This window comes from Vitis vinifera, chromosome 2 (genome assembly GCF_030704535.1).
Source record: "Vitis vinifera cultivar Pinot Noir 40024 chromosome 2, ASM3070453v1".
NCBI classification, from domain to species: domain Eukaryota; kingdom Viridiplantae; phylum Streptophyta; class Magnoliopsida; order Vitales; family Vitaceae; genus Vitis; species Vitis vinifera.
In genome coordinates, this window is record NC_081806.1 from 8,529,831 (window position 1) to 8,601,919 (window position 72,089).

Sequence of the window (72,089 nt, forward strand, 5' to 3'; positions counted from 1 at the left end):
GAGAACATAAAATTGTTTCTGAAAACAGTTACCAAATAGACTCTTGTAGTTTTCATTTTTTATTTTTATTTCCTTAGTATTTTTCAAAAATCAAATATAGCCATAATACAATTTAAACCATTGGATGAAGGTCTCCATAAGGTAAGGGAAGTTGGAGGACACATGTGATATTCTACTTGAGTAATAAAATTCTTAATTGTTTGTTCCTATAATTGCCATGTATAGAAGATGTGATGGGGTATGCATTTAAAGCGTCGTGATAACGCATCTTTAAAATTATAAAAAAATAGAAAATGAATGTCAAAATAGTTGTCATTTGAATTTTAGAACTTATTCTTCACACTTCTTTTGGCTTTTCACTTGTCATTGTTTTGGTTTCTTTGGCTACTTTTTATTTATTTATTTATTTATTTATTTTTATTCATAATTGTGACTTTTCTCTATATTTTTGTCTTCTCCTATAAGATGGTGCTTCATATGCCCACTATCAAGTCGATCAAGTTTACTTTCCACCGTCTGCTTCATATTCCTACGTACAAGTCGATCAAGTTTACTTTCCACCGTTTTCTAGACTTTTTTTTTTCTTTTTACTTGGACTCTTTTCAATTATTTACTAGTGTCATCAAGGTGTTGATAGGATGTCACCATTAACATCAAATGTCTGTGATTTGCGGCTTTATGAGATCCTATTTCTTTACTCCTTAAAGAAGACAAAAAAGAGAAAACTTAAAGAGTTTTTGTTAAATCAACTTAATAACTTAACATTACTTAATAATTTAATTTAAGTTATTAAACATGTTAAACATATTTAGTAAAATATCTTAATATCACAACTTAAAGTTAAAAAGAACTTTAAGTATTAAATCAAAATAGTTAAGTTGTTTTTAATTTCAATTTTTTTGCCACATTTGTCCATATTAATGAGAGTATTTTACAACCATGACTCCACATTTATGACTCATTTTTTAGTATTATCTTATGTATCTATAGTACTTTAAATACGAAAAGTTTAACTAACACATTTATTATTTAAGATTAATGAAAATAAAATATTAATTAAAATTAATGAGGGTAAAATATGTCAATTTAATGATATAAGATAAATTTTATATTAACTTCACCAAACAACCTTTAATACTTAAAGCAACAATTAGATGAAAAGTTTTAAGTTAACAACTAGTATAATTTAACTTAAAGTCAACTTAAATTATTATGTAATAAACATTAAATTTTACTAAACATCTTCCTACTTTCTTCCATTGAAAAAAACTTATTTATTAGACCTTGATCTATCCAACAATAATAAAAGTTAGGAGAATATTTTTGTTGAGATCTCAAATGATTTAGAATTAGAACTATGGAATATGTGTAGTTGGTAGGTTTGTAACACTTCACTTTTTTCTTTGACAAACTTGTATGTAAACTTTTAATTTTACTCGGTCTATGTTGTTTTTTTTTAGAGGATCGTGACCAATTTTGCTTTTCTTTTTTTTTTTTCCCCCAAATTGAAGATTACTAGTGTTGATAAATGCAGTGTAGAATGGAAGTAAAGAAAGCGAGTGTATCATTTAACATAAAATTGTGAATGAATCATTTACAACTTCCTTCATGGTAAAATTAGGTTCATTAACTCTAAGAAACCTCTAAGGAGTCAAAAGTACTCCTTCCCCAAATTTAAGATTCTTCATACCATAAATAACTTAGAGTCATCCCATGATATTGACCGATTTGAAATAAAAAAAAAAACTTTGTTCTTCCAAATCTAGGCTTCAAACAATTGAGTAACATGTTTCCACAAAAAGTGTTGCAAAGGAGAAGTCATCCCAACAAATTGCATGTATAAAATAAGTTAGGATTATGGAAATCAACCCCAACTTGTGAGGTCTCACTTACTAGAAGTGCCTATAAAGGAGATAGGGAATACCTTGGAGGAATTTGGTTCTCCTAGCCTATGGTCCAAGCAAGTGAAGACTCCTAAATGGTAGATGTTAAAGGCTCATCATCTCAGACACCTTCACTTGACTCTCAAGTTCCTATGTATAAGCAAATTCCACAACTATTCAATTATTTGATAGAGTTATTTCCATTAAACTTTTCAAATATCTCCATACTCTTCTTGACTTAGGACAGGGAACACTTGAAAGTAATTCTTGCCTATTTTCTTACTTTAGGGCTGGTGGGTGGAATTGTTATAATAAAATCTCTTCTTTCTTCCAAGTAATATCCTCTAATACACCACATTGGCCTTTTAGTCTCTAAAATATTCCTCGTTCAATATATTGTTTAGTAGCATATCTTTTATATATGCATCTACATTTTTTCTAAGTAGATGGTTGTATATTTTTATCATAAAAAGTCAATAAGTTGCTCTTACATTCTTTAATCTAAAAGACATCACTATATAACAATTGTGACCTCTGTCTACAATAAAAGTTATCTTCCTATAATCTAGCTCTTTCATTTTTATATGGTTGTAACTTGAGTAAGCATCTAGAATGTCAGTCTCCAATGAATGGTTATTGATTGTTTATTGATTTATACAACATAAGAGAAAGTAATTTTTTATATAGACTTTGTTTAAATCCATGTCTTTTACATATACACATCATTTTTCCATTTTTATCAAGGACCACCACAATATTGGCAAGCTTAACTTAGGACTTTCACTTCCCTAGTAAACCTAACCTTGCTTTGGACTTCTCAATTAATCATCTTCCTTTTCATTGGATTTGACTTCCAAGTATTTTGCCTTATTGACAAGTATGTCCTTTTGACATTTAATCAATGCACAATTTCATTCATACACCATGCAAAAGTGTGTTATTAAGTGTTTAAGAAATGAATAAGTTCTAACTTATCATTTGATATAAAAAATTTCCAATCTCGACTTCTTTTTTGAAAGAGCAATCATCATTGATTATCACATTGGTTTCTGTTACATAGATATAAACTTTAATTCTAACATACTCAATGAAAGAACACAAAGATAAAACAATTCATATATGTTTTAATATGGTCAATCAACTATATATATATATTAAATCTTGAAACATCTTATATTTACTCTTTTTTATATCTACACTTTATACCATTAGTCTTTGCTCCGCCATGTGTTTTTTTATTTTTCCTCACATATTTACTTACTTAGTATAGGTTTTACATGCTCATCTCTATCTCATATATTTTTTCTTAATGATTTAGAATATGTATAGAGATATTCTTAAAAACTTTCTTTATTTTATAAAGAAATCTCATATGATAATAATATATACATACACACATACATATGAAATGTTTTACAAAAAGAAATATAAATCAATTAGGAATTTTGAAATGCTTTTCAACATTTCTATCTTAGATTAAAATTCCATCAAGTCAATATTTCATTTCTCTATAATATACATTTTTAGTGTATATGACTCCTCTAATACACTATTATCAAGGAAATCGCTCGATGGACTTTATTTCAACACTTGTCTAAACCAAATCCTTACTGTACACCATGACTTCCTTTTCTGCCACACTTTCCTTATGAATCATAGTCTCCTTTGTGCATCATAGTCTTGTTGTGTGCCATGAACATTCCTTGTTTACTATCTAGTAGATTTTCATGGATTCAAATTGTTCAAGCACATTATTGTTTTCATTTTTTCAAGATGCAATGAGTGTATAAAAGAAACTACACTTATTTTGGATAACAAACTATCCATGTATTATATTTTAGAGAAAGAATAACTTACTCTATCTTTAACCAATATTCCTTTCATAATCCTCTTATATGTTTTGTTCTTATTGGCTTTTCTAGAAATCTCAACACAATTTGCAAAAAAATTATTGTACAATAAAAAGCTTTAATACTAATTTATTAGTGCAAGAACAAAGATACAAAAATCACACCTAAAAGTACACAATGTTTTACTGTAATTCAGCTAATCATGCCTATATCCATGAATGAGAGAATTATGTTACTATATCACAAAAAATATTACAAAGAATAGGAAAAATAAATACAACTATTGAATCGCAAAATATTTTTCTCCTGGTATTTACATCTTGAACCATGAACCCTCGTTTTATTGGCTATCTCGTACTCTTTTATATATCTCCACCTATTTAGTGTACTTTTTACATATCTATCTGTATCTCATAATTTTTCATCTCATGATTTAAAATATTTATAAATATTTTTTTTAATAATTTTTCTTGTTTTAGAAGGAAATCTTATAATATAATGACATATCAATATAGAAAATATTCTATACAATATTCTTTATATAAAGAAATACATACCTATTAAGAATTTGAAACACTTTCCTACTATTTCCTTTATGATTGAGAAATTATCCTTCTTCTTCCTACTACTTGTTGTAATTACTATTGATCTTGACTTACAAATTTAGGCTTCTTAAACAATTCTTCACAGTGACACAGTAACAACTTTTGGATGAAACATAGTCTCGTGAATCAAACTTCTCTCTCAAATTTCATGAGTACATCAACCATAAAAAAAAAAAATTCATGATTGAAGTGATTACTAAATGTTTAAAGGTAAAACTACCTATTCTTGAGCAATTCATCATATTATCATTAAATTCTACTTGGGCATTGTTTTGGGTGACCACCTAGGTTGAGTTGATTTCTTTTGGTTGAAGGTTAGGAATGGTATGCTTGTCAAGCTCTTGGGATTTGTCTCATCTTCTTCCTTACTACTTCTTGTAATTCCTATTGATCTTGACTAAAAAATTTAGGTTTCTTAAACAACTCTTCATAGTGACATAAATACAACTTTTGGATTAAACATGGTCTTGTGAATCAAACTCTTCCCTCAAATTGCATCTATGGAGAAAAGTACATCAACCATAAAAAAAATCTCATGATTGAAGTGATTATTTAATGTTTAAAGGTAAAACTACCTATCCTTGAGCAATTCATCATGTTATCATTAAATTCTACTTGGGCATTATTTTAGGTGACCACCTAGGTCAAGTTGATTACATTCGATTGAAGGTTAGGAATGGTCTGCCCATCAAGCTCTTGGGATTTGCCCACTTCAAAATTGGATAATGGTAGGGTGATGATATATCAACACACTATCATGAAATTAAGAAATTCCATAATTTGATCAAAGCAAAACATGAGATCATCGTTTTGAAGTTATCTAAAATCATTAGTTAGATTCTAAGTTTGACTTGATGAACTTTTTCTATGTTTACTATCCAATGGTAACAATTTTTTCCTTCTATTGTTTTAGAGTTCATTTTCTCCCCATCATGAACTTTTATTGTAATTTTGCATTCCATTGAAGGTATCATCCCTACACCTTCCACTATGCTATGTTTATTTGGAACCTTCTTAATACTAGCAATGTCACATTGTTCTAGTCGACCTATTATGAATGTCTCCACCATGAGTTTTGAGCTTATGCTCTCATCAATAGTATAATTATAAACACGATGATAATCACAAAAATTGAGTTTAATCATTCTTAGAGTGATCTCATTATGCTAGGTAGGCCAATTGAAAATTTTGAACTTTTAAAGTTCTTAAAAGACTTAGTGATATGGAGAATTTAGTTTTGTGAGGACCAAGTCTACTTCCTTATTTTAATGCCTAGTATGATTGCCACCATTTTTATTCCTTAGTTTTCACCCTTGTTTTTCTCTTTGTAATTTGTTCAAGCTAAATACAATTTTTTGTTGTTTGTCCATTACAATCGTAACTTTTGGGAAATAAGGTAACAAAGCCTTTTTCTGGCAAGGCGTATGTATATGTTTTCAAAAGAATCCTCCATTTTAGAATCTCTTTTCTTATGAGACACTTGTATGGGTTAAAGCATGCCAAGAAACCCCTTTTGAACATGATTATGGTTGTTATGTCATCATAGTTTTCCACCTATATCAACATCATACTAAATCTCCTAACATAGTCACAAATAATTTCTCCAGTCACTTTCCTAATGTTGAACATTAGATTCATATCTCTTTATTGTCTTGACGAGCACATGTACTAGGAGATGAATAAGATATATAACTCCAAAAAAGCATAAATCAATTCTATAACAAGTTCTAAAACCTTACAAAAGTCTGACCCTTGCAAACCAAAAAAGAAGGTATTGCAAAGTTGCACATTATTACCATGTGCTAACACCATAACTATTGAAACTGTATTACATGATTGATTGGATTCCAAGCCTATCACATATCTTGAATTTGAGGAAAATAAACCTATGAGGTACTTTTGCTTCCCACACATATTTTATCAAGAGATTAAATTACAAGCCCCTTAACTATCACATAAGTAATCTATTAAGACCTCTTTTCCTTTGTTGTGCTTACTTTGGCCTTCAACTCATCAAGTTGTTGCTTCAATGCCTATTTCTCTCTATGAAGGTGGTTAGTTCTATTTTTAATTGAATTATCTACTTTCATCATCAAGGCATATTCTTATTGCTAGGATTAATGCCCCATATTTATTGGTTGGAATGATGACAAAGAGTTGGAATATTTGGCTAAGTGCTTTGCAAAGCTACTCATTATTGTGACTTAAAACTTCATTATGTTGAATAATAGCTTAAAGTTGCTATTCCAATTGAACATATCAACACTCAAGTCAATGCTACATTGATAATGGGTTCATACTTGACATGTTTGTTTCTTGAAAAAATTAAGAAAAAAAAGAAAAAAAATTAAAAAACACACATTTTTCCTTCTCAACCATTAAATGAAAACATCAAACAAACCCAATCTTACAAACAAAATGTAAAAAAATAAAAACCCTAAAACAAAATCTTAGAGAAATCCAATCTTGAAAACAAAAAATAGAAAACAAAAATTAAATAAAAGAAAACACAACCATGGATTAAAGATTTCTTTCTTTTGAAAGTGTTTGCTATTGATTCTCTTAATATGAGAATCATTCACAAGCACAAGCAAAAAAATAAAAAATAAATGAAAGTGAGGAAAGAAACTAGGATAATGAGATATTAAAAAAAGGGAGAATCACCGAATAAGGTAGGCTGAAAAAAATAATTACTATGAAGGCTCACTCCTTTAGAGGACAATTTTACCATTGAATATGTTTTCTATATTATTTATAAATAAATTGAGATTGTCAATGATGTGGGGCCCATACATGATGATAAGTACAGGTTGATAGGTAATCAAGAGTACATTTCTTAGTTTGAAAAAATTGTTGTTCATTTTTTAATAATCAAGTGACTGTTTAAAAATTTGTTTTTTTTTTTTCAAAAAAATTGAGATTTTTTAAAGAACCTTGTAAAAAAAATAATTTTCAATATCTCATAAATAAAAATCATATCCTAAAGTTATTATATCGTTTCATTTATAAAACATACAATTAAAAACTTTGTTATCATAATATAATGAATAATTATTTTTTACGAGCACTCATCAATTGAATAATATATAAATATTCAATTGACTAACACACACCTATTAAATGGAATAACTCACAATTATTCATTGGGTAATATAGCAAGTGAAAAAATTAAATAAAAATAAATTAAATTATGTTGTAATATATTATAATGATAGTGTATTTATATTGTAAGGATAATGCATTTATATCGTACTTATAAATCATTACAAAAGTAATAATTTTAAAAATATTTATTCATACCCTATTAGTATTAACACATCGTATCAATATATTAACAACATTTATTTAGTGTTTTGAAAGTATTTAATAATTTTTGTATATATATATATATATATATATATATATATATATATATATATAAAACTACGAGTCTCGTGAATTCAAATTAGTATTTCATTTGGTTTCAGAAATTATTTATGATATAGATACGTTGTGAAATATGGTATGATCATACAAAATTATCATTTTTATAAAAAATTTCCTAATTAGGTTTTATTGTAATGTATTGTAATGTACGTGTATTTATATTGTAATTATAATATATTTTGTTGTACCTATATTTTATAATAAAAGTAATAATCTTGAGGATCACCTTTTATACCTTATTAATATTCAACATATCAAATATATTAACATCATTCACTCCATGCATTGAGAAAAAAAAAATTTATATGAAAATTAAATTAAAAAAAACACTATGCAAAGGAAAAAAAATCATAGGAATTTTTTTAAATTATTTTATTATAAAAATAAAAAATGATTAAACCTTCTCTATTATTTTCTTATTCTTTTTAGAGAATTTGAATGAAAAATTAAACATTTTATCTTCCTTGAATTTAATACAAAAACATAATTTATCAATTTAAAATTATAATATATATATGAAAAAATCATTATTTTTATTATATAATTATAAAACTTATTTTTTCTTAATAAAATTAAAAATTAGAATAAAAATAAAAAATGTAAAAAAAACAATAAATGATATTTTGAAAATATTTTTTAAAAGTAATTTTGTTTTAAATAGTAAATTTGAATAACAAATTACATATAATTGTAAGGGTTAAACTCAAAATTTTGATTTAAAATTTGAATATCAATAATTACAATAAATGTGGGATCCATATACCATAAATGTATTGACAAATCAAGTGAAGTATTTTAAATGCTTTAAATTTTAAAAGTTTTAGTTAAAGGGCAGTTTTGGTATATTAAGCCTATTAAAGTCCTCCCCAAGAATTATTAGAAGAGACCACCATTTCTAGTAATTGTTCTGCCCAGCCCACCTTAATTGATAATTTTCCCTTAAAAAAAGGGTTATTTAATTAAAAGGGTTTTTGCAAACCCAATTTTTAAAATTTGACCTCCTACTTTTTTTTGGTCTCATTTGGACAAAAATGCCATTATTATTATTATTATTATTATTATTATTTTGTAAAAATAACCCTCTTTTTTAAAACATACCTATAAATACTTGAAATGGTAAAGAATATTTTTGTCAAAAATAGGTTACTTTTCAAGAAAAAAATATGAGAAATGTTAGATTCATAATTTGGGGATTATTTCATCTCTTTTAACCAAATATTTCTAGAAAGAAAAAACGGAGGAAAAAATTGAGATAAAAAGAAATTAAACCACAAAGAAATATTCATGTATGGGGATGACATAACAAATAACATTTATCCTCTTTGTTGTAATGGGAAGAGATGAAAATCTAAGAGTCTCGCTACTATAATGGAAAATGAAAGATTAGGATTTTAATGATAATTACATAATTAAGAATAAGTATATAATCTATTTGATCATGTAATTTAAAAATAGTTTTCTATTTTTAGAAACATAAAAATATTTTAAAATTTTTTTAATAATGTTTGGTCGTTGTTCTTTGGAAATAATTTTTTAAAATAAAGTAAAATAGATAATAATTTTTATAAAATAAGTAGAAGTTGTTTTCATCAATTTTTAAAAAATAAAAGGAAAACAAGGATCCGTCTAACTACATTTTTTAAAACTTGTTTTTAAAAACTGTTTTTTATTTTTGAACTTAAAAATAGTTTTTAAAAACAAGTTTTATAAAATATAGCCAAATAGGCCCTGATTATTCATGTTGCTATTTATAAAATTATATTATAACTTCTTCATACTTGTAGGACATTTCATTGAATAACTACTAGATCATGGGTGAAATTAAGATAATACTTATGTCTTAAAGTCAAGGATAGCACAAATAATAAGGGTTTAGAGGGTGACATAACTTGATATATAACATACGAGATTGATAGTATTCTTATACGATGATTTAGTCAATATTTAGATATTGAATTCAAATAACATGTATTTTTATTTCACGTAAAGCTACGGATATTTAACCATGTCAATTTCAAAAAAAAAAAAGAAAAAGACCAAGAAAAAAAAACCAAAAGCAAAAAACAAAAAACAAACAAACAAACAAATAAACCCCTTGAACAGTATGGAGAATAAAAATACATGATGGGTGTATGGAATGATGAGGGAAGAGAGCATACAAATCAAATGAATAGAACTTGGTATAATATTCAAAATATGAACACAATGACTTTCATTTCTTTGTTTTGGTCATTAGATAATAAGGTTGAATAAGAAGAAGACTGAAATGGAGAAACACCCAGGAAGCTTCCTGGCATGTGTGTCTGCTATTCATTTCCCATTTCTTTAATAACAGCCCAAGACATTCTTCAATTCAAACCCTATTTTTCTCGAATTATCTTTGCATGGCGGGCGCATCAATTGTTTTCATTTCTTCCTCTGAAAATTCCAACATGTCAAACCCAAAACCCACACCTGACTTTTCCACCCAAATAATTTCTTCAAAGTCAAATTGATCTTTTATTTACTTCATTCATTTGTGGGCAAACCCTAAAAGTCATCTTACCCATGTCTTAATTTTTCATCTATTTTTTTTTTTTGATAAAAATCTTAATAAAATAGTTTATTTAATATTTAAATATAATTTAAATTAAATATTGTTTAAAAAAAATATAAAAATTAATATATAAAAGCATTTTAAATAGTGATGGGGCCTTGAAACTTTGAAACTCTGGAGCCAGCCCATTTTAATAAAAAAAAAATGGTAATTTTAGAGAATAAAAAACTTGGTGGGTGAGAGAGAGAGAGAAGATGAAGATAGGGTTTGGTGAATACAAATGTTGTAAGTATAACCACGTGATTGACCATATTAATGTTACGTGCCGTCAGGGATTAGCACTGCAACCGCAGCTCTTTCTCCATCTTACAACTAATTAATTACTTCATTAAATAAATATGCACCCAAAACTAGATTATTTATTCAAGTTTTCTTCTTATATTTTAAGGTCATCAACCCAATTTGGGAACAACTTGGCTAACCCTAACTTTGTGCCAGGTAATAATATAAATAGGTGGGTGGTTGTGCTTACTGGTGGTTGACCCACAATTTTATTTCAAAAATTTATTATTTTTTTAATGAAAAAACTTAACATGAAAGTTTGAAAAATATCATTTTTGACTTGACTTTATTTTTAAGAAAAAAAATATGATTTTCATCTTGATTTTCATCTTGATTTTTAGTAAGTTTGGTTTTGAAGTATTCGTGTATGTTGAAATTTTTGAAGAGGGAGAAGGATGCATGGGAAATGAGTTTTCACTTTCAGTGGTGAAACCACTTTTGAAGCAGTGAAGTAGAGGGGTGGGGGGGTTTTTTCAAAGAGTCTGGGTGGGGGGGTGGGCCCCCAGGATTAAGAATGGATTTTGATTTGGTCAGCAATGATTTGTCAAACCTCAAGAGTTTTCTCAAATCATGAACTGTAAGCTTTCCTAATCCCAGAATCTGTGTGTTGTTTTTCCCAAGTAGTGGTGATTTGAGTTGAAAGATTGACAAGTTTGGGGGGCACTGACAACAAAGTCCACTACCCAACCACCTCTCCAATCACATCCATTCACTTTGTGTTTGTGCCTGCTGACAACCTAGAGAGACTGTATGTGTGTGTGAGGGGGGAGCATGTGTCAAGGGCTCAAGGGCTTTGACATTGAATACAATGCCCAAACTTTCTAGATTTAGGGGATTCTCATGGAAAAGCATGGGGGGACAAATTCGGATTCTAAGGGACATTGGCATGGGAAAATTTGGAAATTTTGGGTGAAGTAGGTGGGAGGATTTGAATAGTTACTTGGGTGGTAGGAATGGAGGGCGCTAAACCCACTTGAAATCACAACCAAACATTTTGAAAATCAGGATCAATCATCAACATGTCTGGGTGGAGAAGAAGCCATCAGATGGTCAACCCACTCATCCATCACTTTCTTCACCAATCTGTGGAAGAAAAATCTCCAGAGCATGCTTACCTTTGCCCTCTGTCATGTCCTCTCTCTCTCTCAGCTTGGCCTTGATCTCATTTTGGATTTTGGAATACAAGCACATGGAAAGTTGAAGAGAAAGGGATAAAAGTAAACATGGCCACTAGTTTAAAGGTTTGAAGTTTGAACTTTAAAAGTCACACAGAGAAAAAATCATTCTTTTTTTCAGAAAAAAAAAAAGAAAGGAAATTCAGTCAATGCACAAAATGAAAGCCCCAAATGAAAAATTTGTCAACATACACTAAAACTTATAATGTCAAACTACAAATGCATGTGGTCAAATTCCGTAGGGTTATAAACCCTTATCCATGTCCTATCTTTATGGTTATAGGAAGAATGTGTGAGACATTTTATAGTCATAATTAAAAGTTCTTATTGAGAACCATCATAGTGTAATTATTATAGGTCAATTAGATTGCACTATAATTGATTTCCAACACCCTGTATAAACCATGGGGATGAAGAAATTTGGGGGAGGGGGTGGAACTTTCTGATGCCACTACCTTTATGTTTTGAACATCATTTCTCATATTCAAGTACTATGCCACTATTCTACATGGTGGCTTCTGGTTGCATACTTTGCCTGCCTAGTTGTATTTTAATTTTTGTTTCCACTTTGAGAGGAATATGCTTTAGACCCAACTTGGAAATTGTAATCCACCCACTATTCTGCATATAATCTTTAAAATTTTTTGTCACTTGAATATGCAGTCTTGGATCTGTTTCATGAGGAATTGAACAAAAGCAGAAAGGAGAAAAAAAAATGAACATGGGCATCTTCCTTGAAAATCCATTTTATGCTTAACTTACCATGGGAAACAAGATCCAATGGAGGGCCCCATCAATATACAGGAAACAGAAGGCCCGGCAACATACAAAAAACAGGACTTGAAGGTACTGCAGAACAGGGACAAAAGGAAGAATATGATCCTCCTGAAAAACATGATATACAAGAACATTTTTCAGTCATTTCCTTCCATCATTAGCACAATTTTTGTCCAGTAATGCTTGTATTGTCATATGCAATATGATAGCAGAGATTTCTTACCACCAGATAAGGAAAAGATAAGAGAAAAATCCAAACCAAAAGACAACAAAAATTGCCAAACTTTCATCTAGTACTGTCATGGTTGATCAATTCATGGCCAAGTACCTTCCACCAATAAGGCCCATTATGACATGTCCAAGCTCAAAAATCATGCTTCTGTTCTGAGAAGGTCAAAACCAAAGGAAATTTGTTTGCTTTTGAAATCAAGCTCTCTTCAACACAACAAACTCCATCCAGATTTTTGGATTTTCATTTGAATTAGTAAGCTCTCCTTTCACCCAATATTTCACACAAAACATTTCACTGAATATATGTACAAGTGGGGTGGAGAAGACCCTATAGAAAATGAAAGAAATTAGGAATCTGATAACATACTCAGCAGCCAAATGGTGCTTAAAGGAACAGATTGTATCTTTGTATGGCAGATTTCTGTGCACCTCGCCTGGTTATCTTACAACATGACTTCAACAATCAAGAGGCTCAAAACTGACCCGCTCTGATGTCTTGATCAAGACGATCTGCATTAAGTGTTCCAGGAAGTTCTCTGAAATCTTCATTGAAGATCGAATATGCACTGCAGATATTCAGGATATAACAAGAAATGAGTTACTCCTGGTGTTGTTCAACAATAGATATACCATGTGAAGTTTGAAGTGACCAACTCATACAAAAATGATCATACAAAAATCCTTGTGCACACCCTAGGAAGATAATATGGAAATGAAAAAACCCAAGGGGATAAAAACCACAGGTTAAAATCAGGGCCTTATTGACCACCTTGAAAAACTAAAAGAGTATCGATTTATCAGCATAAAATGGATTAAAGTAAAAGTAATGTAAACAAGTCACTCTTGAATGAACCAATGCATAAAAGGCAATTTCTATGCACAAACAAAGAGTAAAGAGGAGGGAAGGGGATGAAAGTAGGAATAACACCATCACTTGATGTCAAACTGTAAAGAACCCCAAATACGTCAGCACATAATGGGGAAGACAGTGATCAGTTCCCACTCTAACAACATTCCATCATCTTTCTTCCTTGCAAATTCCTTCCACAAAAAAGGCTGACATATACATTAGCCTGGTTGCTTTTTTCCCCTGAAAACTAATTTACGTAGAAAAATCAGTTTTATTCTGCTTATTATTGTCTGTATAATGTTAGCTGAATTAGTTAGGTTGCTATTTCCTTTCCTGTTTTTTAGCTAAGTTTGTTTTCTCTAGAATAAAGGAAGTCCAGCATATAAGGATGTGAGATATAATCCTTTAGCTTGATTAATTGAATTACTCAGGTTCTTTCCAGCAGTGTTTTATTGTTTCCTTGTGTTCATTTTTTGGTATCAAAGCAAGGTTAGGTAGCATTAAGTTGAGGGGAACAATGGTTAAAATGGCCATGACTGGAGCAAGCAGGGGCAATGGCTCTGAGGTTGCCTCAGGCACTTCTCAGTCAACCCCTACAATTGCCCTCACTGCTTTCTCTGAAAATACCTCTCTTCAGATCACGACTCATAAGCTAAATGGGAAAAATTTTCTTCAATGGTCTAAATCCGTTAAAATGGTGATTCATGGTAAAAGGGAGAATGGGCTATTTGGAAGATACCATCACTAAACCGAGCAGGATGATCCCTCGTTTTCAAACTGGGATGCGCAAAATTCCATGGTAATGGCATGACTGATCCATTCCATGGAAGACAAAATTGGAGACGCATATTTACTTTTTCCTATGGCTAAGGGAATTTGGGATGCAGTTACAACTAAAGATGAAAATATTGGTAATCATGGATATATCGGTACTTTGATTTTACGGATATATTGAAGATATATCGGCGGATATTTTGGAAAAAAATATTGATAAGCCTAAAATTGATCAAAATTTATAAAAATACAAGAAAAACTTCATAAAAATGTAATTAGAAGTATAATAGATATTTTAAAGTTGTTTTATTAAAGAATTTGATATATGTATAATATGATTTATCATATTTGATAATAATATTATATGCATCGATAAAAATATGAATTTTATAAGTGTACATTTATTATTAAATTATATCAAATATTATTTCATAATAATATTATGATATTTGATTATAATATGTCTAATTTAAAAATATGTATTAATATTAAAATTATGATCCATTTAATTCAATTGAATTAAATGATATAAAATAAATTATGATATATGTACAATTTTTTAATATTTAATTAATTTATTAATGATATTAAAAACACTATGAAGAAAATTATTATGATAATTTTTATATATTTGGTAATCAATAAAAAGAAATTTTTGTATTTAATTATAAAATAATTATAATTAATTTGCTCTTTAAAATTTTCTTTTAAAATTTTCTTTACATGATGACTTTGAATATATATTTTAAGTGCAATACATTTAACAAAGGGCAAGCTTGCCCTGGTGATCTGATGAGCTAAACCCAAAACTTTTTGTTTGGGGTTCGAATCCCTTCAACGACACAAAAAAGATGCATTTTTGAGAGAGTGCACTATAGTGGGTGCACTGTAGCTTACTGTAGCGGGAGCACTGTAGCGCGTTGACTGGCCGAAAAATCGCCGATTTTCTTCATTTTTGGCCCTTTTTTTCAATTATATTGGCGATTTATCACCTGATGCCGATATATCGACGATTTTTGCCGATTTTCAGCGATTTTTCTCTAGAAAATATCGTGTTGATGTCTCCCGATACACAATATATCGCCGATATATCCCGACATTTTCCTCTTTTTTTTTTTTTGATAGGCAAAAGCACAAAGATATATTAGAGAAAGGGAGCTTGAAAGGCAACCCAAAGCATACAGGGAGTATACAAGAGACACCTAAAACAAGCAACAAAAACACAAGCACTCACCGGCCCTCAACAAGAACCCAACCAATCCACAAAGTTAAATAAAGATAAAGGGCCTACAACTATAGAAGAATTAGCCCCGGATAAGAGATTACACACAAAAGAGTTTTTCAATCTTTGAGTCGACAAAACCTCGTTATCGAAGACTATTCTATTTCTTTCCTTCCAAACTGTCCAAAATAAACAGAGAGGAGCTGTCCGCTAAACCTTTCTATGATTCTTGTCCTTAAAAGAGACATACCAACTTAAAAGAGTGTCTTTTACCGAAAACGGCAACACCCAATTGACCCCAAAAAGAGAAAACACAAGATCCCACAAAATCTTCGTCTTAGAACAATGAACAAGGATATGATTTATTGATTCCTCTTCAGCGCAACACAAGCAACATCTATTGGCTAGAATCCAACCCCTCCTCTTGAGCTGATCTTGAGTAAGAACCTTTTCCCAAGAAGCTTCCCAAGCAAAAAAACTCACCTTTGAAGGAACATACGGACTCCAAATAATTTTGCCCGGAAACGAGACTGCACAACTATGATCAAGAGACTTGTAAAGAGATTTTACAGTGAAAATCTCATTTTTCGTCCCTTTCCACAGCATCCTATCCTCCCCATCAGCATCCAACCTCTTATCTTGAATGGACGATAGGAGTCTCTCCACCTCCTCCACCTCCCAATCGTTGAAAGGTCTAAGGAAAAGTGGAGTCCACCCTCCCACTTCCCCCATTGGGTCCCAATAGTCCGCAACCCACGCATCTTTAGAACCCGCTAAATCAAACAAGGAAGGAAAAGCCTCACAAAGGGGGGTGTTCCTGCACCAAATGTCTTTCCTCCTTGGTTACAACAACATACTCAGATTTGGAAAATTCCTCTTAGATGTTCAAACTACGAAATAGAACAAGAGGTTACCCAATATTTTAACAACTTTTGACAAAATTATGGTAGGAGCTAGATCTTTTTTCAACATTGCAATTGGAAAGATCTATGACCTTATGTATAGGAAAATGGCAGATAAAGATAGGATCTATGATTTTCTCGCTGGACTCAAGAAAGATTTGGATGAAGGACAGGGCCAAAGCCACTACCACAAATTGAAGAAGTTTTTTCTGAAGTTCGCTGAGAAGAGTATCGAAAGAAGGTGATGCTTGGATACTCATCTTCTCCACTAAGCAAAAATTCTGCCTTCGTGGTGAGAGTTTCTGACTCACATGGAAACCAAACTGGCCAACTCTGGTGTGACCATTGCCAGAAACCACATCATACTAAAGAGAATTGCTGGAAATTGCATGGAAAACCAGCAAATTGGACCCCAAGTAGAGCTAGAGGACAAGATGCCATAGGACTCCAACTTGTGCATGAACCCGAGGCAGAGAAAACTAATCCTGGAATGACAATGACACTCTCTAAAGAGCAAATGGAGCAACTCTGCAAATACCTCTCTGTGCAACAATTCACTGCTGGTTCCCAAATAGTTCAGAAAGGTGTAACTCTGACTGCTTTCAGTGGTATGATAGGAAAAGGAGAACCATGGATTATTGACTCCTAGGCTACAGATCACATGACCAGATGCAAAAAGCTCTTCACTTCATATGTTCCTAGCCTAGGGAACCACAGAGTTGAGATTGCCAATGGGTCCCTATTCGGTGGTTGTGGGAATCAGCACTATTGAAATAAGTCATATCATAACAATGAAAGCAATTTTACATGTCCCTAAATTATCATGAAATCTTCTTTCTATAAGTAAAATTATGAAAGATTTAAATTGCGTGGTTAATTTTTCTCCTTCCATCTATGTGTTTCAGGACCAGATTTTGGGGAGGACGATTGATAGTGCTAAGGAATTCGAAGGGTTATACTACTTCAAGAAGACATTTCCGTGTGTAGTCAAGTTCAAACCGCTGTGTGCAATTCTTCCCCAAGAGAACAAGAAATAATAAGGTTAGATCGTCAATTAGGACATCCAAGTTTTTAGTATAAAGTATTTGTTTCCACTGTTGTTTCGAACTCATGATTCCTTTCAATGTGAAAATTGCCAGTTAGCAAAACACAAACGTGTTTCTTTTCCTAGTATTTCATATCGTGCTTTTGAACCATTCATGCTAATCTATAGTGACATCTGGGGTCCCTCTCGTATTCAAAGTCTCACAAATAAAAGGTGGTTTATGACATTATAAATGATCATACATGTGTCTATTGGGTATATCTTCTAAAAGAAAAATCTAAAACGTCACAAGTTTTTCAAAAATTTCAGTCTATGATTAGAACTCGGTATAATAAGCATATTTGAGTTTTTTGCACGGATAATTGAATTGAATACTTCAACACAGTGTTAGGTGAATTTTTTTATTGAAAGTGAGATGATTCATCAAAGTTCTTGTGTCAATACTCCACAGCAAAATGAGATTTCTAAAAGAAAAAATCGTCATGTATTAGAGATGGCTCAGGTGTTAGTGTTTACTACAAATGTTTCAAAATATTTTTGGGCGGATGCTATTTTAACTACTTGGTATTTGATTAATCAGATGCGAAATCATGTTTTAAATTATCAAACCCCATTAAATCGTCTTCTTGAGTCTTATCCAAAATCACATGCGTTTTCTACCCTGGATTTGGAAACTTTCGGTTGTTTTGCATTTGTTCATAATCATGATCAAAATCGTAGCAAACTAGGTCCTCGTTCTCCTAAATGTATTTTCTTAGGATATTCAGCCACTTAGAAAGGGTATAAGTATTATTCTTCTGAGAAAAGAAAATATTTCACTCCTATGGATGTTATGTTTCTTGAAGATCAGCCATTTTGTTCAAAAAAATCTGTTTAGGAGGAGAGTGTGTGTGAAGATATTTTTTGGGAAACAAATCCTGACAATTTAAAGTCAAATCTAAAACTGTGGGAATATTTTTGGAATATTTCTCCTGATTTCTTTCTTTCTGCTGCACCTAATCCAGAAAAAATTTCACTTCCCACAGTTCAAAATTTGAATTTTGTAGAGTCTCCACATTTGGTGCTAAATCTGAATCCTTCAAATCCTCCAAATCCTCCATCAGATTTTTCAGAGCCAAGATTCACACCTAATCTAGTAGCAATTCAAATTCCAAATCTTCCTCTAGAAATAAATTTGAATTCCTCATCAAATCCACCTGATATTGCTGCTCCACCAAATCCGTCCCAGCCTTCCCAGAATCCAATTAAAAAAAATCCTCTTCCTTGGGGCTGAATCTCCACCGAATTTTGATCAGCCGAATCTCTTTCCATTTAACTTGGCAAATTTAAATTCCTTTACTCCATAGAAAATTCCTCAGCCTATATCCAAGAAGATAAAAAATCCTGATCCTCAAAACAAGGAGCTATCTGAAACAGGGGGGATTTTATTTTGCACACACAACCAGAGCTGCTGACCTATGCACAGAAAAAGAATTCAAAGGAGGAAAATCTGGAAAAAAAACCCACTGTCAAGAATCTGACGCGGAACCTGGTTTGAACATAAAGAAGTGTGATTTGGACATTCCTGTAACCATGAGAAAAGGAACCAGAAGATGCACAAAACATCCCATTTCAATTTTTTTTTTTTTTTGATAAATAAGCACAGAGTATATTAGAAGAGGCAAAGAAGCCAAGAAGCATACAGGGGGTATACAAGGCAACAAGGCCTCACAACAAAAACAAAAAAAAGAGCAAGGAAACCCTTACCACCCCTTACCTAGCAGCTAACCACTCCAAGAAGCCTAGGATGGAAAGCGGCTCCCCAACAATATACATTCTAGCCCAGCACCATAAATTACATATAAAGGAGTTTTTAAGCTTCTGGATTGCTAACATACCCCCTCTAAAGGCTAGCCTATTTCTCTCCTTCCAAACTGTCCAAAAAATGTACAACGGAATAGACTTCCAAATCTTTTTCCTTTTCTTCCCCACAAAAAGGCCCCTCCAGCTCAGTAAGACCTTCTTTACAGTTTCTGGAAAAACCCAATGTACACCAAACAAAGCTAGGACAAGATCCCACAGAACCTTGACCACTATACAGTGTATTAGCAAATGATCTACAGATTCCTCTTCGCTACTGCACAAAAAACAGCAATTAGGGAGCTGTCACCCTCTTCTCTGAAGCCTATCTAGAGTGAGCACCTTCCCCCAAGTGGCCTCCCAAGCAAAAAAAGCTAATTTAGTTGGAACACTTTCCACCCAAATACTGTTTTTTGGGAAATCGGATGCCAAAGGATTGGCCAAAAGGCTGTACACTGCCTTGGCTCTAAAGTGACCGTTTCTTTCTCCCTTCCAAAGAACAGAATCTTCCTCCAAAGAAGTTTTGCTGCCCCTTAAATCATGCAGCAAATTACCTAGCATATCCAATTCCCAATCATTAAAATCCCTGATAAACCTTAAATTCCATCCTCTTTGGCCACAATTCTGGTCCCACATCTCCTCCACCGTAGCATTCCTCTGGACAGCCATGGCATAAAGGTGGGGGAATCTTTGGGACAGCACCGGACAGCCACACCACTGATCAGACCAGAATCTGATTTTATTGCCCTTTCCAGCTAAGAACGTCATGTTCTCCCAGCACCAAGCACTTTCCTTCAGGATCTCCTTCCAAACCCCTACTCCAAACACCCCATAACTCTTCTTTGTCCTCCACCCAAGGCCCTCTTGCCCATATTTAGCCAAAAGCACCTGCTTCCAAAGATTTTCCTTGTCACAAGCAAATCTCCAAATCCATTTACCAAGGAGGACTTTATTCAGGATGGCTAGCTTCCTTACACCTAGCCCCCCTTTCTCCTTATCAGCACAAACCACCTCCCACTTCACTAAGTGGACTTTCCTTTCCTGATTTCCCCCTCCCCAAAGAAAGTCTCTTTGTAATTTTTCTAACCTCTTTGCAACTAACTTGGGCAAACGGAAAAGGGACATTTGGTACATTGGCATGCTAGCCAACGTACTCTTTATAAGAGTGATTCTCCCACCTTTAGAGATATACTGGCGCTTCCAAAGCGCAAGTCTCCTCCTCATTCTCTCTTCCACCCCATCCCAAACGGAAGAAGCCTTGTTAGGAGCCCCAAGGGGCAGCCCCAAATAGACAGTAGGTGAGGAACCCACTCGGCACCCTAGCTCCGCTGCCATCATCTCAACCTCTTCCACCTCTCCAACTGGGATAACTTCACTTTTGGCCAAGTTGATCCTTAACCCTGACGCGGCTTCAAACCAGAACAAAATCCAACTCAAGTGCAATAAGTGTTCTTTTTTTGCCTCGCAGAACACGACTGTATCATCAGCGAACAATAGATGGGAGATATTCACCGTCGGTCTTCTACCTCCCCCTATACTACACCCACAGAGAAAGCCCCCTACAACAGCCCTCCTAATCAGAGCACTCAGGACTTCCATCCCCATGACAAAAAGATAGGGGGAAAGAGGGTCTCCTTGGCGCAGCCCCTTAGAACTTGGAAAGAAACTAGCTGGCACACCATTTACCAGGATTGAATGTTTGGATGTGGAAATACAGCTCCATATCCACCCCAACCACTTTGAACCAAATCCCATTTTTTGCATGACCTTCATCAGAAACTGCCAATTAATACTGTCATACGCTTTCTCCACATCCAATTTGCAAATGAGACCTTTCTCTTTCCTTTTCTGCCAAGCATCTATCACCTCGTTCGCAATTAGAGAGGCATCAAGAATCTGCCTACCCATTACAAAGGCATTCTGATCTGACGATACCATTTTTCCTAACACTTTCTTAAGCCTATTAGCCAAAACCTTGGCCAATAACTTATAGATCCCCCCCAATAGGCTGATGGGTCTAAAATCCCCAAGGTCCTCAGCCCCCCCTTTCTTGGGAATTAAAACCAGGAACATATTATTGAGGCTCTTAAGGAACGAGCTTTGCTCGTGAAATTCCTTAAATATATCCAAAACCTCCTCTTTCACAAACTCCCAGCATTTTTGCCAAAACGCCATGGTGAAACCATCCGGTCCTGGGGCTTTGTCACCATTCATCTCCATTAGTGCAGAATGGACTTCTTCCTCAGAAAAAGGCAGCTCCAAAAACTCTGCCTCTTGCTAGCTAATTTGATCTAATTGCAAGCCTCCTATGTCTGCCTTCCAATCCAAGTTCTCTGAAAGCAATTGTTGATAGACATTCACTACCCCTACCCTCACTTCTTGCTCCTCTGATAACCACACCCCATTTATCTTGATTCTGTCCATACAATTCCTTCTACGATGGGCAGAAGCCATGCGATGAAAGAAACTCGTGTTTCTGTCCCCTTCCTTTAACCATAGCTCCCTAGACAACTGTCTCCAATGGGTTTCTTCCAAGGAGACCCACTTAGCATAATTCTCCTTAGCACCCTTTTTAGCTTCTGTTTCCTCCTCAGTCAAACTCCTCTCACTTTCCACCAGATCCCAGTATTCCACTTGATGTAAAGCTACAGCTTTGTTGCTTTCTAGATTTCCAAACACATTCCTGTTCCAATCTTTCAGAATTTGTTTCATCTCCTTCAATTTTGCAGCCTATTTAAAACTGGCACTGCCCCTGACCTCAATTCCCTGCCACCAATTTCGAATAAGATCTTTGAACCCCTCAACTCTCAGCCACATATTTTCGACCTATTGAATGGAGAAATACCAAAAAACATACAAGAAGCATGGAGAGATTTAAAGTGGAGGAAAGCTGTAGTGAAAGAGATGCAGGTCCTCGAAAAAAAAATAAAACATGGGAAATTTTGCAGAAACCAAGGGAGAAAATGCTAGTAGGTTGTAAGTGGGTCTTTATGGTGAAGTGTAGAGCTGATAGATCAATTGAGCGCTACAAAGTGAGATTCGTTGCAAAGGGATATAAACAAACTTATGGTATTAATTACCAAGAGACGTTTGCTCCTATTGCAAAGATAAATACCGTCCAGGTTCTATTAGCACTTGCAGTGAATTTGGAATGGCCCCTACAACAGTTGGATGTAAAAAATGCATTCCTAAATGAGAACTTGGAAGAAGAAGTTTATTTGGACTTACTGTCGAGTTTCGATAAGGAAAAGGAAGATGGCAAGGTAGCTTGGTTTGATCACTTTACCAAAGCTCTTCGCCACCAGGAATACAACTAAGCTCAGTCAAATCATACTTTGGTTTACAGGCATAGAGGTGAGAAAGTTACAATTCCTATTGTCTATGTTGATGATATAATTTTGACTAGAGATGACAGATATGAGATGGAAGGAATAAAGAAAAAACTTGCAGTTGAGTTCGAGATGAAAGACTTGGGACTCTAAGATATTTTGTTGGAGTGGAAGTTGCGAGGAGCAAGCAAGTGATTTCAATGTCTCAAAGGAAGCCTGTATTGGACTTGTTGAATGAAATTGGCATGTTGGGGTGTAAACCAGTAGACACGCTAGTGGACCCAAATTTAAAGCTAAGAGAGCAATCCAATGAAAGCCCAGTGAACAAAGGAAGCAGCAACTTACCTATTTATCTCATATGAGGCCAGATATTGCCTTTGCAGTAAGTTGTGTTAGTCAATTTATGCATTCGTTATCTGAGGAGCATATGGAAGATGTTTATCAAATCCTAAAGTATTTGAGGGGGAAACCCTGGAAGAGGTCTCTTTTCTGGCAAATCCGAAGATAGGGGTATAGAAGTATTCACTAATGCAAACTGGGTTGGGTATGTAAATGATAGAAGATCAACCTCAGACAATTGTAGACTTGTCTAAGGAAATTTGGTGATTTGGAGGAGCAAGAAGCAAACAATGGTAGTGAGAAGTAGTGTTGAAGCTGAATTTAGAGCCATTGCCCATGGAATTAGCGAATTACTATGGCTAAAGTTACTACTAGAAGAGCTGCAAGCAAAAGTAAAACTTCCATTAAAAATTTATAGTGACTACAAGGTTGGCATTAGTATTGCACACAATCCGGTTCGTCATGATAGGACGAAGCATGTGGAAGTAGGCCGATACTTTATCAAAGATCAGATTGAAGAGAGAATGATCTGCATGTCTTATGTCCCAACAACTGAGCAAGCTGTGGATATTCTTACAAAAGGGCTACCCAGACCTTGTTTGAGAAACTGATTGACAAACTAGGAATGTTTAACTTGTATAGTCCAACTTGAGGGGGAGTGTAGAAAAATCAGTTTTATTCTGCTTATTATTGACTGTATAATATTACCTGAATTAGTTAGATTGTTATTTCATTTCCTATTTTTTAGCTAAGTTTGTTTTCCCTAGAATAAAGGAAGTCCAGCATATAAGGATGTGAGATGTAATCATATAGCTTAATTAATTGAATTACTCTGAGTTCTTTCCAACAATGTTTTATTGTTTCCTTCCTTATGTTCATCTTTTAATTTATTTAGAGTTCTATGCACTACATAAAATTAACGTTTTCTCCTAAAAAATATTCAGGATAACAAATTGACACATTGTGTATGGGTGGAAACATGAAGTCATAAGATGTGTTCATTACTTTAACACATAGTATAACATTGCTAATTGATTTGAAAGTAAGTCATTTATCAGTTACCTGATGTCACCATGTTTCCGCTGTCCCAGATTCACAAAAATGATGCAAAAGCCTGTTCCTAGTATCTGAATCCAAATCAATAACAGGAAATAAATAATATGAGATTCCTTCTCACAAAGCCATAAAAGCTTCAATTTGAAGTAAATGCAGAAAGTAACATCTGTACTCTCATTATGCACAGGGAGAAGCACCAGTTTTCAGTTTGTCATTAATTTTTCTATAAGCAAATAGAATAAATAATAAAACACACCAAAGATCTATGGACAATGCTGATGCCAAAGTAGAAAAAAAAAATGCATTTCTTTCAGCTAGTTCAGTCTCTTATAGACAAGATTTTTCCCAGCAACTAGAAATAATATTAGATTAGTCATACACATCAAAAGTTATGTGAGCTGCAAATATGATAAACTTGAGATCAGCTTTGCTTAATAAAGTAATCAATCGTAGCACAAAATTCCTACTAGAAAATGACTCTAATAGAAACAAAAATGAAAAAAAAAGGTTAAGTTCTCATTTGGCTACACTTCAGCTTTGTTTGGGACGTGTTTTTTAAAATAGTTTTCAATAACAATTTTTGAAACTGACCGTTAATGTTTTGTAAAATAAAAGTCTATTTAGGAATCTAAAATTTCCTTAACCTGTTTTTTCTATATTTTTAAATATGTTTTAAATATAATGTTTTATTTTTAATCATTTCCTATATTTGTATAATTATTTTTTAAAATAACCATTATAAAACAAGTGAAATCAATTGAAAACAACAAAAAGATGTTCTTTGAAAACACTATGTTCCTTATTTTTAAGAACAAAAAATTGTTTTTTGTTCTTTGGTTACCAAACTTATTTTCTTGTGGATAATAGAAAAACTATTTTAAAAAATAGTTACCAAAACAAAGCCTTCCTATTTTTTGTTTTATATAAAATATATAAATCTTATATAATAAATGTGGACTTACCTTATATCCTTAAAAGTTAATTTTAAAATTTGAGATGTTAAAAAAATTTTAATACCTTAATTTTTTCTCAATTTTTTTAAAACAACTCTTAAAATTCATTATCTTTTTAAGGTAAGTCTTAAAGAGTTCTTGCATTTTATATTGAAGTTAATATCATTTTTTGCTTTTTAAAAGAGAAAAACAAGAAGTGTATTCAAACAACATCTAAGTTATTCCTTTGTTTATTTTTATTTCATTTCTAGTCAATCTCATTCATTTGCTATTGGAGGAAATGAGAGCCAAACAGGTCACCATAAGTCAAAAAAAATCCTCTTTATCTATGTTGACTTCACTATTGTAAATAATTTCACAAAATAAAATCATTTAAGGAAAACGATATCTGTCATCAGAAATCTATGTTGACTTCACTATTGTAAATAATTTCACAAAATAAAATCATTTAAGGAAAACGATATCTGTCATCAGAAATGATAAGAAAAAATCTTAATGGTGGCATTTGTGGTAACCCTCAAATTGATCTTATACCATCAGTTAGGTAAATGATGATAGCTCTATTTTCTTTGATGGAGTCATTCTAGATGACAGATGGAACTTTCAACTGCTCTCTGGAGTAAAAGGAATTGAGCATTTGATTAATTTATCTAAATTTTATATACTGATTGCCCAACTTGGATGAGGAAGGTCAACAATGATAGTTCATATATGTAGGAGCACATATACTTATAAATATAGCTATTTATATTTTCTAGGGGATCAGATAAATATACTATTTCTATCACTCTCTAATCATAGTTCTTTCATTTAAAGGCATATTCCTTCTCTATTGGAACAAGACAGTAATAATATCCTGATGTGACCACCATAATGTGCACAATGAAAAAGGTAAAAAAAAACTAACTCTTTTATATGTTTTAGAAGTACCCAATATGCACACCAGAGTGCCATGTCTGATGTAAACATGATATGATGGCTCCTCCATGAAAGTGTTTACTACACAGGTGTTTACAGAAAAAGCAAATCTAAAGGCGTTAGTAAACTCACATATAGAGGTCCCAAATCCCATCTATGGGCAACAGGTGCCAAGATAAACCATGTAACAATAAGAACCCACATCTTTAAACTGAGAGAGAAAATTGCCATCAAAATGATATCTGTCATGGACAGTAAAGAAAAGGTTGATTAGCATATTGTTTTTCCTTGGAAGCACAACATTTATTATTCAGATAAATACTTACCAGGAAGCTTCAGCTTATCATGTAGAAAACAGAAAAGCTTCCTCTTCCACCTACTTGTTGATTGTGGAAGCTGAAATTTCTAAGAAATAATAATAAAAAAAAGGTGAGAAACCGTGTTAAAATAATCAAGATGTTGTGCTAGGTCTGTTAAATGGAGCAACTTATTCAATTCTAACCAGATTGTCGTCATCATCCTCATCTTCAAATCCATCCCGAACCTGCTTAGGCGGTGGCTTTGGTTTGACAGCTACAATCAGGGAATCTAGCAAAGAAACAAAAAAAAAATGCATATACATTAAAAAAGAAAAGAAAAGAAAGAAAACCAAATGAGCCCAAGGCAAATAAATTGAAGGAGCAACATTAGAATCCGCACCCTCTCTTTTGATGGATAAAAAATTTATTGACTGAACAGTGGGATACAAAACGGCTTGAACACCACACCAAGAGGGATTGGTTTGGGCCAAGCTCAAAGCTAAGGCAGCCTACTCATATGACTTAACCATTGTTATTCATATTGCCATAGCTATTACACTGTGAGTCTGGCTTAAATACCCCATATTCCCTTCTCCAAACCTTGTCCACCCTCCTCTCATCTTCCAATTTCAACGTCTCCTTCCCCAACACTCTACTTATTCCACCCAACCCCTCTATTCTTCTTCAAGTTCACCTCCTTTACCTAACATAGTGTCTCTGTCTGCTGCTTGCCCCACTTCCCCAACAAGATGGAAATAGTGACAGCAATAACAAATGAAGGATCTAATTTCAGCATCTTTACCCTCCAATATGAGCACAATTCCTGGCTGACTTATCAAATGAAAGGGAAATCTATCTTCGTAATTTCTAATCTTCCATGGCCTTTTGCCAATGTACTGTTCTTGGATGATTGAGGAGGAAGAGACACCAAAAAGGAAATATAAATAAATAAATAAAGGATTAAGAGATGGGGGATAACATTAGAAAAAGTTGCATGGGGATGGAGGTAGATCCATATTTTTCAAACAAAAAGTGGCCTTCTGCACTTTTTTTTTTTTTAATCAGTATAAACATGTCTTCAGAAAAAAATGTTCATCTCTCTTTTCAGAGTGACATGACCATTTAAGTCTCCCCCAATAAAAACTTTTTGGAGAAAATGTAGAAAGCCCCTAAACAATTGCTCAATTATAAAACCTACATGCTATCCTTGCATCTGAAACCCCTATGAAGTAAAATCTTATATCAGAAGAAATCGACTATTAGAACTTGATCATCAGCTGTTAACAAAAATGCGTTGTGGGCAAGACTTCCCTTTGGCATGCATTTACGTTGGTATAATTACAATGAGCTATATGGGAATCGCAAGCATGATGTTCTATTCAGGCTACTGTCTGTCCTGAATCCAAATTACCACCATCTCCCAAAATGTGGTAGTTGCCACTATTTGCACCTGGTAGTTGGTACCATGCAAGACACCACTTCTGCCTCCAAAAACCATCACAAATACCATTGCCATCATGCTCTGGAGAGACCATACGCACCCACTCCTCTCCCTCTAACCTTATTGTACCCCTTCCCTCCCATTCCCTCTCTCTCCCCACCATGAACTATAAACATTTTATTAAAAAGTTGTATATTAGAAATACCTAATGGATACAAGAATAAAATAAGTTAGCAAATAGGCATCATAGAAATACATATAATATACTTACAACATTCTTTAAGAATTTGAAATAATTATTTGAAATGAGAGAGAATTCTTTAGTAAACTAAATCAATTCTAAATAAAGAAACTTTGTTTCTACTTCTTATACGTATGAAATCTTGCAGCTCATTCAAAGTAGCTTGCCTGCCTAAACTTATGTAACTCGTCTCACTATATCATATTGAATGTTGCATGAACTAACATTTTCAGCAAATTATTACATTTTTCTCAAATTTTCAGGACTTCCTCTAATTCTGCCAAAACTTCAAAATGCATTACATTGACACAATTCTTTGAGATTTAAGACAAGTATCCCATTCCATAAAAAGTAACAAAAAAAAAAAAAAAAGGAAGAAAATGTTGATTATATAACAGAAAGTTGAAACAGAAATAGAACAATAAACAAAGAAACTAATGACTCAAATTCAGATATTACCTCCATCATTGAGTTGAAGGGAAACATCATCTCCATCTTTTGTGTCATGCAATACATTCCCTCGCAAAATAAGCCTCAAATTCTCAATCGGTAAGTGACCATTGCTGGCAACCAATTTTCTCAAATCATGCACCTAATGATATAAAAATCAACACTAGCATATCAAAAAATCTTACAATGACAAATATCACAGCACCTCGCAACACAAATTTTTCATACATAACATTTTCCAACACTCCTTTTGAATCAAGGAAAAAGGGAAAAAAATAGAGAAATTAATTTCTAGCGATCCCTCCCTCCAGTCCCCTTTTTTTTCTTTTAAATTTTAGACAAATAATCAAAATCTCATAAAATTTCAAAATCAACTTTCCCTATACATATTTTTTTTTCATTTTCCTCCACTTTTCCTTTCAATTCCTTTTCCCTTTCTCTCATCCTCCCCCTCACACTTCCCATGATGCAAACCCAAATCCAGCCCATACATGTTCAGACAACAAAAAGAAAAGCGGAAAAAACGAAAGAAAGAAAACCAGCATTTCAAATAAAAAGTTTTATTCAAGCATTTGTCAATGACCCATCAAAGAGAATCGATTCAATTTTGGCTGCACCCACAATTTGCCTCTACCTCGGTGAAAACCCCAAATAAAGGGTTTCCAAACAGAACCCTCATGCCTTCATAATTCTTCGACAACCTCCTCATATTATGTAATCTAATTGTGATGTGGATTTTGATTATGCAAAGATGAACCAATAGCAATGTAAAATTACAAGAACAACAACAAAAAAGACCATAGAAAAAAAAGCAGAGAAACAGGGTTGCGAATTACAGTGATGGGAGAGGGCACGCGGAGACGAAAGGGAGGAGAAGGGCCTATGGTTTTCAGAGTTATATCTACCATCTTCTCCTCCTCCTCTTCTCCTTCCCCATTAACACAGCTGCTGCTCTGATTCATCATCTTTACGGTTTTTCGGGTTTGAATGAGCCCCAAACTATTCCCAGAAATATACCCTCCATTTTAAAAATATTGAAATGGAATAATTGGCCCCATCCTTTTCTCTCTCTCTCTCTCTCTTTTTTTTTTTTTTTGGTGCCAAGAATCGATGATTTTTCGCTCCTTCTTTCATGTTTGGAATTCCAATATTTGAAATACCACTTCGTGATTTTTGTCAAAATTTTCAACCATGGATGGACAACAAAATCTAGCTAGAACTTTGTACCCACAAATTCATGTTCTATGAAATTAAAACAGTGAAAAATAAAATAAAATTTATATTTATAAAAATGTAAATTTAATCTTTTGTTTAAATTTTAAATAAATTTAAATTACTTTATTCAAAATTAGAGAAAAAAAAAATTTCAAATTACTAGCACTATTTTCAAGTCACACTGCAGGTGTTGCTGTGATATTATCCTCATGTTGTTCACATATATGCATTGGCCCTCAAAAAGCCCCTCAAAAAGCCAGAAAAATCCAGACCAATTAGATTGGGCAAACCAATGCAAGGTCTGCGTCAACTCTCTTTCATGACCTTTCTCTTTAGTCTTCTCTGTAGATTTCAAACACAGCCCCTCCTTGGAGATAGAAAATCAATGCACATTTGTAACTGTTTTTCAAAAACAGTTATCTGTTGTTGAAAATAAAAAGGCCATTTTTCATATTTTAAAATACATGATTTGTGTTTTTTTTTTTTTTTGAAAAAATATAGTTTTTAGGAACTTGTTATAAAAGTATGGTGTTTTTTGAGAATATATTTAGTTGGACGGTTTTAAAAATAGTTAGATATATTAAGAACGATCGAAAAAATATTTTTAAGAAATATTTAGAAATAGAGAAAGGACATTTTTAATTTTTCTCCATCAGTAGTTTAATAAGATATTATCACATAGTAATAATTCAGAAAAGGCAAGAAGGGAATATAGAGCATAGAAGTAGAGGGTCTTTGAATATTTGGTCTTAGGATGAGGCTTTCAGTGGCCACCATTCATCAAAGATAAAACAGAAGACACATAAAGAGAGAGGAGCCACCACCTCCTCTCCTTAGTGATTTGAGGCTTTGAGCCAACCAAAGACACAGGAAGAGAGAAGGCAAAATAAAGAAGATAACATGGCACTGAGAATGTGGGCTTCTTCTACTGCTAATGCTCTGAGAGTCTCTTGTGCCTCCAAAGCTCATGTGTCTCCTGCATTTTCTCTCTCAAGATGCTTTTCCTCTGGTACCCTTCTCTTCAAATTTAATGGGTCTTTGCCCTACCTCCAAATTGTTTTCTGACCCAGTTGGGGGCTTCTGTTTGAATCTTTTTTTTTTTTTTTGGCAGTTTTGGATGGATTGAAGTATGCAACTTCACATGAATGGGTGAAGCATGAAGGCTCAGTGGCAACAATTGGTATCACTGATCATGCTCAGGTTATTCCTTGCTTTATGTCCATATATTAAGGGATTGTCACGAGTGGGAATAGTGCTGTTTACATGTAAATTCATTTTCAAACTTTAAAATAAATGAGGAACCCATCTTCTTAAAACATCACAGAATTTCAGAATGAAATGTTTTGACCTCATGTTTGATGATGGAGTCAGGCCTGCAATACAATACATAATTTCCCTTATCCACCAGTTTAAACAGAACTCTTCTGAATCACCCAGTTTACACAAAAGTCTTTTCAAGTAATGAAAAATGAGTTACAGCATAAAAACAATAATGATTGCAGAAAACAAAGACTGATTATGCTGTTTCTGAAAATTATTCATGGCAACTTTCCTGGCTAAATGACAAACACTTGATGGATTATTTTCGACTGGTCTTTTTTATTAGTGTAAGTGTGAAAATTGTTGTAGGACCACCTAGGAGAAGTAGTGTTTGTGGAGATACCAGAGCCTGGTGGTTCAGTTTCAAAAGGAAACGGCTTTGGAGCTGTGGAAAGTGTGAAAGCAACCAGTGATGTCAATTCCCCAATCTCTGGCGAGGTTGTTGAGGTCAACTCTAAGCTTAGTGAAGCGCCTGGTTTGGTAATTCTCTTCACAACCCCTGTTATTTTTTCATTATGTACTTCCATTTGGTTGCTGAGAAAATAAAGGGAAGAAAACCATCCTAGCACCAAAGTAACAGGATATCAATAATTAGGAGAATAATTTTGCTTGATGGAAGTTCTAAGAAGGTAAAAGTAGAATCTTCCTTTTTTATTTTTTCTTTTTTCTCAATATTCTTGTAAGTCAAATGAGATTCTGTTTTCCTGTCTTCTCAACAAGCAAGGAAGCATTATTTTTCCTTTTTTCGGATCCTAATGTTGATGCATTGTGTGATGAAGATCAATTCAAGCCCATATGAAGATGGATGGATGATCAAGGTGAAGCCTAGTAATCCATCAGAGTTGGAATCCTTGATGGGTCCAAAGGAATATACGAAATTCTGTGAGGAAGAAGATGCTGCCCATTAGAATTTTTCATATGTTTTTTGTGTATGCTTTTCTTGAACCGACTTACCTTGAGCTGTTAAAGGTCAATATCTTCAGAACTGCAGGCTCCAACTATGTGAAGACTGCTATCTTTTCTTTCTTTATTGTTCTTCAACCTTTTTGTATTTCTGCATCTTCATGTAATTTAGAACCATTCCTCCTTTCTATCTCACCTCATCTACTGTTCTTCATTCAACTGATTTCTAAATTCTTCAGGAATTTATGGCAAGTTCTAGTAGGTTTAGGTGCCATCTAGGTATTTTGGACATGATCATCACAATAATACCAAAAAAGAAAAAAGAAAAACACTCACTGCTATTCAGGAGAAAATAAGAAGGAAAATGTGTATGCAGACAATATGAGCAAATAGAGAAAAATGATTCATTTCACTCACATCCCATCTAGAAGGACTACGTTCTTTGGGGGGTTCGGGTAATGTTCTTGATCCATCACTTTGCTACAGTATAACCTTGAAACCAAAGACATTCTCTTGATGTATCAATATCATAATACACGAGTAGTGAAGGAAATAATTATAAGTAGATGATCCAAGTGACTTACGGCTGATATCAACATTGGTTTTTGCCTCCTGGAAAGTTGAAGTGATCTCATTCCATGTATGAAACATTGGATCATAAATAGGATTGTTCTAGGATTATGTATACTATATGAGCTGACTTAGGTTCATTTTAATACCATCATTTTAGACGATGAATATTTTTTCTGTAATAGTTCTATTATATATGATGGCTGAATATACTGTAATAAGATTTCATCTCCCAATTAGTATACACATACCTTGGAGAGATAATCTGAGCAAACATTAGCACGAACGGTTGAAATATAAACTAAACCCAAAATCAACAGCCATCTTAGCTTCAATCCCATATCCAGAGTTTTCGTTCTCAAAAGAGAATGATCAATCTCCAGGAACTGGATTTCTGAGATCAAACAACCCTGGAGACAGAACACAACTTGTTTTTCAACAAGAGAGGCCTATACTAGTAGAGAAAAAAGGGTAAAAAAAAGGTCCCCTGTTTTTTAGGTCTCTGATCTGGAGATGGGACCTACAACATTATGCAATACCTAACTGAGGGCCAATACAAGTGATAGTGCTCATTTATGCAAATCACCAAAAGGGTTTGGAGATCCAACATGTTCTCAGCATATCAAACCTAAATTCTTCACTACCACTTTCTATATGCTTTTTGAACTAAAATAGAAATGGTGGAAATCCAACAAGACACAAAATGATGGCAACAACTTCTCAAATATGCTCCCATTCCAATTCCAACTTCACAATCCAAAAAGAGAACACAAGAAGTAAGATACAGTATAGGTCTAAGGCTTCAGTCCACACACTCGGAATATGTTAAACAGCAGAGGAAATTTCTGTGCTGAATTCCATGACAATCAGAAAATCATGTCAAAATAAACATTGAGGATGAGACTTCTATCATACGGCATGCTATACCATCAAGTAATGTATAACCATCAGTGATTTTCCTTGGAAGATTGAATAGTCTTATAGTGTTTGTTTTTTTACTTAATTCTAAATAAAACTTTAATGCTTAATAGTGTTAAATATTATGTTATTTGTTTTTGTAGTATTTTATTTCTATTAAGTATTAAAAAGTAAAAAAACCAATATGTTATTTTTTTTATTTAGAAAAAATTATATATTTTGGATTTTTCTATTTAGTAAAAAGTTTATAATAAGTCATAAAAAAGTAAAAAAACAAACAACCTAAATTCTGAAAATAAATTACTTTCACTAAAAAGTTAAAAAAACAAACACTACCTTAATATATAAACTTGACTTATTCTACATGTTTTCCTTTTAAAAATGTGTTATATGTTCCGTAATCAGCTGCAATTTTTCAAATGTTTCTTCGAGAACGAAAATTTTCTTTTCTTTTCTTCCGTTTTCCTCTGCCTTGCCTTGCTAGTTATCAATTGGAAGCTCTGTTTTCCTCTGCTTTTGTGAGGAAGATCAATTGAAGGCCATATGAGAGAGAGGGATGATGAAGGTGAAGCCTATTAACCAACAACAATAAAATCTGCTAAAAAAAAATATATTATTCTATTCTTTTTCCCTTCCTTTTGCTCTTTTGAACTTGAAAGGTTTCTCTTTTAATTTTTTTTTAAGGATAATTTAGTCAATAAAGGGTCATTTTTCAGGTTCTAAAAAGGTAGGATTATTTTTTCGAATACCAACTTATTTTGCCCCTTTTAACCAAATTACCCTCGTCCATTTAAGATGCTCATTATTATTATTATTATTTTGCAAGGGAGTTGAATAAGCCTTGTGAATTAAAGTCATGTTAACAATCAAAGGAACAAAATTTAGGATGGAGGAGAGAGGAATATTGATTATTAATACACCATAGTACAAGTGTACACTAAGGTTATGTTTGTTTCTCTGAAAGTTTGAAGAAAAAATGCATGAGAAAGAAAATAGAGAAGAAAAATACAAAATAGATTTAAAGCCTATAAATTATTTTAATGTATTACTTCAAACTTTTTTCATTTATGTAACTCTTCTATATAAAAATTTAATAATTTAAAAATAAAGATATTTAAAAAAATAATTTAAATTATATTTGATTTTTTTTTAATATTTTTCATAGCAAAACAAAATATAAAAAATTATTTTTTTAATATTTTTTTTCTTCCCTTAATACTTTCCTAATTTATGTAGGTAGTAATGACAGCTTTGTAACTTTTGCAAGAATATCCGTTTAGCACCCATTGAACTTACATAGGAAAATACTAGATATTGATTTAGTACTTGTTAAAGTTATAATCTCAATCATAAAAATATATGACAAAATTTAAATCGTTGAATGAAGGTATAAATATATGAGTCAAGATATAAATAAATAAGCCTTTGCTGGTTGTGTTGTGGATGTTATCCTATCCAAACCTTGGAGGAAGCTGACAAACCAATTTTCAGAACCGGGCTTCAAGCCTTCCAACTAGTGGGTCTCTTTCAATTGTCTACAAAGGATGCAATGGAAGTGACAAAAATTCTTGACTACCACCACCTTCCTGCACACTTCTTGATCTAAAAAAAAGAGTGGAAATCAAACACAAAGCAGTTCGAGATTGTAGCAACGTCTTTCGTTCTCCCAGTTTGGAACTATCCAACACGAGACATGGGAAGCATTTCTTGAAGGGCTCGTCCTGATTCCCACCTCCCGACCCAAAAGGAGCACACCAGACGGAAAAAGAAAGAATAGGCTCAATGCTCTCCGCATTTCCAATGTATCGACAGGACAGGAAACGGGAAATGTTGCATGGTTATGCAGGGGAAATTGCTGTGTTGAATGGCATGTCAAAATAAAGAATTGTGGTTCCATTAGTTTGGAAGGAAACCCGAAGGATGAGGATTTGATCCTGCCACATGCAGTATGAAGAGACTGACCACCCCACCCCAGTTCGCACTTCATTTATTATTATTGACTGCACTTGTGATTAAAAAGTGGGGAAAAAGCAATAATACCAACCTTTCATCCAAGAAAATTCCTATTCTCTCATACTAATTCATATTTGTAATAAGTAAACACAATTAAAACCCAATGCCATATCTGTCACCAATGCTAGACCTAATCCATGGATGGATGCACAGAACATGGGTAACATTAGCTACCAGAAAATAAAAAAGAAAACTTTTAAATTCAGTTGAACTCCCAAACTGACAGTACCTAAAACATCAAGATGGACAGCCAACACATACAAGCAACTCACAAACAAGTTTTTGACACCAAAAGCAACACCAACTAAATGAAGAACAGGTTGGTCTGACATGCTGAAAGTTTCCATCTGATATCAAAGCCCAAATTATAAACAATTAACCACTGTTCGGTCAACCTTACATTGACAAAGGCTCAAGTTGTAGATGCAAAAATATATCAGAAAAGACGAAAGTGTTGGAAAAGAGAAGGATGGGAACCCCCGAAGTTCCTGCTAGACTTAAAAAAATATAATACAACATAATGTAGTTACTTGTTTATCTGAATTATATGCAGTGGACCAAAAGTTGGACCAAATTCCACTTATTTTTGTTTCTGGGAAATGAACAGTACAAAGCAATAGAATAAGTAAGAATATTGCACCAAATTCCATTTATATAGTCTCCAAAGCCAACCAGACCATACATTTACAAATGTAACTGAACTCTGTAGCATAGGGACAATTATAAACAAACTGTTACACCAGCATACAGTATAAGGTCTCACACACAACAAACCGTAAGAGCCTTTTCCAAGAGTTATTTAGTTATTCATGAAATTTAACTTGTCCTAACAAACCTTTCAGATTGCTTAATCAACTGGTAACACTTTACTATCTGGCGACTGTGCATAGGAAATTGAAATCAATTTAGACCTGAACTTCTCAGCTCCATCACCATCAGTCAGTACAACCCCATTTGCAACATTAAAATCTGCAGGTGTACAATTCAGACTAAGAACCTTTTCTGGTGTGCAATAAGAGATTGCAATGAGCAACTCACGGGCTAGCTCCAAAGAACCCTCCTGGCCAGGTGCTTTGTTATCCATCAAATGTTAAGTCCCCCCTCCTGATTCAAACATAGATTCTGTCAGAGAAATTGAAGACAACAAAGGGAAATACAACAAACAAAAGAAAAGAAAAACCTTCAGTCAACCTCACTACAAGGTATATACCAACTGCTATGCCTCCAACATCTGCACAAACATAAATTGGGCCTTTTGGTCCTCTAAGAAATTAAGGACTCATATTATATCTTAGGTCTTGTCTATCAAAAAAAAAAAAATTATATCTTAAGGAGGTCAGAAAGAAATTTTTTATCTAGACAGTTAGCAACACATAAATTAGTCAGGTCAAGTAGGAAATCCTACAAGTGGGTCATCTTTCATGTGGAATATCTTTCTTCACTATCAAAATCAGGCATTTCCAACCCAAAATATGTTCCAGAATGAAGCAACATGAATTCATAGTTGTTCCCAGATCTTTTATTATTGATATAAATCTAGGAACAGAAAAAGGAGTAACCTTAAATAAGACCTGAAGTGCAATTAAACAGCCTTGTCGACCCTGTTGGTATAAATTTTGGAGTTACCCTCTTAATTTCCTCTAATTTAACCTCTAAAGTAACTTTTTAAAGATGGATAGAAACAAAAGCCACTGATCCCTAGCGCAAGCTATCTTTTTCAGTTGTCATAAAAACAAATCTCTCCCAAGTAAACTAATTTTAACGTAAGCCCTGGAATACAATTCCATAATCTGGAAAATACAAAGCCTTAACAACAAATGATGGATTTGATGAATGTGAAAATGCTCGTAGACCCACCTCTGGGGGGAGGAGGTTACACTGGGAGTGGAGGGCACGGTGGCTTGCTCAAGGCTTGGTTGGACCACTTATTCTCTGGCAACTGGGAGGATCTTGTTTCTGAGGTGAAACAACTTTTGCTGCCGAGACCCGTCTCTGATCACTGCCCCATTTTCTTAGATCGCGGAGGAGTGAGAAAAGGATCCATTTAGATTTGAAAACAAGTGGCTAAGGGTTGAAGGCTTTGCGGATAGAATTAAAGAATGGTGGCAAACTTGCAATTTCAGGGGCAGTCCTAGCTTTGTGCTTGCCAAGAAATTACAAGCTTTGAAAATCGACCTAAAGAAGTGGAATAAAGAGGTGCTTGGAAATGTTTCAGCTAGGAAGGATGCTGCTTTAGAGCAGATAAGCTACTGGGATAATGCTGAAAGGCTAAGACCCCTCTCTGATGAGGATAGGAGAAGTCAAAGGTCAGCAAAAGATGAGTATATTCATTTAGCCATCCTAGAAGAAACCTCTTGGAGGCAAAAATCAAGGGCCCTCTGGCTGAAGGAAGGGGATAATAACACAAGGTTTTTCATCGCATGGCTAATGAAAGGAGAAGAGGAAACTTTATCAACAGCCTTACTGTTGGGGGGGTTCGTTTGGAAAAAGAGGAGCTTAAAGAGGGGATTGGTTCCTACTTCAAAGCTTTGTTTGAAGAACCCCAAGTGAGAAGACCTGATGTGGATTCAGAGTTATTTATGAGGATTGACGCCACGGATAATGAGGGATTGGAGGGTCCGTTTTTAGAGGCTGAGATGACCAAAGCATTGTCAGAATTGGGGGGTGATAAGGCGCCAGGGCTAGATGGGTTCTCGTTGGCTTTCTAGAAGTTTTGCTAGCCTATAGTAGGTGGGGAAGTGATGCAGGTATTAGAGGAATTCCATTCGTAGAATGTCGTAGTTAGTAGCCTCAATGCAACCTTTTTAATCCTCATCCCAAAGAAAGGAGGGGTAGGGGACATATCGGATTTCAGGCCAATTAGTCTTGTGGGGGCTCTCTACAAAATTCCTGCAAAAGTCCTAGCTAGTAGATTGAAGAGGATGATTGACAAAGTGGTGTCGAACAACCAGAATGCTTTTGTGGGGGGTAGACAGATTCTGGATGCAGCCTTGGTAGCAAATAAGGCAATCGACTCATGGAAACAAAGGTCTAACGTAGGGCTCGTCTGCAAGTTGGATATAGAAAAAGCTTACGAAAATGTAAACTGGAATTTCCTTCTTTCGGTTTTAGAGAAAATGGGTTTTGGCCCCAAATGGAGACAATGGATCCTCTATTGCATTTCTACTGTAAGAATGGTTGTTTTTGTTAATGACACTCCCACAAATTTTTTCTCAACACAGGGGGATGAGGCAAGGGGACCCACTCTCACCTTACCTATTTGTGTTGATTATGAAAGCTTTTAGCAAATTAATTGCCAAGGCTGAGGAGGGAGGTTTTATTAGGGGTGTTAAGTTAGAAGGTAGAGGGGGAGAAGGGGTTCAAGTTTCTCATTTATTATTCGCAAACGATACTTTCCTTTTCTGCGAGGATGATGAAGACCAACTGAAATATTGAAAATGAATTGTCACTTGCTTTGAGTTGGTTTCAAGACTTAAGATAAATCTACAAAAAAGTGAAATCATTCCAATAGGGAGTATGGAGGATGTGGACAGAGTTGTTGTCCTGTTTGGATGCAAAGTGAGGAGATTTCCTACTTCTTATCTAGGTTTACCACTTGGAGCCCCACATAGATCAATTGGTGTTTGGGATGTAATAGAGGAGAGATTCAAGAGGAAATTGGCTGCGTGGAAAAAACAGTATCTATCCACAAGAGGAAGACTCGTCCTTATTAAAAGTACTCTCTCAAGCCTCCCGATCTATTTTATGTGGCTCTTTGTAATCCCTAAGAAAGTGAGAACCAGATTAGAGAGAATTCAAAGGAACTTTTTTTGGGAGGATATGAAAGAGAGGAGGAAGTTTCACTTGGTAAATTGGGTGGAGGTTTGTAAGGATAAGAGGAGGATTGGGGTTAAGGCACTTGAGGGTCTTAATCAAGCCTTGTTAGGCAAATGGCTATGGAGATTCTCCCTTGAGAGGGAATGCCTTTGGAGAAAAGTCATTTTCGGAAAATTTTGGGAGGTGGAGGGGTGTTAGACCACTAGAGAGGTGAGGGATTCTTAGAGGCTAAGTCTTTGGAAAGACATTAGAAAAGGTTGGGGAAAGTTCACTCTTAGAACCAACATCTGAATTGGAAACGGTAGATGCACAAGATTTTGGTGGGATAGTTGGGTTGGGGAGATTAAATTTAAGGATGTTTACCCAACTCTATTAAGGCTTTCTTCCCACAAGAATGCAACAATGGCACATTTATGGGGTATGGGAGTGGGTGGAGGTGGATGTTGGGAAGGGGTGGAGGTGGATGTTGGGAGGTGTCTTTTAGAAGACCCTTCCAAGATTAGGAGTTAGAGGAGGTGTCTTGGTTTTTGGAACACGTCTCTTCTTCAAAAGTGCAAGAAGGAGAGAACACTTTAATTTGGAAACATGAAGGGAAGGGAAAGTATAGTGTCAAGTCTTATTATATCTCTCTAAGGGCTAAGAACAATCTTTTATTTCTAGCTAAAGAGGTTTGGCGATCAGGCGCTCCTCTCAAAACTCGTTTTTTTTTTTTTTGGGAAAGCAGTGTGGGGGAAGATATTAACTGTAGATATGTTGATAAAGAGGGGATGGTCCTTGGTTAATAGATGTAGTCTTTGTAAAGATAGTGAAAAGTCAGTTGATCATATTTCGATTCATTGTGATAGGACAAGACAACTTTGGATATTGTTGTTAACAACTTTTGGTTTGGTTTGGGTGTTCCCGGCTTCAGTGAAAATCTTCTCCTAGAATAGAAATTCAAGGGACTAGGGAAGAAGAAAAGAGCAATTTGGCAACTGGCTCCAATTTGTCTATTTTGGTGTATTTGGGGAGAGCGCAACCGAAGGATTTTCAAAGACGAAGAATTGTTGGACCAAAGGCTGAGGGTTCTCTTTTTCAGATCCCTTGTGGAGTGGTCCAAATAGTTGCTGGACTTGGAGATTCCCCCACATCTGAATTTTCTGAAGTCTCTTTATGGTGTTAGTCTTGCTCTTTTCTAGGTTTCTTCTTTCTTTTCTGGTGCTTGGGTTGTTTTTTTGTGTATACTGCCTGTAGACATTGGGGGCACCCCCTTTTTTGGTGCTTCTTAATACAAACTTTTGTCTATTAAAAAAATGCTTGATGCAAAAGTCATATATTTCATAGCAACAAACAATGGAGAAAGGAAAAGCAATTGCGAAAGGGAGAAAAAAACATAGAGAGAAGACCAAAACAAATTGGGGAGGCTGGGAGACCAAACCAAACCAAACCCAATGTATGTCATCCAATTCAGCAAACAATTGTTGATATAACCTGTTATACCACAGCAGAGAGCATCAGCTCAAAAATCCCATACCAAACTAAATACTAAGCAATAAGCTTTACCAGAAAGTACACTAAGTAGGAGGCAACACAACTTAATTACATGATGCAGATGGTATTGACCATACTAAAAATGAAAGGCAGAACTAGCAAGGGTACATGAAGCAACTTGGATCAATAACCATGAGATACAAAGCATGATACATAAGACCTTGTGAAAGAAAAATAGTACCATAAATAAACTGGAGAACAAGAGTTATGGTTGGAGCAAGAGCATGAATCTAAGGCATCATCACAAACTTTAGGTATTGATCTCCAAGAAAAGAAGGTTATGTTTTCTAATAGTAACTAATAATTTTCAAAATCACAAAGCCTTGGTGATTGGAATATCACAACGCTCGATCAAAGGGGCATGTGATGCTAGATAACATGCCACTCAAATAGATACATGTCCACATTTCACGACCTATTGACTGAACAAGTAAATTCCTAATGTGCATTGATCAATGACAAGGAGAACAATAGTGACGTGGCAAACCATGATGAAACTTTCACATTTTTCTTTTCTAGAATTAGAGGTCTAATATGGCACATCGCTATTAATATAGCAAGTCTATCCCCTCCCATCAATTGAAGAATTAGAGAATCAAGTATTATCCAAGTGTTCTACATAACAATATGCGCATGAATATATGTGTATGACTAATAAACAAAAATGGAAACTAAAAGACACTCAAGCATTCTGAACCACATTGGTTAGTGAAAAAGATGAGGACAAAAGTCCAGGTGACATAGAAGTCTCAAACAATGGTATGAAAAATTGTAGCCAAGAAGGGATCTCTTTGGGCCTTAAGTGAATATTGCCTACCCGCCAACAATAAATAAAAAAGCAAAACAAAATAAAACAAAAAACAAAAATTTTATAAAATCTTATTCCGTTCTTAAAATCCATCATTCAATACTTATGTTAATCTCTTTCTTATACTTCACATCTTTTTAATGTTTTTAACGCTTCATTCATTTCCCTTCAATACAGGAAGAAAAAGAGAGAAAGGAATAATTATGAACCAACTAAGTACAAGTTACATTTTCAATTTTCTTTTTTTAATTTCTACTTTATTTTTATTTTATTTTTGTTTACAGGAACAGAGCTCAAGCATGGCTTGATAGTAGTAAGAATTAAATTATTATAAACCAGTTGAGGATCTGAGGTGACTCAAACCCCCATTTGAGGCAAAAACAGGATCATTTATGACCAGGAAATCTATTAAAATTCAAATTTATGCATTCATATTTTCATAAAAATTAATTTATAAAACTAAAAATAATACAATGAGAAGACGCTAAAGTAAAATAAATCAAAATCTTGAAGTTCCTCTAGAACCAAACGGAGGAAATATTAAAAAACACTAATCTGGTAGCCGAGAAAACACAAGAAAGTACCAGAAATACAAATTATTTACCTTCAACTTTTCATTTACACATACACAACCATCTAAGCATATAGTCCGTTTCTTTAAAATATGAGAACACAATTTTTCTTGAAAACAAAGAGTAAGACTCAAAATTTTCCTTCCTTATCTTTTACTTAATCTCCATCGAGAGCCAAACATATGAAGAAAAAAAATCAAGAGACCAACGTACAGATTGATCCCAGAAAAAAAAAAAAAAATCAATCAAAATCCCGAAACCTCAGATTTTCATTCATTCCTACAGTCAACAACGATGAACACCACGATCAAGCTTGTTGCGTCTCCCACATGTTCAAAACAAAACAACACGAAACATGATATTCATAACTTTCTTTTCCTTGCCTTTCCTTTCCTTTCCTTTCTCGGGAACCAAACGGAGTAGAGATCCAAACAGATAGAAAAAAAAATATATATTATAATAATCCTAGCAAATCAACAAATTTCCAATTCAATGGAAAAACTGTGCACAGAGATCAGATCAAATAAAACACAGAACAAAAAATTCACAAAAAATTCACAAAAAAAAAAAACAAAAACAGAGTCGAGGATTGGAATCTGGGTTTACCTTTTTCTTGCGTATTGTTATCGCTGCTGCGGACCTGGTTAGAATCTCCCTTGCGTCCTTGCGTGGCCTTTTTATCTTGGTGGCTTCCAGAACATTTCACGCTGTTTTGAACACAATTACCTTTTCACCCCTACTTACGTGGAAGTTTCACCTACACGGTGCCTTCCTGGGATTGCCCTTTGTAGATTTGTAGAACGATACGGTTACAAGTGGACCAGGTCCAACGCCAGCGTGGAATTACTTTCGCTCAACGTTATCAACTTTGGTTTTGCCTTCATTTATTTCCTTAAAAACAAAATATAACTTACAATAATAGTGGTTGTTCTCGTCGCATGATCATACACCAATATTTTTACAAAATTTTTCTACGTACCATCCCTTTTTATAGATATTTTAAATTTTAATTAAATAAAAATTTATTTCTAGATTGCCATTAGGAAAACATCTCTTCCAAAGTTTTTTAAATATTGATAAATTTGAAACTAATGATTAAGAATTTTTTTCGTATTCGATAGAAGTGTTTTTATTAGAAATATTTTTTAAAAAATAATCACTTATAAATTGTGTTTAATAGAATCTTATTTGATGTGTTTTCGAAGAAAAATTAGATATTTGATAAAATTCAGAAAATACTTTTAAAAAATCTAAAAATACTTAGATAGATTAATCTCTCAATTTTTTTGTTAAGAAAATATTTACACTAAAAATATTTTGAAGAGAAACATTATCAATCGAATTTATGTTTTTTTTTTCAACAAATAGCATAAATGATTTTTCAATTTTTAAAAGTACTTTATCAATTTTATTAGATGCACATTTTTTCTTTAAAAATGTTTTTTTTTATATATTAAAATAACTTTCTAGAAGTATTACCAAATGAACTCTTGGTTTGGATATAAATTTAAAAAGTATTTTAATATTATTTTAGGAGAATTGTGTTTTCAGTCTAGCTAAATTGGGTAATTAAGGTAAGGTTCTCATATCACTCATAATTAAACTCAAAACCCGATGAAAGAGTAGAAATTGAGAGGAATGATATTGTCTTTAAAAAATCCCTGAAATACCCTTAACTATTAAATGAAAAAATTAATCAATCACCTCACCTTTCTCATTCTCTCTTTGACTCTTTTACCATTCTCTCACATATTTAATAGTAGAACCAAATTGAATTATTTTTCTTCATCAAATTGAATATGAAAGATGGTTAAAAATAATTATTGATAAATGTATTTTTGAAGTAAATAACTTTTAAATACTTCATCAAATATTATTCTTTTTTCAAACTTATATTATTTCTCATATATATTAAATAATTTTTAAACACCTCATAAAATATGAGTATTATTTGTTTGTTCTAACTTGTAAATTAGATATTATCAAATCTTTTTTTTTTTTTTTAAATTTATAGAACATATAATAAAGACTTTTTAAATACCTCATAAAATATTATTAATTTTTTTTTCTAACTTGCAAATTAGACACATGGTGTTTATTATTTCTCATATTATTTCGAAAATAATGTAAACACTCACATGCATATTATATATATATATAATATTAATCAAGAAGACAATATTTCTAAGACTAATTTACCAATCTTTCAATAATTTTGAAAGTGTAAATAGGGTAATTGGCCAAATTAAAGTTTTCAAAATATTCAAAATTTCTCCATTCCAAAATTACCTAATTGCTCTCCACACTAATCCTAAATATTTTTTTTAATAAAGATTTAAATATTTAAAACCATTAAAATAAATACTTTGTTATTAAAGCAATTTTTTCAAAGTAATAAGATAAAAATCATGAAATCTTCAAAACTATAAATACAACAAATATTTTTAATTTTAAAACTAATTTCATAATTTAAATTAATGATTTAAAAAAATAAAAATGTTATAAAAATAATTTTTATTTAGTTTTAATTCCATTTAAATATGATTTTTTTTTTAATTTCTATTGATAACAATGAAATTATGTTTATAAAGGCAAAATAGTAAAAATATATATTTTATTTAGTTTACTTATAATGAACAATTCAAACATAATTGATTTTAATTTTATTTCCTATGTGTTAATTTTTGTAGGGAATGTCTTAATGACATAGTTTGGTAAAAAAACAAAAAAAACAAAACTATCGATAATCGTTTTAATGTCAAACTCAAGTTGTTTAAAAATCGTACAAAACCCATTTGGAGTCTAGTACACCCTTGTACACTTAGCACATTTCCCTTATACAGTTAGTGTAATACCCTTATACAATGACACAAATTTCATATCCCTCATAAGTTATATGTTCATGTAGGTGTATTAGTCATGTTTTCAATTGTTTGGTTGAGAAAATGGTGAATAACTTAGAATCACTTTTTTTTTCCCCAAATATCATTATTGGGGAAAATATTGGAATTTTCATGTGAGAGTTAAATAAAGTGCATGACATATATGTACAATCCTGGGATGACAAGGAAAATAAAAAAGTGGTTTAGAATCGATTAAAATCATTCACAAATGGTAATCTTGTGCACCTTTATACAATTAGTACATTTCCCTTGTACAGTTAATGTAATACCATTGTACAATAATATAAATTTCATATCCCTCTTAAGTTATATGTCCATGTAGAAGTGTTTAACCATATTTCCAATTGTTTAGTTAAGAAGATGGTGGATGACATAAGTCAATTTTTTTTCCCTACCCCAAATATCATTATTGGGAAAAGTATTAGAATTTTCATGCGAAAATTAAATAAAGTGCATGACATATGTGTACAATACATGAGTGATAAGAAAAATAAAGGAATGACTCATAATCGATTATAATTTTTCATAAATGGTAGCCTTGTATACCTTTGTATACTTAGTACATTTCCCTTGTACAGTTAATGTAATACAATTGTATAGTGGCGCAATAAATGAATAAATAATTTTTTTTTCATATAAAAAAAATAGTGCTAAACAAGGTTTTCAATTTTCATTTTTTAAAATAGTTTTTATTTTTTAATTAAACGTATTTTCAAAAAGAGACAATATAGAAAATAAAAATTATTTTTAAAAATAAAAAAATAAAAAATAAAAACTAGAAAAATATTTTAAAACCAAACTTAAATATAATCTATATAATTTTTAGCTACTTGTTTTCTTTTAAAATAAGTAAATATACCTTTCAACCCTTTTATATAAGAAAAATTCAATTCTTACTATGTATTGATATAATCCACTTCTAAAATTAGGTCATCTGAAAACATTTTAATTGAGTACTTAAAATAAAAACTCTCCATCCATTCTCTTTCTTTCTTTTTCTTATTTTAATAAATTTTCAATTAATTCAAATTATTAAAAAAATCCTTAATAAACAAATTTGTAACATTTCATATAACTTATTACTAAAAGTCATATTAAAAAAGTTATTAAAATAAGGAAGGAAGAAGATTAAAAAAAAATTAAAATTTTTATTTTATAATAGTAAAAAAAAACGTTAAAATACTTTTTAGTATAAAAGAAATTAAAATAGTGAATATATTTATTTTAAACAATATTTTAATCATTAAATTATTTACTTCTAAAATGTAAAAGATAAAAATAATTGTAAAAGATAATTTTTATTTATTTAAATTAATATTTTTTTAGAAATTATTTTCCAAAATAGTCTTTGAATCATTAATATAATTTTTGTTTATTTATAATTTAAAAATAAAAAAATAATTTTGATTTTTCAATTATTTATAAAAGAGTTTTAAAAAATAATGAAAAAATCCAGTTAAATAAGAAAGAATAGTAGCATGTGAAGAGTGGTAGAATAAAGACAAAAATGAGTCAAGTGTGTATTTTTGTCAATTACTATCTCATATCCTTATTTTCAATTATGAGTGGTTGGAGGACCTTACCTTAATTATCAAGCTATACAGGTTGAAAACACAATTTTCCCTATTATTTTTAATATATATTATATAACAAAAAAGTTAAATTTTGAAATAATCAAACTATCAAATGATTGTCCATAAAATCACTTCAAGTGATTTTCCAAAATTTTAAAATTGATTTTTTTAAATTTGTCATATACCTTATTTTTATAAGAAAATGATTTTTAAGTGGTAGAAAACATTTTTAACCCATTTCAAAATTACTTTCATATGAGCTCTTAAGCACCAACGAAAAGGCCAATTTGGAAAGTGTTTTTGATAATAGTTCTAAATATCAGTTTTTGAGAGTAATTTTGAATAACAGTTTTGTATGTGTAAGTGTTTTCTTAAATGGAGTATTTTATTCCATTAACTTGACATTATAAATATATAAATAATTTTTAGATTTATATTTTATTAAAATTAAAAAATTGTATCTATTTTTAAATTATTTGCATCACTTTTAATTTTTTTTAAATAAATCTTTATTTTATAAATATGTCTAATTATATTTGATTTTGATATTTTTATTAGTATAAATGATAAATTCTTTAATCATTTTGAAGAAACAAAATTACATTTGAAATTTGAATTCTGAAAAATAGTTTTTTTTTAAAAAAAAATAAAATAATTTTTTTTTTGATTGAGTTAATAAAAACAATTTTATAAAATAAATAAAACCAAAAGCTTGGAAGTTGTTGTTGTTTTTTTTTTTTCCTATTAACTTGGTATTATAAATATAAATAATTTTTAGATTTACATATCATTCAAATTTTAAAAATTATATCCATTTTTTAAATAATACATTATTACCTTATAAAATAATAATACATCTCCAAATCTTATTAAGTCATAGTGTTGTTACCATCTAAAATAATAAAGCACCTAATCTAATGTAATTTAATATTCATATCACATGTATAAAATAATAAATTTTTACCATATACAATGATTCGGTACTAGATCTGCTTTCACATCCTAATACTGAAACACAACTCATGCCCACCCACGATTAAGATAGGGTGTGATGTATGAATCCTATGCTGATGTGGTGTAACAATAATGAACTAGAGTAACTTAAAAATTCAGGTGTTGTTCAAATATGTTATTTATGTTTAAAATAAAATTTTGAATTTTTATGAAATATATTTAATTATTTTAATGGGTTAATTTCATTTACACCTTCTAAGGTTTAGTATAAATGCAATAAGTCATCATTGATTTCAAATTTCATTAATTAATACCTCTATAGATATATTTAACTTATTTTTAGAGAATTGTTAAAAACACCTTTAAGAAATAAATTTTACAGATGAAATAAATTTATAAAGGTGTTAGCTAACAAATTTTGAAACCAATGATAATTAAGTGTATTCACATCAAACCTTAATGGATCCAATTAAATTAACCCTTATTTTAATTTTGCGGTTTGATTTTAGTTTGACAATAATGTTTGTGAAATGTTATATATGGTATTCATTTATACTCCTATAGTCCTGCTCTAAGCATTTAGGAGAAGTTTCCGTCAAATCTCTCCACTAAGTTTGTATCCTAAGTTGATGAAAATCTTGTTCGAGACTTATGACACTTAGGTCACCCACAAAAGGCTACTTGTTGAGATCAAAAGCAATTGTATTATAGGATAAGAATAATGTGTTTTGTTAAAAGGAAATAGAGAAACCACTTATCCACATCATTTTAGTTACCTTTAACACATATAGTGTTTTGTTAAAATGACCTTTTTGCCTTTCGTACACATTAGTGTTATCTATAGGAAATGGAAGAGAGAAAAGTTGTGTCTTAATAGGAAATTGTTAGGAATGTGAGATGTTGACTTCAAGTGAGAAGGGAGTATTCTTAGGCAGCTCTAAGATCAATTGGATTGATAGCAATACCACTTCAATCAAGGGTTATAAACCCCAATGCAATGCAATGAAGCTTTTACATGATAATGAGGAATTATGACACCAACTCCAAGTGCAACACTTACCTTTGCCATAAAACAATGATGACTTCTCACCTAATAGTCAAGAATGGTATTATGAAATCTTGTAAAGAGAAAATATTTTTGATGATGTAATTACATGAGTTGAAAGCGTGAGGTGGACTTCATGGATGACACAATTCTCAACAATTAATAAACAAAATAGTATAGGGCTTGGCTAGTATCCTTTTCTTTTCTTAGGTCTTAGAAGCAAAGGTACCCTTAGGGTTTGTTTTTCTGTAAGCAAACTTTTGATGGGATGGGGGACCCAGTCAACTACCTTATGCATTTTTGACAATTTATGACGCTAATGTGAGGGAATGATCCCTGATGTGTAAGACATTTCCATCAAGTCTAGAAGGACCAACTCTTGTGTGCTTTCATAACCTTCAATTGGGTTAATCTCCACTTTTTTTTTTAGTTATATACAATATTTATATCTCAATATATGTATTCTTCTTGACAATGACGGGAAATGGATTCATTTTTCCATGTAAAGATGGTTAAGGGGCAAAGCTTGGGAAATGATGCACGCCATTTTCCTTTTGCATTAGTCCAAGTGGAAACATATGATGATGCAATTACATAGATCACATTAATTGAGGTTTGCTTGCTACTTTTGATTTATACAAGTCCTTGCACAAGTAGAAGCTAGCTAGTATAGCGGAATCCTTTTCTAGAGCCTTTAAGCATACCAATCTGGAAGAAGACTTAGTGACCTTGTTACCTAAGGCTATTATTCCCACCAACATAGAAGACAAGAAGTAATCTTTTGGGATGTTTTTTGTACGATGAAGGAAAATGGCTTAATTTGAGAACTAGATAATAAGTCTTAAAAATTTAAGGTGAAAGGTAAAAACTCTAAGCTAATGTTTTCAAAGTTAAACACCCTCTATTGCCATGTTTTTTAAGAGTTGTCTAAACTTTCTAACTTTCAATGACTTTTTCAACCTAAAAGAGACTTGATGAAGTGACATAAGGGTAGATATTAGGGTATAATCGAATGCACAATCATACTACAAAGGAATGTAAGAGCTTGAATGCATGGTGGAAATGTATTTACGTAAAGGAGAGTTGAGACAACTTCTAGTGAAAGATAATGAGATCGTTTAGCAAACTCACAAATTGGAAAAGTTTTAGATGAAATTCTTGTCGATAGGTAGTGATGAATACTTTCTATTATTTATGAGAGGTTTTCACCAAGTGGGTTAACTATTATTGACCAAGTAAATCAACCTAGGCCGAAAATCCTCTTGTTAATTTTCACAAACTTTGTAATCAACACCTAATTTTCAATCAAGATTACAAAGAAAAATGGATTACCCCCATAATGATGTTTAGGTGGCTACTCTTTTGGTTGAGAAATGTAAATTTCAATGTTTGGTAAATTTGAGTAGCTTAAAAGAGATTCTATGCATATTAACTTTCCATAAAATGGGAATTCTAATATTGTAATTAAATTTAAGTAGTAATTCACAGGTATGTTATAATGAAGATTTGATGAGCCCACGTGGAGAAGTTATTTTTCTAGTTAGTATTGGTCTTATCATAGTTATGGTAAAATTTTAGTTATTGACGCCAATTCTCCTTACAATGCAATTTTTCAAAGGACATGGATAACAATTTCATCCATTTATCATCAAAATATTTTATTTTTTTACTAAGCAAGGTATGAAAATTTAGGCAATCAAGCAAACACCAAAAAAAAAAAAAATGCTACTACATGGCTTTAAGAGGGCCTTTTAAGAAGTTGGACATCAAGTGCCCTTGAGGAAAGGATATTCTTTCTTGATTATAGAGGAAGTGGACAAGGTCAACCTAACTAAATATCCATATGTTAGGTAAGTTCATCTTAGGAAAAGTTTGCCACTAAGTGAGAAGGAGAAATTTGTAAAATTATTGAAAGATTATTTATATGTTTTTACTTGGGATATGAAAGACATGCAAAAATAAACTCATCAATTGTTGTTCATTAGCTTAATGTCAATCCCATGTTAACTCTTATTCAATAGAAGAAAATGAAGTCATCCATGCAAAAAAAAAAAAAATGTTAATTAGAGATAGTTAAATTACTAGAAAGAGTACAATATCTTACTTTGTTAACTAACACCATCATAATACCAAAGAAGAATGGAAATGAAAAACTTGTATAGACCATATAGACTTAAACAAAGTTTTTCAAAAAGATTGTTTTCCATTTTCTTGAATAGATTAGCTAGAAAATGCAATGGTAGGTTGAATAAGGTTGTCTTTTATGGATGCTTACTCTAATTATAACTAGAATAAAATGAATCAAAGTAATATAAAGAATATGGTTTTTACAAGGAAGAAAACTAGTTTTTGTTATATGGTGATGCCTTTTGGTTTGAAGAATGTAGAAACAACTTATCATTGTTTAGTTTCATGCATATTCTTTAAGTAATTGGGGAAGATGATAGAAGCCAATATAAATGATATGTTAGTAAAAACTAAAGTCATTATATAGACTTTTGAGAAAGTTTTGATATTATGCTAAGGTATGAGATGAAACTGGATTTAGAAAAGTGTACTAGATATATTGAAAAAGTGGAGGATTGAAATAAATCCAACTCAAATCAAAGCCTTAATAGATATGTGTTCTCTTTAAACTTTAAAATATATTAATAGGTTGATGGGTCAAATAACAACTTTGAAGAGGTTTATTTCAAATAGTTCATATTGTTATCTTTCTTTTTATAAATATTTGAATAAGAAAAGTTGCATAGGGTGAACAAAATACCATGAAGCTGCCTTCGTCTAGTTTAGACCATTATTTTTCTTCTTTGCCAACTCTGTCACACCTGATTGTAGGGAAAGAGTTGTATATGTACCTTTTAACTTCATGGCATGCGGTTAGTGTTGCCTTAACTTGTGTTCGTAATGTCTTTCATGCTCCCATTTACTATGTAAGTAGAGTTCTAATGGAACTCGAATCTAGATATTCATCATTTGAATGTGTTAACACAAAGTATGATTAAATCCAAGTTTTGATAATAAAAACTAAAAGAATTAGATTAAAATTTAATTTTCAAGTTTTAAAAGGAAAGAAAACCACCTTAGATCAACTAAGAAAAAGTTACAACTTAATGCTATGAAGTTAAAAAGAAAATCAAGAGACAGTTTTTTTTCAAGATTATGCGTAGGTTTTCTTACAAGGCTAGGTCAAGGTGCTTTTCAAGATTATGCATAGGTTCTCTTGTAAGTTGGGTCAAGGTGCTAATCAATAAGAATAAATATATCTTAAGATTAAACTTTAAAAACAAAGCCTCTTCAAACAAAAAAGAATGAACTTTTTAAAAGACTTTTAAAAGAACTCATTTATGCATTATTGATGACTTTTATGAAAATTGAAATTTATTATTTCAATGATAATTCATGTTTGACATGTTTTTTCATCATTAAAAAGAAAAAAATCTCAAGTTTTCAATTTGAATCATCTTGATCTATTAAAGGTCACTTGTTGAACATTTTTTTTATGTTTCTTATGTAGTTGACCAGTGGTTGACCAAAGAGATTAACTATTTGATCAACCAATTGTGAATAGGTGAAAGAAGTTTTTGGTAGTAGCTAACTATTTAGCCCTGGATTGGGGACGAGGGGGGAATGGCTTGATTGATCGAGGACTAGTCAAGCTTTAAATGACTAGTTTATGATTTGTTGCTCGGTTAACTAGTTGACTAAACTTCTTTGTTGTACAAAAATACTTAAGCCTAATATGTAGTAGCTTTGGCCAAGAAGGATTAGAAAAAAAACTACTACGAGTTTTGTAATATTCCAGGTATTGTCTTCAGGGACTGACTTATGGGATTTGTTAATACTAGGGTAAATGAATTGCTTTTATTTGAATCCTAAAGTGGAAAACGATATGTGAATAATATGAAACTAAGTAAAAGAAAATAAATTAATAAAAAAATGGATATTGATTTTAAATTTGATTGACTCAAGTTGGGGGCTTTCCACAATCCAACTTAGGGTATATAAATTAGAGAAAACAAGGGTCTTTTAAATAATATGATCTTAGGGTTTTGGGATCCTTGGCCGTTTTTAATCAACTTGAATTCTATAACTCAAAATTGCATCTGAAGCCTAATTTTTCTTTTTTAGAATAGATTCCTAAAACCATCAAATGAATGAGATTGATTACCAGTTTAAGATTTGACTTTTTAACCCTTCCTACTCCTCATAGCTTTGTTTTAGGGCAAATAACAATAGGGAAGATGAGAATAACTAATGATAAAGAGTTACCAATAATCACTAGTATTGGATAATAACCTGATGTATCATTCCCTAAACTAACTCACAAGGATAAGATAAAAAAAAATTGATAAATTGTCATTCCAACCAATAATTAATCTCATTGTTATAATAATTTACCCATTGTCCTTATAAGTTTCATGACCTTTAGGTTTTCATACTTCAAACCTCAAGTTAGCTTCTCAATCTCTCATGGGGGTGATGTCACATTCATAATCTGTAATAGGGTAAAAATCCATAATTTGAATCAGAATAAACTAAAAATAATATATTTAATAAAGAAGAAAAGAAAATAAGCCAAAGTTCTCATTTTCTTCCACCTTCAATGTCAAACTCTCCAAAAAAAGATCCAAAATCTCTAAACCCTAGAACTAAGAGAGTTTATATAATATCATCAATTACCTAACATGTGACACACTCTCATTGGCCACTTATTATAGAATAATTACCTAAAAATGACTAAAAAATAACAATAAAATGGTGATTTCTAATCTTGTGTGCCCCATTTAGGGCAAATAGAGTGCCCCAAATGTAATTTTTGAGGTAGAGGAAGAGAAACATCAAAGTGGCAATCAGTGAATTCGAAATTGGGGTCATTTTGAATTGGATTTTGAATTCATTAGTTGGATTTCGAATTCACAAGTTGAATTTTGAAATGGTCTTTCAACTTTGCACAGTTGTCTTCAAATAACCATAACTTCTTCATTTCAACTTTGATTTGCATAATGTTTGAAGCATTGGACTCTTGACTTCTTGAGCTTCGAAACGATATATAATGGACTTCGGAAAGTATTCAAAATTTGTCCTTAAAGTTAGAGTATATGTTACCACTAGATTTTGAGTTCTAAATTTCCATGTAGTTAAATCTTGTTTCATGCCTCATTTTCCATGTTTTCTTGGCTTCTTTCTTACTCCATAATGAACATTTCTCATCTCCCAAACTCATGATATCCTCATCTTATCTTTCCTCATGGTCCATGAGCCTTTACTCGCTTATTTCCTCATTTAGCAATTTCTTGATTTTTCAAAATCTAAAGTGATTCAACTTGCACCATTTTCTTCCCTTGAGCCTGAGATAAATCTCCAAAATACAAGTTAAACTCATGGATAGGGTCTTAACATCGATTTAAGTCAAGTTGGGTGATTTGAGTGTCATTTGGTGCACAAATCATATCGAATATGTGTCATTAGAGCACATATTTTGGTAATCACTAGTTGAGCTGTAACTTATGCCAAAAAGTTAGTTTTAGCTTGAAGCTCCTCCTAGACTTCATTTATGAATAGGTTACCACTTACAAATCATCTTGTTGTCTAAACATTAAGTTTTGTATACTTTAAGTGCAATTATTTCAAAACTTGTAAGACTCGTTCATCATTTCTCGGATAAAGCCTTTAAGAATATGAAATGATGTAACATTTTTTTATTTATTATTTTGTAACAAGATTCTAGTTTCTCATTTATATCTATTATATTCCATGCATTACACTTTTGAGCATTCTAGTATGACATTTTTTGTTTTGTATATAACTCTAGTGCATTAGGAGTTGCAAGGAAGATTCAAGTCATAGATTCTTTGTAAGTAGATGATTTGTTCATGGCCGATTTATGGACTTAGGCAATCCATTTGAGGTTATACTGTACTACCTTCAATTAGATGGATGACTAAGTTTGGTTATTAGATTAAGTTTCCCATGGTGAGTGTATTAGTGTGTACAATTACATATTGGATAAGACCTACGATGAGTTGACATAAGACTATCCAGAAGTCATGACTTTATCAAGCTGCTATAATATATGTTCTCTTAACCTTGAGAGAATACTAAGCTTATACCAAAGTTCACTATAACTTTGACCTATGAGTGAGTGCTTGAGGTTGTCATATATTCTTTATGGATTAGGTCACTATTTATGGAAACTCGCAACAACATATATTCTTAATAGAGGCATTATGATATCTTATAGAGATTGAGATAGCATGTCCCATTGGGTGATCCTAAGAAAGTGTGTTCAAGAAATCTATGATTATAGTAGTTCCTTAATTAAAACTTGATACAAGTTCTTTGTGAGGAGGATGTTAGTTAATCACATAATAAAAGGATTAGATACTTAAGTATTGTAAAGGTAATCTTGAAAGACTAATATCATTCACTTTGTTAAATTACGAACATCAATTTTATGAGGAGTTTGCATATGGTGGATAATAGGTCATGAACCTTAACACTTTTGTCTCTTTATAATATACATAAGATACTAGAGTGTAATCGAACTTGGTTTCCATGATGACATAGATTAATTATGAGGGTTAAGTGTATTCTTAGTTCACTTATGTGTATAAAGGCGTTTTAATAAATATACAAAGTTGAAAGAGAGCTTGTGAACAATCTTTCTGGACTGAGCTAATTGATTATTTGAAATTCAATTAGCTTAATTAATCAATTAGAACCCATGTAGTCTAAATTAACTGACCCAAGCCTAAGATGAGCTTAAGTCACTTAAGCCCACTAGAAGCCTACAAACACCCTCCTTATGGTTGTAACTCTGGTTTTGCATTTTGTTCACTTAGAAAGAAAGTGAACCCTAACCACCAACTCTCTTAGAGGTTTCCATCCCTCTATGTCAGGATTCAAAAAAATCCATCTAGTAGAAGACTCTTGTGTTTACGAGATTTATCTAAAGAATGATTCCAAGGCTCAACAAACCTTGGATCCATTAAAGGAAAAAAGTGAACAAGCCTTGGATTGGTTAAAAGAAAAAAAAATGGTGCACATATGTCAACATTGCATCATATTGGCCAACAATAACTAGGGAATATGACAAAATGGTGAAGAAGAGAACTTTGCAAGTAGTCGATTAGATGTGTTTTCGAAGACACATAAAACCCAATGAAGGGATGTTATATAAGGCCAAATTGAGAAGAACCATAATAAGAACGTGGAGAAGTTAGCTTAGGAGCTTATTATTTACAAACTTTGGATAGTGAATAATTGATAAAGCCATTAAACATTATGAATTAAAATATTATTTTTGAAAATGTATTTGATTGATATTGTAAGTTTTTAGTTGGTTTATATTGTTTTGAAACTATAATTATGTGAATGAGTGGTTGCCCTTAAAATTAGGCATAACTATGAAAGAAAATAATAACAATTTGGTGTAATAAAAGCCTACTTAAGATATTGACTCCATCAATGGAGTAAATAGAATCGAGATTGTAGATTAAACATGAGTGTGCATATATTATGTAAAAGTAATAAGTTAAAAACACATAGATCTTATCATAGAATTAAAGAAAACAAAGGTAATACCATTACAAAGTTAATGAAAAACAATTCTTAGTTAACGGATGAAAAAAAATTTTAACAGTAAAATCATAGTCACTACACCTTGCAAATCAAAGTATGTTTAAGAAAGATTGTTTCTATAAATATTTAAAACAAAATACATCTCATGTAGAGGAGTATCATCTATGTGCTCAATTAGTACTCAATATATAAAGCCTTGGTTGCTCACTTTACTAATCCCCTTTATAAGAGCTAATTTTTTCACTCTTTTTAGCTTCCTTAGTAATTGGGTTTTCATTTTTGTTTTCTTCAGCTTTTGGTGAAAGAAGAATACCATACTTCACCCTACATTCTTTGTGTCCTAAATCATAACTAAGGTATTTAGACTCAATTATTGGAGACCAAATTTGTTCTTAGCACATAAATAATATGGTTTATGTTATATAAAATGCTCAACTCACCTAACTTAACTTCAAATGTTGCTAATACCCTAGCTATGGATTTAAATATATTTTGAGCTTAATTTTAGGGTAAATGGATGAAAATAATGCAAAGTGAAAAAAAAAAAACCCAACTTAAACTAAAATAAATAAAGGAGGGAAGTCATTTAAGCAAGTGAATATGAAGGAAGACACAACATGAAAGTTGAGAAGTATGAAAAGTCTTATTAATTCAACCTAAGGGTATACCCTAGGAAGGGAAGGAAGGAGGTTGGTGAATTGTATGTTGATAAAATAAAACTTTTTTTTATACTTTTACTACTAATAAATAAAATATCAATGAACGAAGGCAAAATGAAACAAAGTAAAGAAGAGTTAAAGATCAAGAGAGATTGCAAACAGTGATTTATAGTGGCTTGGTAGTGGCCTATGTCCACTTCCTCCAACTTCTTTCCAAGCTTAGAGGTATTTCCACTATCTCAAGAGTTTTCTTAGCCACAACTCTTAAATGTCTTATACACTTAGATTCTTAAGTTCCATGGACCTTTACATCAACTTAGGAGAATTCCTTAACTCCTTACACACTAATTCTCTCAAGTACAAAAGGGAATAAATGAAGAAAACTCTCTCAAAGAGTAGATATACAAAGATGTAGAAGCTCAAGTGTAAGTGCTTTCTAATGAGGATGGGCAAATTTAGATATAAAGTACATATTTGAATTTAAGAAGCTTAAATGAGCAATAAAAGTGAAATTCAAGTTCTTGTTACTTCCTAAATGAATCAGAGGTTACGTTTAAATAGGTTTTGGAATTAAACTACCAATTAGAAATAAAACCTATAGAACTAAATGTCTGTATGGTCGTTTACATACCAACCATTAAAGCATTTAATGAGTTGCAATGAGCGATTTGAGGTTAAAAAACAGATGTACAAGTCCACCTGTCATCCACATTGCTAAGTGGACATCTAGATGGATGTCCACAAGGCTTCTAATAGCCAAAAATCATAACACATGACAACTAGTTATCCAAGTAGATGTCTACATCCCTTCCAGTAGTCAAAAACTCACACCACAAGGCAAGTGGACATCCACATGTGCTCAACTTTGAATTAAATGTAAGTTTAAGTAAGTTTTGGGCTACAACCATTTTCCAACAAATTTATTCAAAACTTAATTGATATTTTGGAAATATTTTCAAAGTTTGAAAACACCTTAGTTAAGTTGAGAATAGTTTTTACAAAAACTTGAGAATTTTTATGAAGAACTTAAGGTTCAATGGAGTCTCTAACGCTAGATAGCTTAAGTCATCCTTATGTGGAGTACAAATACTTGATATGTAAGCAAGAGAAGTCAAATAAGAAGCTTTACTAAGGTTTTTGTGAGAATTAAAAAATCTTCTTGCACCTTCCTTTGGAATCTTACATTTTTCTTCTCCGAGAAGACTTATGACATATAAAATGATAATACTTTTTCTAACCTGTGAACTTGAGCAAAAAAACACACTAGTGTCCTTTAACCTTTGCTTTGTTATCATTAATATTGAGATTATCCTTGGGTTAACAAAATGAAGGTTATAGAGAGAGTTAGAGAGCAAAGAAACTATGAGGAAGAAGGTTAGGAACCATGTCTCCAAGTTCACATGGAAATTAGAACTTAAACAAGCTAGAAGGAATCAAACCTTGCTTTAAGTTGAATTCTAGGCTACTTCTCATGACTTTTTTGGGGAAAGTCACATATAGTTTCTAAGCTCAAGACCTAAGAAATACAACCTTCAAATGGTGTATGAATTGTAGTTGAAACCAAGGAAATATGGTCATTTAAACCAAAGTTGTGTAGAGTAAAAACTAATTTGAAAATTTTGAATCAGGCATTCAAAACCAAAATAAAGGTGAAAACATGAAGATTGGGAGAAAATGATTTGCAAATCACATGGATTTCAAACTCACTTTGAACTTAAGTAGAAAACATGAGATTTTAGCAGAAGTTAAGTTTGAAAATCACTTAACATTCAAACTCAACTCAAACTCCTCTAATAATGCATTCCAATTTTCAAAACTAAACTCGACTCCCTAACTTTAAAACACGCATTTCTAAGCTTTTGAACTTCAATAGATCTTTATGTTCCAAGCATCCACCAAGCTCGAGAAGAGTTTAAATGGTTCAATATTCAAAGAGATGATGCCCATTTTTTAAATTTCATATAATTTTTAAATATTTTGGCCAATATGGCTATGCCATGTGGCTAGTTTGTCTTCTTACTATTTAAACCCATTTGTCTTAGGTTATGGGAGATTTTTATATTGTTTTTTACATTTTAGGGAGAAAACATTGAGAAGTCTCTAGGTTTGTTTTATTTATGCAATTTAATTATTGTTTTTAGTTTCCTTTAATTCAAGAATGATGTTTTCAACTTTCTTTATGAATTGTGTGAGTAACACCACCACCATGAGAGACTAAACTCTATCTTGGGATGTGAAGCAAAGAAAACCGAAGGTTAGAAATTGAAAGAGGAACAATGGATAAAAAGGAATTAATAATGACATCAATGAAGGTTAAAGGTAAAAATGTTGAAAACAAGAAACTCGCCCGGTTATTTTGAACTAGGTGATGGTACAATAGGTCATTATTGAATATAGGGGATTCTCCCTAGTTATCTCAATCATCTCTCTCATTACCTACATTGTGACAAATCTATAAGAATGGTAAGGGCTAAAGAGTTAAGACCTAAACCTAAATTAATTTTCATTTATGTGATAGTAATTAGGTATCAAGATTGAATGGAAAACTAGAGTTTGGATATGAATCTGAGTTGTAAAACTCAAGTTGACCTCAACCAACCAATGGACCAAAAACCCTACGATCCTCATAAACAGAAGCCCTTGTTCTCTCCAAGGTTCTATTTTCAAAGTTGGATTGTGGAACCCCTACCCTTGAATTAGTAGAGTAAAAATATTTAAATATTTTGCTAAGTTATTTAGATTTTTTTTACTAATTTATAAATTGCAAAAAATCAATCAGCTCAATAATTTCATTTTAGAATACAAGTAACAAGCACTCAGCTTAGTATCGACAAATTTCCATAGACTAATCTCTGAGGATGATACATGGAGTACTAAAAAGGTTATACTTATTTTTTTTTTCTCTAGTTTTTCTTAACCTAAGTTGTTAAGGTAAAAACATAGTACAATATAGAAAGAGCCCTATTGCTTGGATAACTAACTCTCGGGTTCATAGTTGCCTAGTTTAAGTCTAAAATAATCCATTGGTAGAAAAAAAATGGTAAGAATAGTACTCATTTCAAAATATTTGTCAAAGTAATATTTTGTATCCACGTAAGCATCCACATGAATTTTTTTTAGTGTAAAAAACCACCGTTGATGACTGTGGTTTTAAAAGTTTTAGAAATATCCTTAAAATCATAATATGTGACTATGGTTTTACAATTTTCCTTAGAACCACAGTTACTAACTATGGTTTCAAAATTATTTTTAATCCACCCCCATTTTAATGGTATTGTGATTTTAATATTATTTTTAAAATATTATTTATCATAATAACCACAAAACCACAGTTAGTAATTGTGGTTTTAAAAATATCCTAAAAACCACAGTTGCAGATTGCGGTTTTACAAGTTTCTTTAAAACCACAGTTACAGACTATGGTTTTATAATTTTCTTTAAAACCACAGTTACTAACTGTGGTTTCACAAATATTTTTAAGGAGAACTCATATAACCATACATCAACTAAAAAAAAAAAAAAAAGATTTTAGAACTTTGCTTTTTTATTTTTAATTTTAGTGTAAATTATAGATGTACCAAAATTTCTTAACGATGTACCAAATTTCCTTAAAATTCCTTTCGGATTAGAGAAAATTTCTTACAATTTTCCATTGTCAATTTAAAACTATATTTTTTACAAATTATCCTTAATAAATTTTCTCTTTACGACTGTTTTAAAATTATATATATATATATATATATATATATTTATCCTTATTTTTTCATATTTTCCTTGAAATTTTGAGAAAATAATTTCGCCTACGTGCATTTCCATAAAAATTTATATATTTATGGTAAATAAAATATTTATTTTTTTTATGAATTTTATCACATATGAATTAAAGAAAATTATTTTTTCATATTATTTTTAAATTTTAAAATAACTAAACAAATTATTTATATTATTTAAAATTTTATATTTTCATATAAAAAATAATGTCAATGATTATGATTTTAGGTTATTCCTTACTAGTTGTGGTTTTATGGTTATTATGATAAAGAATATTTTACCATTAAAATTGGGGTGGATGAAAAATAATTTTGTAACTGTGGTTATAAAGAAAATTGTAAAACCACAATCACAAACTGTGGTTTTAAGGATATTTTTGAAACTTTTAAAACTTTAATTACCAACGGTGGGTTTTTACACTTAAAAAAAAAATTCATGTAGATGTTTACGTGGATACAAAAAATTATTTTTAATAAATATTTTGAAATGGGTACTATTCTTACCATTTTTTTTTCTACCAATGGATTATTTTGGACTTAAACTACATTGTTGCCTCATCTTTTTCTTTTTCAAACTTGGTAGCCATTTCCGCCAACTCCCTTGGCAGAATTTCATTTTCCTATGGATTTCTCGTCCAAATCTTGGTACTTTTTCTTCAGATTCCCCACTGTCATGCAATTTAATACATTTCTCTTCTGCTAGAAGTTCTTCTTCCCCCACATTTTCAAAGGATGCTTCTTTTGCTGCAATTACTTTGTCCTTGGTAGAGCAGATTATGCCATGGCCTGCTTAGAACATTTAAAAAAAAAAAGGCCGGGACCTGTACACGATAATAGATTGTTTTAGTTATGATAGTTGTCCTGTTAAAATCAGATGGTTCCAAGGAAGGATGGCTTACATTTTTGACTTTCACTCTATACTTCATCTAATGAAATTGGTCCTACCTCTGCTATAGAGGACCCAAGAATGGATGCAAAGAGTGCCACCAACTTAGACCCACCTCGTTTTCTTCAATCACAATGGCCATATTTCTTGACTAGTGTGTGCATAAACTGGTTTTGATTCAAAGATACTGTCTTCACATTTACCATCATGGGTGATTAGAGACAACACATCAATTTAACTTATTTCTATCTTTTTATGAATACATCATATATTGATCAGGCCTGTAACTGTGTAGTCTACAAGGGGATTTGATAGTATTTCCTGGAAAAAATCTATCACCACAAATCATTTTCTCCTAGCACTTCAGTTTCCTAATCCAGCAATTCATTCTACAAGTGAAGGACCCAAGAGACACTACCAGTTATGGGGTTTATACTTCAGTTGCGCCAGCTGTTGTGCCTCTTGGCCTCGAATGCTGCCCCATCGTTGAGCATGTCCTGAGCATCTGTTTCCATTCCAAGCTTGGAGAGTGCAAGAGCCTGCAGATAGAATGCAGTGGGCCACTCTGGTATGCATACCTGAGCCTGCATGGCATCCCTCAAGGCAAGTTCTGCTTGTCCAATCATCAAGTATGAGAGGGCTCTCCTTGCAAAGACAGTAGCCGAAGGTACAGGCATCATAACTACTAGCTGTTTCTCACAAAGTAAAAAAAAAACAAATAAAATTTCTTTAACTATATAACTGAGACAAAATGAACTTAATCTCAAATTCATAGAAATGCATGAGCCAGAATGCAGAATGGAAAAACTGTGCCAAATGGATTGTAAATGCAATGGATTTCAACAAAAGGATCGTACAACGTAATGAGCTGAGGGATATAATCATATTTGTTGTCTAGATTAAATTTAGGATTTCTCAACATCACAGAATGAAGAAGAGAAGCCAGGAAATTTGCGGGAACTTCTCAAAGAAGATAATATTCAGAAACAATTCAGAAATAGGAGTACAAAAAAAAAAAAGAAAAAAAAAATCAGTAGCTAAAATTCCCAGAGAGCTATGAGAAGAACAGAAGTTGCAGCATTAATGTTTAAAGTTCTTATACAAAGGAATAACTTAAAATTGAGTGATAAGGTTATTCAGAGGCTTTAATACAAGAGATCCTGGTAACGCTATTTATGAGTACATATTGACTCAATTCATAAGTAAACAAGCTTAGTGAGGTTGCTTATGCATTTAGGGAAACAATGGCTTCTCTATTTCACAATTAGTAGGCCCTTCTATGACAAATGTGTTTGCACATGCACAAACACATAGTTTCCCTCTAGGTATTACATCAAAACAAATCAAATAACCAAGTAATAGGTTTACCTTTCAGGTCTGGAGGCTAATTAATTAAAAATCTATATCCTTCAGGCTAAAATTATAAGAAAATTTCATGTATGACTAACTTATATACCTTGAAATTAGTATGTACTCGGTCCAAACGATACTGAATGTGACAGATTCAGTATCAAATAGACACAACTGACCCATGCATGGCCAAGGAGAGATATCCAATCAATTGGTAACTCAACAAATATCATTTTCAAAAATCCACCACCCAATGCTTGATGAAGACAAGTTCAGTGAAGGGACAATACCTTTGAATAATAATCAATTGCACTCTTGAAATCCTTGTCCCTAAATGCAATATCCCCGAATTTCTTTGTGTTCAACATCTCTTGCACTTGTTGTGTCCATTCTTGAAATGAAAGCTACATATAGAGATTGCAATGTCAGTGCAGAATATCATGATGTAGGACTGCTAAGAGCACAAGCACAAATCAAAGACAAACATAAAAAGGGAAATGAAAATCATAACAATAGCAAGACCTTATCTACAAAAGAAAAGTAACAACCACCATAAAATCTTGTAATAAAATCCTAATGAGGTGCTTTTCAGAAGTGAGTGGTTGTAAATCAACCACCCATGAAAAGACCAACACTCATCTGAAAGTAGCAGAGTTCAAAAGAAACATTTGGTAATGAAAATAGCTACATGATTTTGGTAGTTTTATAAGACTTATCAACTGGTCAGATGGAATTACAAGTAGTTGTCCAGGATAATGTAAAGGACCAGAATAAATTATTCTATTTACCTCATTCTCCGCACCCTCTTCATCTTTATAACCTGTTTTAAGCAATATATCATGTACAGCAGTAAGATCCATCCTTGCACAAGCCTTTCCAAGAGGAGACAGCATGGTTGGCAGCACAACTGTAGTCTTAGTCAGGCCCATTAGAACATGAGATGCCACCTGAATACCAAAGAGAATAACTGGAGCATATTAGGAACAAATGAAGGATTACATAACAGCACAAACCAGAATATTTAATGTACATCAAAAACTAATATGAACTGTAATTCCAACGTTACAGATTCACTAAAATTTCACCTCTTTCTGCTTTTGAAGGGGTGCTACTGCTGTAAGAAGAAAATTAGTATCAGGTCGATCCCTGGCCTCAGACTGAAGACATTTTGAAGCAAGTTCAACCAACTTAGTAGCATCATCATTGGCATACTGTCCTTCCAATGATGAATCCATCAACAACAATACATTTTTCCCCCTTATTAAGTCCAGTGCCTGAAGAAGCAATAAAGTTCTAACAATTATTCAAACAGTTACAAAGCAATTTTTTTTGGTAAAAAGAAAGAATAATATCACTAACAACACAAGTAATGGAATCAGCTATATCTGTTAACTTTCCTGAATATGCCTACTGGATATAACCTCCAACTACCTACAAGTAGTATCATACATCAAGGTGGTAATACTAGTAAGAACATGGTTTAGGGCAAGCATATGGCATGTTTATGGATGTAGAGATCTTGCTACACGGAGTATTGATGTTAATAACTATTTAGCTTTAGAAAGTTCTGCAATGCTGCTGCAAAGTACCATTCCAAGAAGGTAAAATATATAGAAGCCTTCAAACTTCTGACAAAATAACTACATGCACACACTGAAAGAAAAGTTCAGAAACACTGGAGTCATGTGCAAACTTCATAAGCAAATATGTACTTGACAAGTTTAAGGTAGCTTGTTTGAATAAGTAATTACATGTGTTAGTTCTTTATAAAATGCTCAACTCAATTCCAGATATCAAAGAAAATCCAAAGATCAGTTTCGAATTTAGAGAGATTTAATTATCAAAAGGATAGGTTGTGATCCAGCCTTTTCAAGAACACTGTCTGCCATTTTAGTAGCTTTTTTCTGCAGCAACATCAAAATGACAAATATGTTTCCAAGGCATGAATAAAGAAAAACTAGCACATTAAACTGCAGAGTAAAAATCCCTGAGAGTTTCAAACCATGGAGAACAATCTAACAAGTATATGGCATGGAAAGCAACATACATGACTTGGAGGGATATGCTTCCCACTCAACAGGTCCAATAGAACTGTTCCATAACTGTATATCACACTCTCTGGAATGACCCTCCCTGCACAGTTTCATGACCTGATCAAATTTGCTTTCATATGGAATCTCAAATGTCAACATCAAATCAAATACATTTCATATCATATCAATGGGACAGGATCTAATACCAAGAGAGCCACAATGCACAGAATTTATCACTCATAAGCAAGAAAAATGAGTAAAATACCACAAATACCTGAAAATATGGACATAATAGTTATCAGGCTAAAAGTTCATTAATGTATAACAACCTCATGCTTAACATGTTTATGTCACCCAAATAGGTTTTCCTATTTCATCACTGTAATACTTGGAGACATGTCTTGGTTTCCCACTGTTTGATTGAAGCATAGTCTGACACAATTTATGCTTTGATATAATTAGCATGAACTATAAGCTGACTTCACAAGTGCTACAAAGGGAAAAAAAATTAGAGAAAAAAGTATCCAATATGCATAGGTGCTAAGAAGAATAAAATCAAAAGTTTTGCCAACAAACTATCTTTCTTTCTTTGACGCACAGGCACAAATAACCCTTTCAATTTTGCACATGCAGCCCAGACAATTTTCTTAATTTCTAGTTCAGATTCTTAAAATGAAAGTGCTATTGCATTATTTCACCTTTTTTTTAAAAAAAAAAAAACAATTGACAGCCTTTTGAGTTTCTTCTAGGATTAATATTCAGAATGAATTCATATAAAATTAGATGCCAAAATTTTACAAAATGAGAAAAAAAAATTGAGACATAATAATCTTAAAATTGGATGAGTCACAAATCAGCTGTAGAGTATCACACAAGCATAAACTATAAAGATTACCTCATCTAATTGAATGTTACACATCATAAGAATGCTTTCTTAACATCTCAGAGTAGTGCACTCAAAGACCTTTGAATTTTTTTTTAAAAAAACGGAAACAAAAATAAATGTATCCATCAAATACATTAATTTTGCTATACAGCAGCTATAGTATTCTAAAAATGGGATACCTTCTGAAATTGCTAGAAAAAGTACTAAATTTAGATGATTCTATTGTCAAGATAACTTTGGCACAAGAAATTATCTGAATCCCGCCGCATGGTTGGTCTCTATACCATGTTTAAATCCAAAAGGCTCATGCAAGTGCTTGTCCTCATCATTGGATGATAGCCTTTATTTTCCAAAACTCTCCCTGAACTCATCAGAATCAGCAAAACCTTCATGTGTTTGCAAGATAACAAATACAACCAATTGCCAGTAGTAAAATTTTCACCCATTGATATATGTTGATAAATTTAGAGGTTGACCCCACAAGTTAGATTCCTTGAGTTACAACCCCTGAATTACTGTCTGAGAATGAATATATGAATGGGAGGCCCATCACAGATATGGATCATAGAAAGGTTTAAGAGAACAAACAACTATAATGAACATTTATGTATCTACAGGGGTACTGAGGCCAAAAGAGGCTTCCCTGAGCTACAAAAAATTTAAAATAAAGAATAAAAAGATGTATCTACAAGCCAGAAAATCCCACCATGTACAGCGTAAATAAACCTTAGTAAGCTAACAGACCCAGACATCAAATAATTTCTAATGTTCACAATTACAAGAATCTCTGACACATGATTATAATAAATGTCGCCTGGTTTTTCAGTTTGCCCTACCTTTTGAAATTACAAAAGGTGGGGTGCTGGCAGGGAGCAGCAGAAGAAAAGGCCTCATCAAGTAAAAACTGCTGACACGTACCAGATAGTCCAGATTTAACACCATGATCAAAACAACTTTTTTATGGCAGGTTGAATTATTATTGATAACAAAGAATGACTCATAAGGTTCTAGTAGAAAAGTAAATATGGACAAATATAATCTGAATATGATCCAAACAGAAGTGCTTCTCATCTGAATTGTAGCACTCTACTAGTAAGACTTTCCAAAATGTTCATCTGCCTCTGCACGCATTTTAATTACCTCCAGAAACAAAATCCAATACCAAGCACATCATGCACAATAATCCTAGGTAAGAACAGAATAAACTGGGGATCATATAACTAAAGTATATACGTCTAAATGAAATCCTTGGAACAAATAAGTAAATTAGAAGCCGACAAAAAAAATTTAATAACCAAGTCAATTTATCCTGAATGATATATGTTGTAATGTTTCAGTGTAGTGTACCTGTTCGCAAAAACTCTGGTGGAGTATAAGCCAAGTTTGTACTGTAGCTTTTACCATCTCGACTATTTTTCATAAGGCCAAAACTTGATAAACGAGGGTCACCATCCTGACACAAGTGCAAAATTTAGTTATAAAGTATGAGGATAGAGAGAATTTGGTGGCCACAAGATGTGCATGAGAATAAGATCTAAATGCATATCTACATTAACAGAGGGAGCCATTTATATCTTCTTGAAATAGGCAATAATAACAATAAGAACATAACACAATTTTTCTTAGGTTAGATCACCTTTTTCATGACCTAAAAATTATCATTAGTAGCCAAATTATTTTTTTGATAGGCAAACACACAAAAAGCATATATTAGAAAAGGGCACCTTGAGGCTGACCCAAAAGCATACAAGGGGTATACAAGAGGTGCCAAAGGGCACAAAAAGAAAAGGAAATACAATACCAGCCCTCAACTAGCACCTAGCCAATCAACTCATTAGTAGCCAAATTATGAAGGGTTTTTTAAATCTCCTCAAAGACTTTTTAATAGGAACCATGAGAGAACAAGGATCAAAGATGGTGAACGGACATCCTGGCCAACACCTTATTGCAAATACTGGCCAACAAAACTAAATGGCAAAACAACAATTTGCATAGCATAGCCTAGGTAATTGGGATGCAGAGTATCTTGATTTGGTTCTTCTCTGGACATGAAAAACATGTTTCACACCTTAGTAGCTATTACTGCATCATTATCTTGTAGAATTGTACTTAGTGCAGTCCATATGGTCAACCCACAATCTATTAAGCAATGTTTTAAAAGGCTAAAGGCAGTCTTGAGGTATTTTACCCAAATGAGGTGACACATAGACCTCAAGGTGGAACAAGGTGTAAGCCTCAACTTAAACAAACAAATAAATAAATAATAAAATTATCCAAAAAAATAAAATCATAAGCATGATAGCAAAATCACATGAAAATTGAATAATAAGAAAACCATAGAATTCATAATAAAAAAATAGTTATTTGTCATGGTCAATAAGATTCAACTCTATTATGGCTTCATCAAATAATCTTCAATAGCATCATGAGTCACTTGTAGGATTTTCTAAGGAATCATAATCATATCTAATTGTTGTATTATCCTCCCATCGGTATTAATGTCCACCCATTATTCTTCTTTATCCATCAATTATAGTGGTGTTTTCCCCTATCCATCAACGAAGATAGTGACATATGAGCTCAACCCTACAAAAGCCAACGATTCCCTTATTTCTTCTTCTCAATCTCCCTTTTTCCTCTTTCATTTAAAGGGCTAATTGAAAGTGAAGTAGGCCCTCATTTTGTAAAAGATTTAACCCATGCCTCAACCTAAGACAAAACATTTATATCAATACCAAAACCCACAAAGGCACAGAATCCACTAAAACTAATTGAAGATTAAGGTGTAAGCCTTTTATAAAATATATACCTAAAGCCCACAATAGCCTTCAACCCATTAGAACCCTTTGTATATTGGAGGATCTAGCGTTAAGGCCCTTGATAGGGTGAGACTTGAGGCTTAAGCCTCAATTACCCCAACTAAGGCTATACCCTTAAGGCTAATTCACAGAGCCTCATCTATAGGAGAGCCTCAAGGTATATGCCTCAATAGTCTTTTACAACATAGCTGTTGAGTTGGAGCTAGAGGGACTTGCCCCTAACCCAAATTTTACAAATTGCTGCTCTTTACACTCATCAAATGAAGGCATCACAATTATCTTATACCATGCTATGGTCCATGCTAACTCAACTAAAGTTTCTCCCTTTTCCTGACAGAAATCGGTGTTAAATAAGATGGTGGGATCTGCTACCAACAATAATTAATAGGATCATGGCATTAGTTTCCAGTCACCAATTGTGGCCATAGGGGGGAAGTTAGGTTATGGGACCAGCAATCTGGTGCTGGCTGGTCTCTTAGTGTTAGGTTTGTCAAGTCATGGCGTTTAACCAACCCTAGTAGCAACACAAGTACTGCAGTCTTCATATTAGAGAAAATGGTAGTACAACTTCTCCATGGAGCTGTTTAGTCATATTAATATTTTATAGAATTAGTAGAGTAACTAAGTGCACCAAATGTCTGACTAAAAGCAAAGAAAATATTACCAATTTAAGGATATATCTTTAATCATCCCAGCACAATGCCTTAAAACTTACTTTAAACATTTCCATCTGTAGTAACAGCTTAACAAGATATAGAGTATGAATATGCCATCAATGAACATCGATGACAATCTACATACAAGACTAATGATCTAATGTATTCAAATAAAAGAATCTGAAGATGTATCAGCCCCTAGACATAGCAAATCAACAATAAGAAACATGAAGAGAGATAATTCATGACTTACCTCATCAAAAAGAACTCTATATGCATTCAAATCATGATAGATCTTCCGGTTTTCTGTATTACAATGATCAAGTGCCTGAGCAATATAATATGCAACTCTCACACGCATGTCCCATGGAAGTGGTTGCTTATCCCCTATAAGAAACATGTAGGAGTTATGTAAAAAGGGGGAAAATAGAAAAATAAAATAAAAGCTTCAAAAAAGGAAGCTAGATATCAAACCTTGATCAATGCACATACATAGTCAACAGAGAGAGAGAGAGAGAGAGAGAGAAAACTAGGCATTGCCTTCAGGCAGAAAAAACTCAATCACCATGAACAGGGGGGTAGCCAATTGATCACTGATTAACCATATATGGTCAATCTGATCACTGATTAGCCAAAAGAACCTAGTTGCTGTGAACAGGGGTACTTTGTACTAGTTCATAAACTACTAACCCATTAATGTGGTCAACTTGACCAGTGTAAACCAATACAAAGCAACAGCCAGATAAAATGGGAACAGCAGCAGTATAAAGCAAAAATAACAAGAGGGATGAATAAAGCAGACTAACAGGAAATGCAACAAAAATTAATGGAAATGAACTCATACTAGAAACAAACTGTACAAGGGTTCTTACTATTTCAAACACAATGAAAGACTTAAAAAATGATCTGCTAATACAAAAGAAATGTCAAAGAATCCACATAAGGTTGTGATTTAAAGATATATAAAAATAAAAAAAAAGGAGGTAATTACAGAAATAATACTTAAGCTGCACAAAAAACCATTTCCAATGCCTATATACCCTGCGATCAAGCATCAGAGGAAGTGAAAACAAAAACTCAGCATCAATAATTGCAGTACGACTCCCAATAGCTAGCCCCTTTAATCTCTACTGACTGCTGTCTATTGTCAGTGACTGTCTCCAAATCTGGCCATCAATGATAGAAAGTCACATGGCAATTGAAAAGACCATTCATACCACCTAAAAGTAAATGCCAACTTTACTTGGAGAGAACACCAGTGACAAATGAGAGCATCAAACTCTTTTTGATTGGAACCAAAAAACATTGTGTTGAAAATATTTTAAGGCAAAACGGGGGGAAAATAAATTCACAATCATATACTACTACACTCAACAAAGCCTTAATCCCCACTGCTCAGATGGGCTATACAAATGCTTTTTATAGAATATTGATAGGGTAAGAAAAACAGAGACAAAATATAAGGTGAATCCCTTTCGCCACACCTTCCACAACCCTGCTCCTTTCTCCGAGCTTGGGACCAGTTATGTGAAAGATAAGTCACTTTGTTTACATCGATCTGGTATGTCTTAGCTTAAAAAAAATAAAACCAGACCAGATGATTGAATTTCACTTGTCATGTCAAACAAAGTCAACTCAAACACCAACAGCCAGCATAACTAAGGACAGTCTCAACAAATTCTCCATTACGAACCCAACAACAGAAAAGCCTAGATTAACCCAGTTTCCAGTAAACGCAACTAAAACTGCATTTCAAATCAGTAAAATTTTCAGTGTTGATAAAATTTATTCTAGCATTTTCAAATTCATTTTGAGGTATACAAAATGCACCTGAAACTGCTTTATATTTTACAATATCATATGAAAAAAGAATGAAAAGAATTTCTAAAATTAGATGCAATGATACAGTAGAAAGAGATGCTTGGGAAAAGTATCGTTCAGCATGTACTAAATTTATATTTTAACAATGAGATTATGGACTGGAATTATATACCATCTAACCCATTTTATCAATTAATAAACAAAGGAAACTGAAGAGAGAGAGAATGAGCAATACAGTGGAATAGATGCTTGGAAAGAGTATCATTGGGCATGTATTCTGCTACCAAAAGCCGTTCATCTCCTTCAGCACAGCAACCAATCAGATTCACCAATCTCTTGTGCCTAACCTTCCCAACCCCAGCCGCCTCCGCCTAAGCCGATCAAAGTCATCAGACCCAACTCAAAAACCCAAAACCCAATACCAAAGAAAATTTTTGAAAGAACAAACACCCAACATTTTTTCTCTTCTCTTTTTTATTCTTTGCAACCAAACACAATGCATAAACTGAAAATGGTATTCTGGTTTTCCTCACCACAAACTGTTGAGCATCAGGCCAAGACAGCTTGGAGAAGCGCTTGACAGCAACCAAGCGATTACTGTCGAGTTTCCCTCTGTAAACAACATTGGGAGCTTTCTCGCCGCTCTCGGAGACTATGTGGTCGCTGCTGAAGCCGTTGGTAGCCTTGCGAAGCTCGCTGAGGCCGTATTCCTTAAATGCGGGAACTTGATGCTCCTGATCACTCTGATCTCCATTAGCTTCCAGACCAAATACCCACAAAACATTTCAAAATAGGATCATCATCAAAGCCAAAACAAAAAATAAAAATGAAAATGCAGAGGTAGAGTAAAAGATAGAGACCTGAATCGGGCTTGGCGGTGGGTTCAGGGGTGGAGGAGGGATCGTCAGGGGAGTGGAGGTGGGCGGTTTTGGATTGGAAGCAACCCATCAGCAGCAGTGGCTCCACATGGACAAGGACAAGGACAAGGACTAGACTAGAGC

The 72,089-nt window shown here is 32.6% G+C and overlaps 3 protein-coding genes and 1 long non-coding RNA gene across 5 annotated transcripts in view; 1 reads left to right on the forward strand and 3 right to left on the reverse strand.

Annotated features, from left to right (window-relative positions):
* Window positions 1-13,030: 13,030 nt before the first annotated feature.
* LOC100254109 (uncharacterized) lies at window positions 13,031-29,733 on the reverse strand. The gene is made up of 7 exons (XM_002280716.5): window positions 29,320-29,733; window positions 28,493-28,625; window positions 26,555-26,640; window positions 26,379-26,457; window positions 26,185-26,294; window positions 24,188-24,252; window positions 13,031-13,391 (listed from the first exon to the last, which is right to left on the reverse strand). The coding sequence occupies exons 1-7, from the start codon at window positions 29,446-29,448 to the stop codon at window positions 13,298-13,300; spliced, it is 696 nt and encodes a 231-aa protein (XP_002280752.1). The 5' UTR covers window positions 29,449-29,733; the 3' UTR covers window positions 13,031-13,297.
* A 672-nt stretch (window positions 29,734-30,405) lies between these two features.
* On the forward strand, window positions 30,406-32,116 carry LOC100259229 (glycine cleavage system H protein, mitochondrial). Its single transcript, XM_002280671.3, has 4 exons — window positions 30,406-30,707; window positions 30,810-30,898; window positions 31,328-31,498; window positions 31,798-32,116. Exons 1-4 carry the CDS (start codon window positions 30,599-30,601, stop codon window positions 31,924-31,926), a joined length of 498 nt encoding a protein of 165 aa, XP_002280707.1. The 5' UTR covers window positions 30,406-30,598; the 3' UTR covers window positions 31,927-32,116.
* A 3,928-nt stretch (window positions 32,117-36,044) lies between these two features.
* LOC100241958 (uncharacterized) lies at window positions 36,045-42,966 on the reverse strand. Of its 2 annotated transcripts, none has more exons than XR_002031587.2 (2): window positions 42,755-42,966; window positions 36,045-36,526 (listed from the first exon to the last, which is right to left on the reverse strand). It is a non-coding gene; the product is annotated as an uncharacterized LOC100241958 (long non-coding RNA). The 2 variants fall into 2 exon arrangements; XR_009464849.1 differs by having other exon boundaries at window positions 36,045-40,708.
* An 18,786-nt stretch (window positions 42,967-61,752) lies between these two features.
* LOC100264404 (serine/threonine-protein kinase BSK2) overlaps window positions 61,753-72,089 on the reverse strand; it is a 10,520-nt gene continuing 183 nt past the window's right edge. Inside the window, exons 1-10 of the mRNA XM_002280566.5 lie at window positions 71,949-72,089; window positions 71,622-71,845; window positions 71,324-71,459; window positions 69,521-69,654; window positions 67,140-67,245; window positions 64,921-65,006; window positions 63,959-64,147; window positions 63,662-63,820; window positions 63,164-63,277; window positions 61,753-62,212 (exon numbers count right to left, since the gene is read on the reverse strand). The exon at window positions 71,949-72,089 is cut by the window's right edge and continues 183 nt beyond it. Of these exons, the coding sequence (XP_002280602.1) occupies window positions 61,961-62,212; window positions 63,164-63,277; window positions 63,662-63,820; window positions 63,959-64,147; window positions 64,921-65,006; window positions 67,140-67,245; window positions 69,521-69,654; window positions 71,324-71,459; window positions 71,622-71,845; window positions 71,949-72,036 (1,488 nt within the window). The 5' untranslated portion in view covers window positions 72,037-72,089 and the 3' untranslated portion in view covers window positions 61,753-61,960. The remainder of the gene's footprint in view (window positions 62,213-63,163; window positions 63,278-63,661; window positions 63,821-63,958; window positions 64,148-64,920; window positions 65,007-67,139; window positions 67,246-69,520; window positions 69,655-71,323; window positions 71,460-71,621; window positions 71,846-71,948) is intronic.

Excerpts from the sequence above, each read along its gene's own strand:
- LOC100254109 (XM_002280716.5), bottom strand. The coding sequence starts at position 29,448 with ATGATGAATCAGAGCAGCAGCTGTGTTAATGGGGAAGGAGAAGAGGAG. Across the intron at positions 26,458-26,554 it reads AGGATGATGACGACAATCTG|AAATTTCAGCTTCCACAATC; the intron begins GTTAGAATTGAA and ends ATTATTTCTTAG. Across the intron at positions 13,392-24,187 it reads CGGAAACATGGTGACATCAG|TGCATATTCGATCTTCAATG; the intron begins GTAACTGATAAA and ends GAATATCTGCAG.
- LOC100259229 (XM_002280671.3), top strand. The coding sequence starts at position 30,599 with ATGGCACTGAGAATGTGGGCTTCTTCTACTGCTAATGCTCTGAGAGTC. Across the intron at positions 30,708-30,809 it reads CTCAAGATGCTTTTCCTCTG|TTTTGGATGGATTGAAGTAT; the intron begins GTACCCTTCTCT and ends TTTTTTTGGCAG. Across the intron at positions 30,899-31,327 it reads GTATCACTGATCATGCTCAG|GACCACCTAGGAGAAGTAGT; the intron begins GTTATTCCTTGC and ends AAATTGTTGTAG.